This window comes from Arachis ipaensis, chromosome B8 (assembly GCF_059453495.1).
Source record: "Arachis ipaensis isolate K30076 ecotype BB chromosome B8, ASM5945349v1, whole genome shotgun sequence".
NCBI lineage: Eukaryota > Viridiplantae > Streptophyta > Magnoliopsida > Fabales > Fabaceae > Arachis > Arachis ipaensis.
In genome coordinates this window covers 126,742,976-126,815,064 of record NC_142443.1, presented here as the reverse complement: position 1 = coordinate 126,815,064, position 72,089 = coordinate 126,742,976, and the positions used below count along the sequence as shown (strand labels likewise).

The 72,089-nt window shown below is 33.5% G+C and overlaps 4 protein-coding genes across 6 annotated transcripts in view; 2 read left to right on the top strand and 2 right to left on the bottom strand.

Moving 5' to 3' along the window:
- The first annotated feature begins 21,251 nt into the window (after window positions 1-21,251).
- Window positions 21,252-25,841, top strand: LOC107613507 (uncharacterized). Of its 3 annotated transcripts, none has more exons than XM_016315538.3 (6): window positions 21,252-21,477; window positions 22,513-22,601; window positions 23,191-23,367; window positions 24,005-24,103; window positions 24,203-24,448; window positions 25,214-25,841. In XM_016315538.3, the coding sequence occupies exons 2-6, from the start codon at window positions 22,539-22,541 to the stop codon at window positions 25,517-25,519; spliced, it is 891 nt and encodes a 296-aa protein (XP_016171024.1). In that variant the 5' UTR covers window positions 21,252-21,477; window positions 22,513-22,538; the 3' UTR covers window positions 25,520-25,841. The 3 variants fall into 3 exon arrangements, with proteins under 3 accessions (XP_016171024.1, XP_016171025.1, XP_016171026.1); XM_016315539.3 differs by having other exon boundaries at window positions 21,341-21,477; window positions 22,475-22,601; XM_016315540.3 differs by lacking the exon at window positions 21,252-21,477 and adding an exon at window positions 21,544-21,725.
- Window positions 25,842-35,543: 9,702 nt separating this feature from the next.
- Window positions 35,544-41,478, top strand: LOC107612480 (uncharacterized). Its single transcript, XM_088496857.1, has 12 exons — window positions 35,544-36,286; window positions 38,388-38,526; window positions 38,627-38,714; window positions 38,871-39,413; window positions 39,529-39,635; window positions 39,738-39,825; window positions 39,913-40,002; window positions 40,243-40,332; window positions 40,628-40,765; window positions 40,872-40,996; window positions 41,095-41,164; window positions 41,249-41,478. The coding sequence occupies exons 2-12, from the start codon at window positions 38,501-38,503 to the stop codon at window positions 41,387-41,389; spliced, it is 1,506 nt and encodes a 501-aa protein (XP_088352983.1). The 5' UTR covers window positions 35,544-36,286; window positions 38,388-38,500; the 3' UTR covers window positions 41,390-41,478.
- Window positions 41,479-43,818: 2,340 nt separating this feature from the next.
- On the bottom strand, window positions 43,819-53,145 carry LOC148549788 (protein FAR1-RELATED SEQUENCE 5-like). The gene is made up of 3 exons (XM_088495785.1): window positions 53,051-53,145; window positions 46,115-46,616; window positions 43,819-43,860 (listed from the first exon to the last, which is right to left on the bottom strand). The coding sequence occupies exons 1-3, from the start codon at window positions 53,143-53,145 to the stop codon at window positions 43,819-43,821; spliced, it is 639 nt and encodes a 212-aa protein (XP_088351911.1).
- Window positions 53,146-70,735: 17,590 nt separating this feature from the next.
- Window positions 70,736-72,089, bottom strand: part of LOC107613521 (uncharacterized) — a 9,167-nt gene continuing 7,813 nt past the window's right edge. The window contains exons 13-15 of the mRNA XM_016315564.3: window positions 72,000-72,089; window positions 71,322-71,388; window positions 70,736-71,111 (exon numbers count right to left, since the gene is read on the bottom strand). The exon at window positions 72,000-72,089 is cut by the window's right edge and continues 31 nt beyond it. Coding sequence (XP_016171050.1) covers window positions 70,979-71,111; window positions 71,322-71,388; window positions 72,000-72,089 — 290 coding nt within the window. The 3' untranslated portion in view covers window positions 70,736-70,978. The remainder of the gene's footprint in view (window positions 71,112-71,321; window positions 71,389-71,999) is intronic.

Genomic DNA, 72,089 nt, shown 5'->3' with positions numbered 1-72,089 from the left:
TGACTAGGGCTAAAACCTAGCTTTCAATCCACAAAGTGCTAACCCAACTTGCAAGAAAATCCGCTCAGGATCATGACAACAAAGCAGAAATACATACACTGAATTTCTGAGAAAACTATGGCTTTTTCTTTAACTTTCTGCCTTTTTCCACTCATTGGCTTTTTCTTACAAAACCTTATATTTTGCCTTTTACAAATGAAACACAGACAGAATAAACTGAGAAAAAGAAGTATTCAATGAAAGCCATGAAGGAGAAGAATAAACAGCTCAAAGAGCTATGGGAACCCAAACGTGTGCTCTCACTCCTTGCTTCAATCTTTGGCCATTCACCCCTAATATAGAGGAGTGAAGCTTCCAGGGCTTGAAAAATTCTTCAACACATGTTGGTTCTCTTCTCCCAATAGACATGCAGCAGCGGCGTGACAGAGGAGAGAAAGGGTAGAAGCAGTGACCGAATCAAACATGCAACCATACCTTCAATCTTCTCTTTCAACCTTTTTCTTCATGCATCTTGAATCTGAGCCGTTGAACTTTGCTTTGGCTCCAAGTCTTGATTCTGATCGTTGATGAGCGTCTGACCTAGGCTAGCTTCAAGCTTTCCATTTTTGCTTCTTCCAACATGTAGCTCGGCGGCTATCTTCTTTCTTTGATGAACAAAAATGGAGATGAGCTTTTTCACCTTAGATTTGTGGTGCACGAAATTACAATCACACTCTTGCAATTCTGCACAACTAACCAGCAAGTGTACTGGGTCGTCCAAGTAATACCTTACGTGAGTAAGGATCGATCCCACGGAGATTGTCGGCTTGAAGCAAGCTATGGTCATCCTTGTAAATCTCAGTCAGGCGGTTTCAAATGGTTATAAGATTTTGATAATTAAAAGATAAATAAAATATAAAATAGGATATAAATACTTATGTAATTCATAGGTAGGAGTTTCAGATAAGCGTCTGGAGATGCTTTGTTGCTTCAGAACCTCTGCTTTCCTATTGCCTTCTTCCAACCATGCGTTACCTCCTTCCATGGCAAGCTGTATGATCCTCTCGGATGAAAACAAATCCATATGCGCTGTCACCGCACGGCTAATCATCTTTCGGTTTCCGCTAGCGTCGGAATAAGACCATTGTCCTTTTGCACACGTCACTTGTGCCCCACATTCGCAGGTTTGAAGCTCGTCACAGTCATTCCTTCCCAAATCCTACTCGGAATACCACAGACAAGGTTTAGACTTTTCGGATCCCAGGAATGGCTGCCAAAAATTCTAGCCTATACCACGAAGACTCTGATCTCACGGAATGGAATGCTCTGTTGACAGGAGAAGCAACCATGCGTCGTGAACCAGGAGGCCAAGAGATACACACTCAAGCTATTGCAGATAGAACGGAAGTGGTTGTCAGGCACGCGTTCATAAGTGAGAATGATGATGAGTGTCACGGGTCATCACATTCATCAGGTTGAAGTGCGAGTGAATATCTTAGAGAAGAAGTAGGCGTGAATTGAATAGAAAAACAATAGTACTTATATTAATTCATAAAGAACAGCAGAGCTCCACACCTTAATCTATGGGGTGTAGAAACTCCATCGTAGAAAATACATAAGTGAAAATAGGGTAGGCATGGCCGTGAGGCCAGCCTCTATGGTCGAAGGACTAAGAACTAAACGTCCATAGATTTTCCAAAGATGAAAATACAATAGTAAAAGGTCCTATTTATAATGAACTAGTAGCCTAGGGTTTACAGAAATAAGTAAATAATGTAGAAATCTACTTCCGGGGCCCACTTGGTGTGTGCTTGGACTGAGCATTGAAGCTTTTTCGTGCATAGGCTGTTCCTGGAGTTAAACGCCAGCTTTGGTGCCAGTTTGGGCATTTAACTCCAATTCTGGTGCCAGTTTGGGCGTTTTACGCCAGAAATTTTAGGCTGACTTGGAACGCCAGTTTGAGCCATCAAATCTAGGGTATAGACTATTATATATTGCTGAAAAGCCCATGATGTCTACTTTCCAACGCAATTAAGAGCGCACCAATTTTGCTTCTGTAGCTCCAGAAAATCTACTTCGAGTGCAGGGAGGTCAGAATCCAACAGCATCTGCAGTCCTTTTTCAGCCTCTGAATCAGATTTTTGCTCAAGTTCCTCAATTTCAGCCAGAAAATATCTGAAATCATAGAAAAATACACAAACTCATAGTAAAGTCCAGAAATGTGATTTTTATTTAAAAACTAATAATTATATACTAAAAATTAACTAATTCATACTGAAAACTACCTAAAAATAATGCTAAAAAGCGTATAAATTATCCGCTCATTAATTTGCTTCTTCATTGAGGCAGATCTTTTCTTTTCTTGGCAAATAAAATCTTGCAACCTTTTTTCAAATCTTTCCTTCTGTAGAAAATATCTTTCTGAACCTTTCTTTCTTCATAGGTTTTACTGTGACTTATTTCTTCTATCTTCTTCTTTGTGTGAATTGATATGACCGAAAACAAGGAGAGGAGAGAGAAAAATTTTGAAGAAAGCATTAAATAGAATTAAAACAAATTAAATTTCCACTTCCATTCCCCAAGGCATGGAGTAAAGTGTGGAGCTATTAATGCAAATAAATCAAATTGAATTTTCTCTTTCAATTACCAAGGCATAAAGTCACGTGTCAGACTTTTGGGTACCAAAGAATGAAATTAACCAAGTTGATTTTTGAGTTCCAGTAGCAAATGGGGTAGATAACCGAAGCATGCCTTGTGAACCTTGGGTTCCATTCTTTGATATATCAACTTTGGTTTATGGGGCTTCTGATTTGGGCCAATTTGATTTTCTTTCTTTTAATGTTCAGCCACCCTTTTTGAATTAATATGATGCAGTGCTGAATTTGTTTAGTAACCAAATTGGGCTTTTCATTACTTGGACCAAGAAATAATTTTATTTTTCTTCCTGCACACTTGAACAAAAACATCAAACAAACTATTGGAAGCAATTTAAACACTTAACAATATTTTAATAATTTTCTAAATTATATTTTAATAATGTTTCCTCATCATTTCAATTTTTCAAACTCAACAATCTCTCCCTTGATGACAAACATTATTAAATTGAATTAAAAGGGTTAGGATAGAGCACTTTCCTTTGAAGATTTTCAAAAATCTCCCCCTTTCTTTTGTTCAATGCGCTCCCCCTTGATGTGTGCCTGATAAACAAAATTTTCAAGAAAGCAAACATTGTATACAAGCTCCAATAGGTTCCTAAAGATTAAAAATTTAAACAATGGGACCTTTTAAAACCGAGCCAATTTTTCACAAGGATATGCTTCTCAAACACCTTAATAAAATTCTATAGTCCAGACAGCACATATGCAATTGAGCAAGTAAGTTTATCAAAAACAATCAAAGCTCAGGTTGAAATTTATCCACTAAAACAGAGTGCTAAAAAACAGAGCAAATTAGAGCACTAAACAATGAAATAAAACAATTTCAATTCAGCCCTTTTTCTTCCTTTGTCGTTATTCTCCCCCTTTTGTCATCAAGGAGGGACACATCATAAGTCAAAGTTTTGATGAGAGAATTTTTGTATGGTTTAGAATTTCACAAATAAAATCTTATTGAAAGTATAGTTTCTAAACCAACAAATAATCCTTTCATACAAAAGATTGTTTGTCACAAGTACAAACCCTTAAAATTATAAACCGAAGTATTCAAACCTCGGGTCGTTCTCCCTAGGAATTGCAATAAAGTGTTCTTGTTATTGGTTATGAGGTTTGTTTGGGGTTTTTTAGAATAAGAAATAAGAAAAGTAAATGGTAAAGGAAATAAACTAACAACCAACAAAGCTCTTGGCAAGGTATGAGAACTAGAAGTCCTATCCTAGTTATCCTCTTCAATTGTGATAGCAATTGTCCATTGCTCCCACTTAGTTAACTTCTAACCATGGAGGAAAGTCAAGTGGATGGATTAACTTGAGTCCACAAGTCCTAGCCTAATCTAGATGAAAGACTAGCTTTAGTGGCATTCAAGTCAATTAGCAACTTCTAATTATCAATCAACAAATGAATTAGATAACTCAAGAGTCACTAATCACTCTACCAAAGCCAAGAGTAGAAAAATCTAGCTCATAACTAAAAGAAGCATTTCATCAAACACATAAAATGCAATAAAAGTAAACAACATGAATTGCAAGAATTAAAGAGAGAGCTAACTACAATGGCAAGAGATCAATAATAGAAAACCAAATCAAACATGAAAAGACATGAGAATCATAAATTGCATTGAAAGGTAAATGAAGATCTACATAAGAATTCATAAAGCAAAAGGAAAATTGAAGCAAGAGAAGAAGTAGATCTAGATCTAAGAGAAGAGAACTAAAACCTAATCCTAATCCTAATTCTAGAGAGAGGTGAGAGCTTCTCTCTCTAGAAACTAAATTTTCCTCCAAAACTTCAACTAAACTAAACTAATGACACTAGATAGATTGATTCCCCTTCAGTCCTTGGGTTAAATAGCATCAGAGATGAGTTGGATTTGGGCCTGGGAAGCCCAGAATTCGCCCCCAGCGTTTTGCCTTTAAATGAGTCACGTGCGATCAAAGATTTTGCTTTCCACGCGTGCGCGTGGAGTGAATTTCTCTCAATCCTTGTTTTTCTATGATTTCTCCCCTTTGCATGCTTTTCTCTTTATTCCTTTGATCCATTCCTAGCCTTCCCAACCTGGAATCACTAACAAACATATCAAGACATCTAGTGGAATCGAAGGTGAGTCAAAATTAGCAATTAAGGACCTAAAAAGCATGTTTTCACACTTAAGCACAATTTAGGAGACAATCATGAAACCATGCTATTTCATTGAATAAATGTGGGTAAAAGGTCATAAAATTCCCTAAATTAAGCACAAGATAAACCCTAAAAATGGGGTTTATCAACCTCTCCACACTTAAACCATAGCATGTCCTCATGCTAAGATCAAGAAGGAAACAAAGGGTATCAACATTTATTAAATGTAAACTAACTAAATGCAATCTACCTAAATGCAACTACCCAAATGAATGCAACTACTTGGTCAAAATAAATCAATTTCCAACAGAACATATATAAGCATAAGGGCTAAGGCAATAGCAATCAAATTAAATCCACAATTGAATTGAGTTATTAAATATTTTATATACTTGCAAGAAGAGATGATTATAGGTGGAGACATGTAATTGAGCAATCGAACCCTCACCGGAAGTGTTTGCACTCTAGTCGCTCAAGTGTATAGGGTCGATCCCCTCAATTCTCCTATAATCATGCTTTCCAATATTTGTTTTTTATCTAACAATCAACATTAATTTCATGCATGCATACAATTATCATGAAGTCTTTTCATAGGTTGTAATGGGGCTAGGGTCAAGGTAGGATGCATATTTGGTCAAGTGGACTTGAAATTTGAATCCTTGATAAGCTTAGACTTTCCACCTAACCTATAACATCCTATATAATTTCAAAGCTAACCTAACTACCCATTCTTCACTTTTTTAACATGCTCATGCATTCTTTTCTTGATTACAACTCATATGCATTGATCTTTATTATGCTTCACTTTGGGGCATTTTGTCCCCTTTTTATTTCTTTCTTTTTTTTTTCTTTTTCTTTTGTTTTGTTTTTCATATATATATATATTCTTTTTCTTTATCATTCATTTTTTTCTTTTTTTTTTCAAACTAAAATATATACAAGAACATCAATGCATATGGTTTTACATTTAATTAACATATGAGTATGTACCCAATTCCCAAATATAGAAATACAAAACAAAAACACCCTTTTCTCTCAACCAATGTCCCAAGTTTTGCCACACTTGAATGACACACACACTAGCCTAAACTAATCAAAGATCCAAATTAAGGACATTTATTATTTTTTGTTTCAAGGCTTGTAATGTGCTAAAATTAAGAACAAAGTGGGTTAATCGTAGGCTCAATGTTGGCTAACAAAGGTTGTTAAAAGGTAGGCTATTTGGGGTAAGTGAGCTAATGAAATGGTGGCCTCAATCATATAAATGCATGAATACACAAAATAATGGACATAGAGAATCAAACAAAACAAAGATTACAATCATAGGAAGAGAATAATGCACACAAGAAGGGAAAATAAGTGGTTATAAGATGTAACCACGCAATTAGGCTCAAAAACTCACAAGGTTGTGTTCTTAGCTCAAAACATGTTCCACAATATATATATAATTCAAGCAAGTTCAATAAAAAGTTTTCACTCAAATCAATTGGAATGTCAATGCCCTATAGATAAATTCTTGAAAAATTTTATTAGTTTGACTAAGCTTATTATGTATATATATGCACAATTAAGAAAACGAAACTAAAAATCCTAAAAAACCCAAAAGAATGAAATGCAAAAGTGTTGGGATTAGAAACTTGTCACCCAAAGGCGCCGATTGGTCGGACGACCTCCCCACACTTAAAAATTTGCACCGTCCTCGGTGTATTCAAATATGAGCAAGGGGGTACGGCGACTCTCCGGATTGCCACCTTCAGCTGGTGGGTCAACCGGTTTGCTGCGTATTCTTTCTCCGCTTCCGTTTTAGCTTATAATGACTCTATCCTGAAAATAGAAGACCGGATAGTAAGAAAAGTAAATGCAAAAGCAAGGAAGCATACATTGTTGGAATGAGGTAAATCACTAGAATGGAGTGAGTGACCCAATGTATGACATTAATGAAACAAGTGTGTAAGTTCTAAGATACATGCGGTCTAGAACACACACTAACATAAAAAGGCCCATGTCACAATTACACAAAAAGGAACATGCACTTCACTCATCTTAGTGTGCTTGAGATGCTCTAAACTTGTGGGTTAAGACAACCAAACAAGCAATAAAGAAGCATGAAAGCATTCAAGCAAAAAATAACATATGGATGCATATGATTATGAAACACAATGTATTAAGATAAATGCAAAACATCCATCAATAAATTGCCTAATCAAAGAATAGAATTCAAATCACATGGTGGTCAAATCATGCAATTCAAAAGACTTAAGAAGCTTGAAGGCAAATCTAGTGTTCTTGGTATTCACAAAACTAAGCATGAAAAATTCAAAACCAAGTAACCAATTACAACCTCAATCAAGGAATCCAACAATGATTATAAGCATAGTGATGTTAAGATAACATCCTTCTTAATACTCAATAGTAATTAATGGTAAACAAGATTAACAATCCAACACCTATAAGGAAAAAAAATTAAAATGAAAAATAAGCTAACTAAACAACTACTAATTATCTAGCTAAATGAAATGGCTATGGATGGTGTTTGGTAATGTAGGATGATGGGTAGGAGAAGAGAAGAGGAGAAAGGAAGGAAAGAAATGGAAAGAGGAGAAGAAAAGAGGTGTAGTGAAGGAAGGGCATCCACGCGTACGCGTGCACTACGCGTGCGTGTGGGTGGTGGTGAAATGGGCGCGACGCGTGCATGGCATACCAGAGAGGCGATGTGTGCGCGTCCTTTACGCTTACGTGTGGGTTGGTTTGTGCCTCAGGCTCAATATTCGCATAGTACACGCGCAACTCTCGGGTTTTTGGCTGGGAGGTGAAAATTTGGGATCCACGGGTACGCGTGCATGACGCGTGCGCGTGGATGGGTGAGAACGTGAGGTGTGCGTACGCGTGGATGATGCTCTGTTTTTCAAAATTTTTCTATGTTTTTGCACCAATCCAAGCATTCCAAACCTCCAAACAGCTACCAAAACACCATAAAACCTTACTTAACATACTAAACTACCAAATAAACTCAACAAACTCAAACAAAACATGAATTTAAACTAATTATCACTATGTACAAAAGAGAAAAATGAAAAGGTTTACCATGGTGGGGTGTCTCCCACCTAGCACTTTTGTTTATTGTCCTTAAGTTAGACTTATGGGGTGCACCTCTCAAGGTGGCTTGTGCTTGAATTCTTCTTGAAACTCCCACCAATGCTTGGTTCTCCATTGTGCCCCAAGATTTCTCATGTGTTGCACCAAGTCTTGATGGAGTTCTTCACAAGCTTGGGGCTCCCAGAGTTGATCCTCTTCTTGCAATCCGGGATCCCACACTTTATTTTCACACCCATCTTAAAGTTGATCATTATTAGTCCATTCAGGTGGTATGACCTTAGAATTCTCATTTAAGCGGCCAAACATTCTCCTAGACCCAAGCGATCTAGCTCTATACCAACCCTTACAATGCCAACCACTAACCATCTCCCTTTTGCTCTTAAAGCCATAAATATTTCTAAGTTGACCATCCGTCTTAAGCAAACCATATTCAAGTGGGATAGTGAAGCTTAGAGATAAGAGGTTCACCCACTTGAATGAGAGAATGGATGGTGATGGCTTGGGGAGAGGTGTCTCCAATATCCTTACAAGCTCTACTCCCTTGTGGTCTTCCTTGTCAACCTCTACCTCTTCATGAACTTCCTCAATTTCAATCCTTTGTTCATCAATTTCATCTAACTATTCTCCATCACTCAAATCATAAAGGGGAGGGAGAGAAAAATCTACCTCCACCTTGCTTTCTATCTCATTGGAAGAAGGTTCTTCAAGTTCAAAAGATTCCTCACCAAGAAGACTGGATGCATGATCTTCATCTCCAAGGGAACTCAATTTTTACTCCATTCCTTCCAAGTCTTCATTCAACAATTGTTTTGGAGGTTGTGCACCATCCTTCTCAACATCAAATTCAATCTTCTTGGATATGTTTTCTTCAACTCTAGGTTCCCAAAGAGGTTCCGCATCTCCTAAATCTTCAACCACTTCTTCCTTTTCTTTAATGATCATAGGCTCCTCCAATTGTTCTAACACAACATAGCATTCCTCCTTCTTCACCGGAGTTTCCAATCTCTCCTTCATGCTATGCTCTTTAATTGATTCTCCACATGTGGTTATGGGAGTGCTTTGAGTGCTCAAGCATTGGGAGGCTAATCGGCTTACTACCTCGGTCAAGGTAGCCACAAATTCTAGTGTCTCCCTTTGCATCTCTCCTTGCCTTTGAAGTATAAGGCCAAGGGTTTCATCAATTGAGGATTGAGGTGGATAATATGGTTCATTGTCTTGGAGAAAGGGTTCATAATAGGAAGGTGGTTCTTCTTGGTAAGGGTGTGGAGGTAGTGTGTATTGAGGTGGTTCTTGGGAGTATTGATATTGGAGTGATGGTTCTATGTATGGCTCATACGGTTCAAAAGGTGGTTGGTATGGGGAATATGGATTAGGGTCATATGGAGGTGTTTGGTGAAAGGAGGCTTGTGAGTGTGGTAGATGGCTATGTTGAGGAGATGTCTCATAGGCATGTGGTGGTTCTTGAAAGTCACAAGGAGATTCACAATAACCATTAGATTGATATGCATCATAGGATGGCTCTTGTTCATAGTGCATTGGTGGGGGTTGTTGCCATGAAGAATGATCATATTCACATGACTCCTCCCACCTTTGGTTGTCCCATCCTTGATACACATCCTCATTGAAGCTCTCATTTTCTACAACATAGTTAGAACTAAACTCATAGCCAAAGTGAGAATTCATAGTGAAAAGAGAAAAGAAGAAACAAAAGCTAATAAGAAATAATGAAACAAGGTCTTAAAACTAGCAAAAACTAACAAGCAATCCAAAAATCAAGCTATTCACAATATTCACATATATACAATAACCAATAACATAACACCATTGTAATCCCCGACAACGGCGCCATTTTGATGAGAGAATTTTTGTGTGGTTTAGAATTTCACAAATGAAATCCCGTTGCAAGTATAGTTTCTAAACCAACAAATAATCCTTTCATACAAAAGATTGTTTGTCACAAGTACAAACCCCTAAAATTATAAACCGAAGTATTCAAACCTCGGGTCGTTCTCCCTAAAAATTGCAATAAAGTGTTATTGTTATTGGTTATGAGGTATGTTTGGGGTTTTTTAGAATAAGAAACAAGAAAAGTAAATGGTAAAGGAAATAAACTAACAACTAACAAAGCTCTTGGCAAGGTATGAGAACTAGAAGTCCTATCCTAGTTATCCTCTTCAATTGTGATAGAAATTGTCCATTGCTTCTACTTAGTTAACTTCTAACCATGGAAGAAAGTCAAGTGGATGGATTAACTTGAGTCCACAAGTCCTAAACTAATCTAGATGAAAGACTAGCTTTAGTGGTATTCAAGTCAATTAGCAACTTCTAATTATCAATCAACAAAGGAATTAGATAACTCAAGAGTCACTAATCACTCTACCAAAGCCAAGAGGAGAAAAATCTAGCTCATAACTAAAAGAAGCATTTCATCAAACACATAAAAGGCAATAAAAGTAAACAACATGAATTGAAAGAATTAAAGAGAGAACTAACTACAATGGCAAGAGAACAATAATAGAAAACCAAATCAAACATGAAAAGACATGAGAATCATAAATTGCATTGAAAGGTAAGTGAAGATATACATAAGAATTCATAAAGCAAAAGAAAATTGAAGCAAGAGAAGAAGTAGATCTAGATCTAAGAGAAGAGAACTAAAACCTAATCCTAATCCTAATTCTAGAGAGAGGTGAGAGCTTCTCTCTCTAGAAACTAACTTTTTCTCCAAAACTTCAACTAAACTAAACTAATGACAGTAGATAGATTGATTTCCCTTCAGTCTTTGGGTTAAATAGCATCAGAGATGAGTTGGATTTGGGCCTAGGAAGCCCAGAATTCGCCACCAGCGTTTTGCCTTAAAATGAGTCACGTGCGATCACCGACGCGTACACGTACATCACGCATGCGTGTCGCTTGAAGATTTTGCTTTCCACGCATACGCGTCATGTACGCGTACGCGTCGCCATGCGACCTCATCGTTTCACGCGTGCACGTGGAGTGAATTTCTCCCAATCCTTGTTTTTCCATGATTTCTCCACTTTGCATGCTTTTCTCTTTATTCCTTTGATCCATTCCTAGCCTTCCTAACCTGGAATCACTAACAAACATATCAAGGCATCTAGTGGAATCAAAGGTGAGTCAAAATTAGCAATTAAAGACCTAAAAAGCATGTTTTCACACTTAAGCACAATTTAGAGGACAATCATGAAACCATGCTATTTTATTGAATAAATGTGGGTAAAAGGTCATAAAATCCCCTAAATTAAGCACAAGATAAACCCTAAAAATGGGGTTTATCAAGTTTGCAAGGCTCTTATCAATTCACAAAAATCATCAGCCAGCCTTGAAACAAGCATGAATCAGAACTAAACCAAATATTAATTAAATACTATTTATTCACAAGCTCAGATGCTAAAGTATAATCAATATTCACAACCAGATCAATCTGCAGATTTTTAAACACAAATTCAAATAATAAACAGTAGCTTCAAACATCATCATCATAGATCAAAATAAAAACAAACAACAGCCTTTCAAATCATTTTTCTTTCTCCCCCTTTTGTCATTAAGAAGGGATTCCTGTATGAAGAAACAGTTCAACACATATGCAAAAAGTGTAGATCATGTAAAAGTGCAAAAACTAAGTTATAGTCATCCAACAGAGTTCAACAACTAAAATCCAAAAATAGAACAAAAACTAATGATAAGCCAGAGTTTTAGAAACAGTTTTTCAATAGCAACAACATGGAGCAGCCTTAATCAAAAGCTCAGTTGCCAAAACCAAATAAAAACAATATTCACAATCAGAGCAATATGCATAATTAGAGCTGCATGAAATAATGGTTTAAAACAAGAAAATTTGTAGTCAGTCTCAAGCATCATAAGTTCAACAGTTTCACTATAACTGTTTCAATTTATTTTCACATAATGCTTACTCCCCCTGTTGTTATCGAAGTTAGTAAACCTGCACACAAAAATAGTTCAATATGTAATCCACAAGTGCAAAGCAGGTATTAGTGTTAGTGTCAACAAAAGTTGTAAACTGTATCATCAAAAACCAAATTATAAGAAAACAGCTGCATCAAATTGGACTAAACATCAGATCTCTCATCTTTGGTTGTAAGAGGATCTTCTTCTTCTTTCAAAATCGTGTCCTTGGCTGCCTTTGTGCCCCTTTTCTTAGATTACTTTACAGCATCACTACTCTTAAGATATAAAATTCTATCTTGGATTTCATTACTCAGATCGACACCAAAATACTCAAAAATGCAAGTTAAAAACATTCTATATGTAAGAAAAAAAGGGAGTAGTGGAGAAGATGAGAGGTTATCATAATAACTGCTTTAAATGTTCAAAAATACTTTGAAAACACAAACCAATTTAATAATACATGATTCAAAGAATTTTTGAATTTTAAAAACAATACAGGCAGTTTTTAAAAATGACAAGTCAAATAAAAATTGAAAAGAATTTGAAACTTATTTGACTTGAAAAATGATGAATATAAATACTCCTCCTTTTTTGGTGTATGTGATTAAAACAAGCAATGAGACCCAATTCATAAAACAAAGCAACTTCTTAGGCTTAATAGTGGTTTTAAGGAAATATTTTTAATCATCAAGGATTTAGTTCAGATCCAAATTCATTTAGAATTATCAACACATAGTCTGAACTTCATAGAACCTAGAGGGAGTCATCATCTACCCAATTTTGTCTCCTTGTAACCTGCGAGACAAAAACAACCAGAAAATCTTTAAGCATATTTAATTCAAAAACTCAACAATCAACAGTCCCTAGAGTACTTTTCAATTTATAAAATCTATTTTTACATAGAGGTTTTGTAAAAATATTAGCCAATTGATCCTCAGATTTTACAAATTGTATGTCAATTGTTCCCTTTTGCACATGCTCTTTTTATAGAATGAAATCTTACTTCAATGTGCTTAGTTCTTGAGTGTAAAATAGGATTTTTTTTTATTTTAAAAATTTATTGCACTCAAGTTGTCACAAAACATAGGGATACTATTGACTTACAATTTGTAATGAGCAAGTTGTGTTTTAAACAAAGTCAATTGAGAACAAGAGGAAGTTGAGATATATTCGACTTCAGCCGGTGACAGAGCAACAACAGCTTGCGTATTGCTTGACCACACATTCAAGGATTGTCCAAGAAAGCAACAACTCCCTGAAGTACTGCTTCTATTTACACGATCTCAGCAAAATCTCAATTTTCTCAAATTGAACCAGCTCCTCCTCCTTTGCCTTTATTTAAGAGGGATCTTCAATTATTTTCTTCATTTTGGGAGTTCCATTTGTGATGCAAGAGCGAAGTTATTGAGTTTGGCTCTCTTTCTTCTTGAGAATCTTGTGGTAACTCCATGAGAGGGATCTCCAATGATGAATTCATGTGGATAGTTCTTCAAGAACTTCCATTCTCTTGGCTTTTGTGAGGTGATCTCAAGTTGAGTATGAACATGATCAGTTCCATTGAGATTTTTAGAAATCTCTATGTCAGGAGGAGACAAAACAGAATCGCCTCCTAGATTCTGGTTTGTAGAATTGTGAACAGCATCTTTCATTGAAGGTTCAAAGTTGTCTTTTCCTTGAATTCTATTTGAATTTTGTACAATGTTAGTTCCTGCATCAATTTTCTCAACAACACTTGAAATAGAGTTAGAATCATATGAAAATGATATGTATGGACTCCTCAATTATTCTATGTTCCTTGATATAAACTCTATAAGTTTTACTAGTGGTTGACTATCCAACAAAGACACCTTCATAAGATTTTGGATCAAATTTTTTAAGATTATCTTTAGTGTTTAACACAAACTCTTTGCATCCAAAAGTATGAAAGTACTTAAGATTGGGTGGTACTCCTTTTCAAAGTTCATATGGTATTTTCTTTAAAACTTTTCTAACGATGATTTGGTTCAAAATATATCTTTAGTCCAAAAGAATTTTGGAATTTTATTTTCACCAAAACATAGGCCTAGTCTTTTCTTGAAGGCCTCTATTTCTCCTTTCAACAACTCTATTTTTTGAGGTATTCTAGGACATGAAAAATTATATGAAATACTAAATTCATCAAAGTGTTGATTTACAAACTCATTTTCATGATCACTTCTTAAGAAAATAATTTAAAAAAAAAATTCATTTTGGATCTTTTTGCATAGAGTTGAAAAAGCAAGAAAGACACCATTCTTATGAGCTAAGAAAAAGAATCCATCCAAACTTGATATAGTCATCAAATACCACTAAGCTATAGTGCTTACCACCAAGACTTTGAGTCCTTGTAGGACTAAAAAGATCAATATGTGGCATTTCCTATGTTCTTTTAGTTGAGATGTCATCCTTGGGTTTGAAAGATTTTTTTTTTTGTTTACTCAATTGACAAGCATCACAAGTGATGTCTTTGTCAAATTTTATTTTTAGGAAGATCTCTAACCAAATTCTTTTTCACAAGCTTAGAAACTAGAAACATGCTTGCATGTTCTATTTTCTTATGCCATAACCATTTCTCAAATTCTATGGAAATATAACAAGCTACATTTTGTTCTTTTAGTTCCTCTAAGGTTAGTCCATACACATTATTACATCTTATAACTTCAAACAAAATTTTACGAGATTTTTCACACACAACCAAGCATTCTAATTTCTTGAAAATAGCCAAACAACATAAATCACACAATTGGCTAATGCTTAGAAGATTGTGTTTCAACCCATTAACTCAAAATACAACATCAATGAAAGTTGAGAAATTCTTACCAACCTTACCTACGGCCACAATTTTTCATTTACCATTGTCACCGGAAGTCACAAAACTTCCATCGAATTTATCAAGCTTGATGAAGAAAGTGGACTTTTCGGTCATGTGCCTAGAGCATTCCCTATTCAAGTATCACATGTCTTTCTTCTTCTTGGATGCTAAGTAAAACTGCACAAATCTTTTAAGTGACCTTAGGCATCCAAGCTAGTTTAGATCCTTTGAAGTTAACCTTTTTTGGTTGTCCAAGTGCATCACAAACAACCTTGTATGTTTTGTTTCCCACTCTTCTTTTGTCAATAAAGCATTAAGAAGAAGAGTGACCAGATTTATTGCAATTAAAACAATGATTTGTGTGAGCATATTGCTGAAAACACTTTAAGATATGATGCTGATGGTGATCAAAAGATTTAAATTTTCTGGTATTTGAAAGGGTGCATTTCTTTTGAAAGATCCATCTCTAACATTAGTACCTCCTTTTGCCAGAAACCTTAAACCAGAATTTCTTGACACAAATGGATTTTTAGAAAGTGAGGCTCTTTTGTGAAAGAGAAATTTTTTAAAAACGTCCTCATTGTTAGAGAGGTAACCCATACCAGAGTTTATTTGAAGCAGGTTCAGATTTTGAATAAGATGCATTTAATCAAAATCTAGCTTTTCAAAATCAGCATCAAGGTTAGATGAACATTCAAGACCAAATTCATCAAAAGAAGATTTTATTCTTGAAAATGATGTTGAAAATTTTGCAAGTGATTTTTCAAAAAATTGCATCATTTTTGTTACATACTCTAAACCTGATTTTTTTAAACAACGGTCTCTGATTAGCAAGTAATTTGTCCAAGTTGCTTGAACTATGTACAAATTTTGTTAAATCGTTATTCAAACTTTTGATCACTTTATTTAATCTTTTATTTTCAGCAACAAGTTCTTGTGAAGGATTAATAATGTGCTTTCCTTTGAACTTTAAAAAAAAATATATTTTCTTCAATGAAATTAAAAGCACATTTGGTCTCCTTTACCTTTTCTTTTAAAAACTCATTTTCAGCTTTCAAAACTTTATTCTCAGATTTATATTTGTTGTATTTATACAGCAATGTTTCAGAAAGGTGAGTGAGATCATCAATAATAACATGCAAATCATTAAGAGATAAGTCAGAACAATCTACCTCTTTTTGTTGATCTTCATCATCAGCTGTGAAACAGATTTGAGCTTCATCTTCGGAGTTTTCTTTCTCATCTGAGTCAATCTTGAGATCCTCTCAAAAAGCCATATGTCCCTTCCCTTTTGGATCCTTTGAGTTGCCACATCTACTTCTTCCTTTGAGTTTCCATCATCCTTCTAAGTTTCCTAGCAAAACATACAAACTCGTCATGTTATAAACAGTCATTGAATTCATCATTCAATGATTCAGTGCAAGATTTAAGAGCCACTTCGTTCCTTTTTCTTTTTTTTTGTATCATCATTTTTTTTGTAATTTCATATGCTAGTAACTTTTCTCTCAACTCATTACAGGTCATTTGACTTTCCACTCTCTTGTTAAGCTTCTCAAAATTTTTCTCACTAGCATCTATTCGGAATGAGTAATCCCCATAGCATCCAAGCTATTAATGATGATAAAGAATCATGTCATCAATTGATTCTCCTTCCTTCATAGAGAACATCTCATACTCTCTGCTCAGCATGTCACTTCTGGTTTCTTTTACTTGTGTGGCGCCCTCAGGTGTGCCTTGGAGTTTATCCCAGATTTTTCTTGCTGTTTTGCATCTTGAAACCTTCAGGTATTCCTTGAAGCTAGTTGCACAGTTTAGCATGTTGACAACCTTGACATTTAGTTCCCAGATTTTTTTTATCTTCATTCCTTCTGTTCAATAGTAGTAGTTTTTCCCATTGAAGAATGGAGGTCTGTTGTTGGAATGTCCTTCTATCAGAGTATAAGCCACTGTGTTGAAATCCATGTTGTCCGCCATTAGGATCTTTCCTCCAAGCTGTGAAGCTTGATCTCTTTGAGGCCAAGCTCTAATACCAATTGATGGTAATCAGTGGCTAAGAGAAGGGGGTTGAATCTTATCCCCTTTTTGCTAAATATTAATTTCTGCCTTTTAGAGAACCTTCAGGAGATATTTCTGCTTTTGTCTCATGTCGAGTTGAGAGACACTTTTGTTTTGTCTTGTGCCGAGTTGAGAGACACTTTTGTTTTCGTCTCCAGATTAATAGAAACAGAGAAAGGAGTAGAGAAGAAGAATTAACACCAAATATATCCTGGTTCAACCACTAAGTGCAACGTGGCCTACATCCAGTCTCCATCACAACAATGATGGAATTTCACAATGTTATCACAACATTACAAACACCAATTTCTCCCTAGGAACTACCCATTCCTATCTGGGATAAATCCAGATTCTATACCTAATCTGAATTTGACTAGGACTCAAAACCTAGCTTTCAACTACAAAGTGCTCACCCAACTTGCAAGGGAACAAGTCCATATTCCAACCCAACCTGAACTTGACTAGGACTCAAACCTAGCTTTCAATCCGCAAAGTGCTAACCCAACTTGCAAGGGAATCCCCTCAGGATCATGACAACAAAACAAAAATACATACACTGAATTTTTGAGAAAACTATGGCTTTTTCTTTAACTTTTTGCCTTTTTCCACTCATTGGCTTTTTCTTACAAAACCTTATATTTTGCCTTTTACAAATGAAACACAGACAGAATAAACTGAGAAAAAGAAGTATTCAATGAAAGCCATGAAGGAGAAGAATAAACAGCTCAAAGAGCTATGGGAACCCAAACGTGTGCTCTCACTCCTTGCTTCAATCTTTGGCCGTTCACCCCTAATATAGAGGAGTGAAGCTTCCAGGGCTTGAAAAATTCTTCAACACATGTTGGTTCTCTTCTCCCAATAGACATGCAGCAGCGGCGTGACAGAGGAGAGAAAGGGTAGAAGCAGTGACCGAATCAAACATGCAACCATACCTTCAATCTTCTCTTTCAACCTTTTTCTTCATGAATCTTGAATCTGAGCCGTTGAACCTTGCTTTGGCTCCAAGTCTTGATTCAGATCGTTGATGAGCGTCTGACCTAGGCTAGCTTCAAGCTTTCCATTTTTTCTTCTTCCAACGTGTAGCTCGGCGGCTATCTTCTTTCTTTGATGAACAAAAATGGAGATGAGCTTTTTCACCTTAGATTTGCTTGAGGCAGATCTTTCCTTTTTTTGGCAAATAAAATCTTGCAACATTTTTTCAAATCTTTCCTTCTGTAGAAAATATCTTTCTGAACCTTTCTTTCTTCATAGGCTTTACTGTGACTTATTCTTCTATCTTCTTCTTTATGTGAATTGATATGACCGAAAACAAGAGAGAGGAGAGAGAAAAATTTTGAAGGAAGCATTAAATGAAATTAAAACAAATTGAATTTCCACTTCCATTCCCTAAGGCATGGAGTAAAGTGTGGAGCTATTAATGCAAATAAATCAAATTGAATTTTCTCTTTCAATTACCAAGGCATAAAGTCACCTGTCAGACTTTTGGTTACCAAAGAATGAAATTAACCAAGTTGATTTTTGAGTTCCAGTAGCAAATGGGGTAGATAACCGAAGCATGCCTTGTGAACCTTGGGTTTCATTCTTTGATTTATCAACTTTGGTTTATGGGCTTCTGATTTGGGCCAATTTGATTTTCTTTCTTTTAACGTTCAGCCACCCTTTTTGAATTAATATGATGCAGTGCTGAATTTGTTTAGTAACCAAATTGGGCTTTTCATTACTTGGGCCAAGAAACAATTTTATTTTTCTTCCTGCACACTTGAACAAAAACATCAAACAAACTATTGGAAGCAATTTAAACACTTAACAATATTTTAATAATTTCTTAAATTATATTTTAATAATGTTTACTCATCATTTCAGTTTTTCAAACTCAACAACCTATAACATGCAGCGTGGGGTTCAGTACAAGTGGTGGAGTTTGATTATTGCAAGTACTATGGGAAGTGTAAGAAATTTGGCAACGGGTACACATGGTTGATTCAGATCAGTCTCCGCCAGCGCAGAAGTATTTGGAAGGTAAAATGGTATAATGAACCTCATACTTGTCTGGCCACGTCGATATCGAGTGATCACAGGAAGCTTGATTATCACATGATCTCGACATTCATACTACCTATGATTAGAGCTGTGCTGCCGTGTGTATCAAGGTACTGCTGAATGCAATAGAGGCACATTTCGATTTTAGACCGACTTACAAGAGGGTTTGGTTGGCTAAGCAGCAGGCCGTGACACAAATTTTTACAGAGATTAGAATGAGTCACACAATGAGTTACTGCGATGGGTACTAGGTTTGCAGACGACGATGCCGGGTAGGGTTGCAGTGTTGAGGACGATCCTCGCAAGATGGTATAAACCGGCCATCTGCAAGTACAAAACGATCCTCTCGTCCAGGCGCATACCTTGTTGCCATCTCATGCTCGTGATACATTGGTAGGGCTGTATAAACATGATAACAAATTGTCTATTAGGACCACATCAAAACAAATTTCTATAATAATATCAACTAATGCATCTGCTAATCCGAATACCATAAACGCAACCAAATAATCATACGGATTCAAAACACAAAATAAAAACATATATTCATCAAACTGGGCCTAATAAAATAAGTTTAATATTAATAAAAAATTGATTTAATGTAGAAGTTCGCAGAATCTTGGATCACTAATAGGTTCATCGCTGGCAATGTTGACGTTACATGAATTCTAAGTAAAACAGCAGGTCACTATCCATACTTTTTTTAATAACAACCCAAATCACAACATAGACTCCAATCACTACTCTTACTCTAACTAAGTTTTACTACCTATTATCTTCACTACTCATACTCTTCTAGTTATTTGTAATCACTATTGAAATTAAAATTTGTCCCGTCGAACTTCTAGAAACTAATAAGTCACTACTCTAACTACTCTATCTACTTTAAAAATTGTAAATTATGACTAACGTTTAAATAGACAAAAAAAAAAAGTAAAACATCTAATCCTATTTTCGAAAAAATGCATGCACTAATCTCTTCATTAATGACACCAGTAATATGGACAATTCCATCCAAGTGATAAAGACGATCCAGGTTATCCGCCATCAGCAGAGTCCAAATGTTGGAGTTTTTGGGTTGAGGTTTCTCTGGGGTTTAGCAGGGTAGAATTTTTGAATTGTAATTCAAATGAGCTCAATTCGAATTCTATTTATAGGGAAAATCTTAATAAATCGACTTAGCCAAAGTCGAATTACCATGGGCGGCTGGGCGCCCATCGTATGTAATTCGAATCAGCCCAATTCAAATTAGTATGGGAACAAAATCAAGGATAGATCGAAACAAATTGTTTCGATTTATTGTGGGAATCACGTGCATGCATAAATCGAACTGGAATTATTCGATTTACTACCTCGACAACATGCATGCATAAATTGAATCAACGTGCTTCAATTTGCATCTTAACTCAGTGATTCGAGTTAGCCTGATTCGATTTAGATAGAAACGTCCATTAAGGAAACTCATATAACGTTTTTTCGTTTGGATAATTTGTGTAATTTATAATTGGCTTTGGTTTTTTTAAACATTTTACTCTAATTTTAAAATATTATTTATCATTTAATATCTTTAGTGATAACTGATTTATGAGACTATGATTAAAGTAGAAAAAATAAAAAATTTTATAAAATAAAAAAATAAATAAAATACATAAAATATAAAATTATAATAAAATTTAAATTGTAAAACCATCAAATTTGGAATAAATATTTTAAAATTATAATATCAAAAATTTGTAAAAATTAAATCAAAATTTTAGCTCCTATAGCTTTTTTTTTTTGGTTTTTCACAGTATTTCTCAACTCAATAGGCTAAGAACTAATTCGCTACAGTACTGAATTCTATTTAAGAATTTATCATTAACCGTGTGAATGGAACATAACGCGTAAGCATGAGAGAGAGTGCCACAGATGAGATCTGGGAGTAGGTATCATTTTGACCAAAACAAAATTGACATAAAATAAAATTGAAAAACAAGTCTGGTTTCTAGAACTTCATATGTTTATTTCAACAACTTTTATTTATTGGCTAACTTGTAGAGAGAGAGTTTTGTGTGTACATACAATCAAATACATTTAGAATTTAATTTTAATTTATCATAAAATAATTGTATACATGCAATTAATTATATAATATTATATTAATAAAAATAATTATTATTTATATTAATTATATAAATAATTATTTAAAAAAATAAATATAATCAAATGACTGTTTAAACTTTTTTTATTATTAATATATTAAAATTAAATTCAATAAAATCGTTCAAAAAAAATAAAAAGCAAGGATCATCTCCTCATCAGGTGCAAGAGCTTGTGCAAGGTTCGACTAAGGGGTAGAGCAGGAACTGACATAGATTGAATTTGACATCAGGTGAGAGGGGTTCAAAATGTTAAATATCTCAGATTGAATTTGATTATTAATAAATTTAAATATAATTTAATAATTTTGTAATACGTGTATGTAAAATCAAAATAGAAAATAATTTACATTTTAATTAAAATCTTAAATTTAAATCTTATAAATAGCAAAGAATATTTTTATCAATATTAAGATTACACACCAAACACAAGGAAGTGTTACTAAAGTGAAAGAAAGAAAACGCACACACACAAGACGCATGTTCAGTGCTCACTCTAAATTCTAAAATGCTCTGTGCACTGTCTTCTTATAAAGCTGGTAGCAAAGGAAACACACATTCCCTTCAGCCTTTTGCTTTCACAGTTCACACCCTCTCCTACAATCATCTTTCTCTCTCTCACTCTCTCTCTAGACAGGTTTGTTATTCTATTCATTCAATCAATTTTAGTGATGTTACGCTACTCACCAAACAAAACACTAACACCACACCCTAATTAGTGATTAATTACTGTCCTCTTACGCATGCATCGCTATTTTGTTTTATTTTTCTTTTGCTTTGTTTGTTTGTTTGTTTCTCCTTCGTCTTCCATCTCGCACTTCTAGATCTGCTACCACTAATAGCATTTTCCTGTTCCGGAATATCGAGAATCTATCCTCAGATTCGGTTAATTTCTGAGATTAGCACTTTCAGTTTTCGGTTTTTTATTTTCATGTTTGAAATACTGGTTGTGTAGATTTTGTTGTTCAGTTAATTCATTCTTTTTTCAGTTACTGAGATGATTATATGGCTTTAAGTCAACGCTACCAAGTGTGATTTATTACCATGAAGTGGAAAATCTTTAGCTTTTGTTGATTTTGTAAAAGAAAAAGGCGCAATTCGGGTACTGTGAATTGCCTTTACTTTGTTCTTGTTCTGATGTTTTAGTTTGTTGATCAAAATTCCATTCGGTTTGTGGAAAAACAAAACAAAACATAGAAGGTTGAAATTTTTGACCAAGTCTCGAAAAACAAAGTCAGAATGGGGTTTGGTTTCAGTTTTTGTCTTCTGTTACCAAACATCAGTTTACTTTTATGTTGTGAACTTGTTGGTTAGACTGTTGAGACAGCTTCATAGATCAAAACTCTTAGGTGTTTCTCTCTGTTCTGATTTATTGATTTTTCAAATTAGAGGCTATTACATCTGATGTAGTGCAGTACATGACTTCAGTTAGAATTGCAGATTTTGATACTGTTCATCTTTTGGGAGAATGGAAGCCTGATGATGCTTTTTAACCTCTCTCATTTTGGTTTTTTATTTTATTTTAGATTTATTTGCTTCTGAATTCGCCATATTTTCATACCATGTTTCCAAATTGCATTTTTTTTTTTCAGTCTGTTTTTTGAGGAAATACAAATCATTGATTTTTCTTGAAGGTGCAAAAAGGAATCTAATTTGAAGATATTTGCTTTAGGTTGAGAACTAGACTTGGCAGTCAACATGTACCTTCTTAGAAGACAAACCCAGAATCAGCCGGATGATTCCTCATTTGGAGAAGCAAAGGTGAATATTTTAATTCTCTTTTCACACATTTTAATTCTCTTTTTGATAGGATATATATAAGATATTCAAATCAAACCAATTGAGTGTCCGACTCAGGCCTATATGACTTGATCGATTAATAAAAGTACTTTAACACTCCACGTTTGTCATATATTCCATACGTAACACTAGCTAGATGCATATTCATAGAATATGATTCACTTTCAAGATGCCTTGCTGTATACTCATCAACTCCATTTAAAAATAACCTGAAAGCCTTACTTTGAGTACAGTACATCTTCTCATGGTATCCTATGAGGATAATCAGAAACGGCTATGCTTGTTTGTATATGTTAAAAGAGTAGTGATAAGATGGCTCATTTTTCGTGCGTTGGAAGGTGCATCACCTCATTACCATATGATGAAGTATGATCCCACTCAAAGTGGAACGCACGCTCAATTTTGTAGTAATCAAGTGACGAGTCCCAAACGAGTACATTCTAATGAATTATAGAAACATTTCATGTTACAGAAAAAAAAAAAAAAAAGAAGTAAACTTCATATAATGTTCCTTTATCAGAATTGCTAACTGTACAACAATTACAAACAGGTCACTGAGCTCAGGGCTGCTCTTGGGCCCTTGTCCGGGCGTCGTTTGAAATATTGCACAGATGGATGTCTGAGGAGATATTTAGAAGCACGAAACTGGAATGTTGATAAAGCCAAGAAAATGCTGGAGGAAACATTGAAGTGGAGGTCAACTTATAAGCCTGAGGAAATCCGTTGGGTATGTATAGTCGGTTCCAACACCCCCAATTTGATGATACCTAAATTTATATTGATGAATATGTCATGATTGTAAAATTGATCCTTGCATCACATGATTCAACCAGTTCATGGTCCTGAATAGTGAATATGACCATGTTAGCACAAAATCTTGTCTAAATTGTTTGTGCTGGCTTGTGCTTTGTATTTTGTTTGTTTGTTCTTCCTCGTGTCAACACAATTCATTTCATTCTAATGTCTTCTACTAAATAGTTCTTTTACTTTCATAATCTGGTGCAGTAGATTTCAAACTTGTAGCATGTACCATGAACATATCTTTCTCTTCTATTAGATCAAATTAACTTTTGGATTATAAATTAATAACTCTTACTCACCTATACATAAATGTCAACAATAAATTCATGGTCATAAATTAGCATCGGAATGCATTTAGTTGAGAATTAAGATGATATCTGATGGCTTCTGCATGTCAGCATGTGTAATCTAGCTAGGACAAGTTAGTTTGAAAGAAGTGTGTATCTGCATAGTTCAAGGTGGGAACAAATCCACTTTAAGTAGCAGCCTGCGTATGCATATTTTTTTTTTTCGTTCATAAATTATGAAGCAACCTTAATAATTGAATAATTTCCTACATCCAGGATGAAGTAGCACACGAGGGTGAGACAGGCAAGGTCTCCAGAGCAAACTTTCATGATCGACTTGGGAGGCCGGTGCTTATATTGAGGCCAGGGATGCAGGTTTGATTACAGATTTTGGTTACATGCTTTTGGGAACACGTGCTTCTATAACTGTCTAAACTTATGTTATTTCCATTTCGGATTGAACTTTCTTTTCAGAACACGACGTCTGCGGAAGATAATATTAAGCATTTCGTGTACCTATTGGAAAATGGCATCCTTAATCTTTCCGAAGGTCAGGAGCAAATGTCTTGGTTGATAGATTTCACAGGATTTGCAATGAGCACAAATCTCTCCATCAAAACAGCCCGTGATATTATTCACATTTTACAAAATCACTATCCAGAGAGGCTTGCTATCGCTTTTTTGTATAATCCTCCAAGGATATTCCAAGCTTTCTGGAAGGTTTGTTGTCTTGCCTTCCAACTTCCAAGTGATTTTTGCTGCTCTTCATTGCATGGTTTTGTTTGATTTTGATTTTGAATTATATTTTCTCATAATCCGTGTGTAACACGGTCTATTTTGGATTTATTTGGATTTTTTTTGTGATATAAATTATGGTGTAGTTTGATCTATGTAGCCAATACATTAAGTGAGATTAGATTGCTTGTTATTGTTCTTTAGGTGTAAGGTTATATTACGTGGTAATGGTTTTATGCTTTTTACTTTGTATATTTGTTTTAAAGACAAGTTACTACTTGCGTATCCTTTTGACAAATGAAAGAAAAGCATTCATGGCCCCCAAAGATTACTAAAGTTTGACAAACTTGACCAAACATGGCTCCCCAAAGATCGAAACTTTTGTGATCTTTCAATGCCTTGAGTGTCTTTCTTTCATATAGGAACTATTTTGTCAAAATCATAATCTTTCAGGTGTTAAGCGCTTTACCCAATTATCTAATCATATCATCTCAATCACTGTTCACACGCATACCTAGGGAAATTTGGTTGGACTAGCTTTCAGCATGACAAATTCAATTCAAAATTTCATGTATATGCAAGCATTTTTGAAATGCAGTAGTAGACTAGTATGTAGTCTTCAATATTCAATCTGTTTTTTTGTTCTCAGTTTCTTTTATGTCCTACTAATTGCACCATGTCTCTTAAATTGGATTATTTATTATCTTTTGAAAATAATTAACAAATTTGGAATTGCTCAATTCTTCACAGGCTGTCAAATACTTCCTGGACCCAAAAACAGCTCAAAAGGTGAAGTTTGTTTATCCAAATAACAAGGAAAGTTTGGAACTGATGAAATCGCTCTTCGATGTTGATAACCTTCCAAGTGAATTTGGGGGGAAAGCTACTCTAAAATATGACCATGAAGAATTCTCCCGAATGATGGTTGATGATGACCTAAAAACGGCCAAGTACTGGGGCATTGGCGACGAGAAGCCGTCATTCCACCCCAAGGGTGGGCTGTCCGGGGCAGAGGTGGCACCAGAGCCCGTACCCGTTGAGCCACTAGCTATTTGAGTTAGCTGTTTTGATTTTTTTAATTTCCTTTTAGTATAAGTAAAATAATGTATTTTTGGTTATAAATAAGTTAAAGACTACACATCCAAGTCAGAAAAGAGGCAACAATGTGGTTGCTAATTTAACGCGACAGATATACTATGATGGAAGCCATTAGAATTGATCTAGTGGTGTGAGGGATTGGGATAGTAGTATTATGAGGGTCTAGTTGCTAATTTCATCTCCATCGTGTAACCAAAAGGAAAGATATACGACGACTGGAAAAAAATGGATGAACAAACTATATTTTTATTTATAGATGGACAAACTATTTAACATCAAATTAACATTCTTGTTTCTTTATGGGCATAAATAAATGAAGCTTGTTGAGAAAATTATCTCTAACTTGACTGGCTGTTTTGTTTGTTTACCTTATTAGTGTTCTAATAACTGCGGCTTCGTCGGTCTACAGTAAAATGAGATTATCTAGGTGGTTATGAAATTTGTTGTTCACAAATATATAAAGAAAACAAGGGTTGCGGCCTGAACTGATTCTGATACAGAGAGAGAAGTAAAAAGAAAATTGGACTAGAATCCAGGTTTAGTGATTGAATTGAAAAGAATGCTCAGCTTTTCATTTCATAAAGGTGAGGAGTATTTATACACTCTGCACCAATTGACTGAGTCAATACAAAAATGAATGCAACAGTGCTATCCAAGATTACACTTAACTACTCAGAAGACCTAACGGTTGGTTGAAGGTTTTTCCTAATGGCATATGTTGTGTCTTAGTAAAGACCACACTCGGGTTCAAGTCTAAGTGGAGACATTAGATAAACCATTTGTGCACTAGATAAATCCATAAATAGAGTATCTTAGAGTGTGTGTGAGTAGTATGACAAAAAAAAAACCTAACTGCTATAACAGATTCTTATAACAGACTTTCCTAATTTTGTAGAGCTGCAACAACTACCTTTCTAATTAGCCATTATCCTTGATACGGCCTGCGAGGTGATCCGAGTGGCATAGTCAAGCCCATGGTTTTGTTGATATGGAGCTAAAGAATAAAAACCTATAACATGCTTCATAGTCAATGTTTGAGTATGGTTTACTTCTGAATCGATTGCCATTACGATATTACATACACAGTTACGTAATGTGTGAATGCTTATTGTTAATTGTTGCGTCTACTTCATAAGGTGTTTAGATTTGTTATATGATGTAACTCTTAGTTTTTTTTTTTTTTTTTTTTTGGTATTTGATGTAAAATAATGTTCTCATAATGTAATTCTTAGATACTTGGCTTAAATCATGCAAAGGTGAAAAGTTTCTTCTACAGTATCTTTTCCCCCTATCCAATTGATTTGACAAGTTTTATTATCCCACTAGAATCTCATAAGAAATTTTACCAACACAGATTTTATAAATGAGAATATTGTCGAATCTCCATAATTTAAGTAGTTTAAATTCTATTTTGTTGTGATATTGTTTTGTCGATTTTTAGCAAATCGATAGTGGTTCGATATCTAGTGTGGTCTGGGAGCGAAACCTACTCCTCTGTGCGAGTACCAGTTTTCTAAAAGTGCACCAAAGCGTCTTCGATTAGACGAATAATAGGATAATAGTGAATTGGAAATTTGTAAAGCAATAAAAGAAGCAAATAAATAAAGTTTTCAAAAAGACAATGTACTGAAATCGGAAAAGATTACAGTGAAGTTAAAAGAAAACACTAAAATGCCTTTAATTGAATCAAAGGACTTTGACATAAAAATTTAAAATACAAAAAGATAAATTGGATAATGAAAATAGAAAACACTTGGAATAATAAAATTACTTGAAATGTGAAATTTACAAAAAAGTAAATTAAAAGAATGAAGAAGATGAAAGGAACCCTACAGAAAAGTTAACTCGATTGCAGACTCAGGAATTCACTGGGATGTGAGTGTGCTTGAGTGTTTTTTCTGAGTAAAAGTTTCAAACCCTTATTCACTAACACTTCTTAGTATTTATAGGCTAATCTTACATAACTGACAATTAATTACAATTAAATACGAAATTTCAAATTTGAAGTGCAGTCTCTCTTAGTAACCATTTCCGCCGCATGATTGTAGATATTCCCCATAATTTCCTCGTGTAATGAAAGCCACTAACTGCCCTATTTCTATGACTATTCGATCAGCTCATCGAAGACCCTACTTAATTTCTTTAATCGAATCTCCCATTCGATCAGGCCTACTCGATTAACAAACAAAATCCAAATCCAAATCAGCGCTCATTACCTCCAACTTCAGGTTCATGCGTATATCTTCTCAAAAATCCGTACCTAATCCATTCCAAATCGATCCACTCTTATCGAAAATATTTTCCGATCAACAGATATATATGGATGTTCATCACTTAATAATCTGACTTTTTCAACCATTTAAAATAATTTGGGCTGCTCAAGTTTTTAAAGGCGGACAGTTCAATATTTTCATGGTGAACTCAATATTACTGATCTTAGGAAAAAGATGAATTTATACGTGTATAGATAGGGTCATATGGTCTGAGAGACAAGAACAAGTACAATAAAAATAACGTATAATACTTTTATAAGCACCGCTAGGGGCAAGTAATTTTTTAAGGTGATTTCTTCTATACCAAACTAGTTTAAGAGTATTACATACCCTTCCTACATGTTCCAATTAAGTGTTGACAAATGTATTCATTAATTCCAGTCAGCAAAGGATTTTTTAATTTTTAAAAATTAAAAAAATTGAATTTAATACATGTATTATACACTTTATATATACATAACTTAATACACTCTACATACGTTTTAATTCTGGTTAAATCAAATCACCATACATGGTAAACTTTAAATAAATTAAAAAAAAAAAGAAAAAAAAAATTGGTTTTCCTCTTCTTCCCTAATCCCAATCCTTTCAACGGCACCAATTCCCCCTAACCCTAATCTCCTCAACGGCACCGAGGCAGCAAGCCAACAACCCCTCCAGGCTCCAACTCCGCCGGCCGTCTCGTCGTCTTCATCTCGCCGGACACGGTGCGGCTCCGACGACTTCCCTGCACGTCGTGTTTTGGCTCGCAGCCTCGCAAGTCGTCTTCTTCATCGCAGCTCCTTGCTCTGTCGGTGCTTCCTCTCCGTCACTGCTGCCTCCCCTTCGCCAGAGTCTGCTTCGCCGTGCTCGAACAGGTTGGTATCTCCTCACTTCTCTGCGTTGGTGAAGTGAAAGTGTGAAACCCATTATCTCTGTGTTTTTTGTTATTCAAGTGGATTTTAATTTAATTAAGCGAGTGAGTAACTGATTAATGATGTTGAATTGTTGATTATAAATCTGTTTATGTTATGTTGTTAATGGCAGATTGATGATGTTTATGTTATATCTGTTTATGAATCTGATTAATGATGTTGGATTGTTGATTCTTGGCTGTGTAACATACATAGGTTAACGGCAGATTGATGTTTGTTTTCTGATTATCAGTGTTTATGGTTGTTTTGTTGGCATACCAAACTTTATGCCATATTCATCCCAGCCACTCTTCACTGCTACACAGTCATCTCCAGAAACTATATAGCAATCTTCAATTCTGGTGTTTGTGCAAGAATCTAAGAATAGGAAAAAAAAATCAACAAAATGTAAGAAAAAAAATTTATTAATCTATATTCTATATGATGTGTTTAGGCACTCTTAGTTTGTTGTTTGGAGACGGAGTAATATAGTATCAAACTCTGCTGGGATGACTTAGGGTGTGTTTGTGAAACACGTTGAAGAGGATAAAAGTGCGTTTCAACATTATCCCAAAAGCTCGTTCACTATAAGCAAGAAATTATAGCTTCTTCGTTTACTTTACTCAACGCACGTTTAGGTTTGTTGCTAGTTATTATTGGTTTTTCCAAAATTTTTTCTAAATAAATACTGAGAATATTAAAACAATTATTCTAATTTTTGTGCATTATTTACTATTTTAATTTTTTATAATATGTATTATTATTCCAATTAGAAATGATAAATTAAATAAAAAATTAATTATAAATAATAATCAAAATATAAGTTGTAAAAAATTAGAATCTAAAATAATAATAAAAATAAAATTAAGAGTACCTAAAGAGAGTACTAAAATATTTTATTTTAAATATTTTTTAATTTAATAAATAAATATTATATTTTACTATAAAAAATATTTAAAAAGTTGTCAATTTTTATGTGATTTTTAATTTCATAAATAAATATTCATTTTTGTTATAACATAATAAAAAATTATAACATAATAAAATAGAGTACAATAAAAAATTATTATATAAAAAATACAAAAAAAAAGAATTAAATACACTTAAAAAAATAATATTAATGATGTTTATGTTATATCTGTTTATGAATCTGATTAATGATGTTGAATTGTTGATTCTTGGCTGTGTAACATACATAAGTTAATGGCAGATTGATGTTTGTTTTCTGATTATCAGTGTTTATGGTTGTTTTGTTGGCATACCAAACTTTATGCCATATTCATCCCAGCCACTCTTCACTGCTACACAGTCATCTCCAGAAACTATACGGCAATCTTCAATTCTGGTGTTTGTGCAAGAATCTAAGAATAGGAAAAAAATCAACAAAATGTAAGAAAAAAAATTTATTAATCTATATTCTATATGATTTGTTTAGGCACTCTTAGTTTGTTGTTTGGAGACCGAGTAATATAGTCTCAAACTCAGCTGGGATGACTTAGGGTGTGTTTGTGAAACACGTTGAAGAGGATAAAAGTGTGTTTCAACATTATCCCAAAAGCTCGTTCATTAGAAGCAAGAAATTATAGCTTCTGCATTTACTTTACTCAACGCACGTTTAGGTATGTTGCTAGTTATTATTGGTTTTTCCAAAATTTTTTCTAAATAAATACTGAGAATATTAAAACAATTATTCTAATTTTTGTGCATTATTTACTATTTTAATTTTTTATAATATGTATTATTATTCCAATTAGAAATGATAAATTAAATAAAAAATTAATTATAAATAATAATCAAAATATAAGTTGTAAAAAATTAGAATCTAAAATAATAATAAAAATAAAATTAAGAGTACTTAAAGAGAGTACTAAAATATTTTATTTTAAATATTTTTTAATTTAATAAATAAATATTATATTTTACTATAAAAAATATTTAAAAAGTTGTCAATTTTTATGTGATTTTTAATTTCATAAATAAATATTCATTTTTGTTATATCATAATAAAAAATTATAATATAATAAAATAGAGTACAATAAAAAATTATTATATAAAAAATACCCAAAAAAAAAAGAATTAAATACACTTAAAAAAATAATATTACATTTTTTTGGTAGTTAATTAATTATTTATCTAAAAGTAATTTTAACTAATATTATTCAAATAATATTTATTTTATTAAAATAAATTTTAGGAAAAATTACCAAACATAAATCATGTTAGTACAAAGTCACTTCTACCCAAAATTAATTTTACAAAATCATTTCTATTCAAACTCCAATTTGCCCAACGTAAATCCAAACACACACTTGATCGATAGTCATATAAAAGGTTGTAACGTTCAAAAAAAATTAAACATATTTGCTGTGTTTTAAAGATGCTAAAGCAAACACTCCCTGAATGGATAAATGCATAATATTGAATCTGTCATGTGATTTGCTTCCGGCGTTGAAGCATAAGAGAATCAAGTGCCTCATAACTTGACCCACCTTTGGCCAACGATTTCAACGTACTCTCTTTGACCTCTTTGACTCTCTCTTTCACCGCCTTCCTTTCTTCATCCTCCATTACACACCCTCACCACTCTCCCTATTAATAGTACCTGTTATTTTGCTGGTGTCACAAAAGTCAAAAACTCAAATGTGATTTTGAAATGCTTTTAAGACTCTACTTTGAATAATGTGAACATATATATGAACTAATAACTATATCACAAGGATAGGATTATTATTATTATTATTATTACCTGCTAAGTTGGATGAACATGCCATGATCGTGAATTCAGGAGTGTTAGATTTGAGATTTGAATATTGTTCGAGAACATGAATTCAATTGTAGCAGTAAATTAATGGGAAGTTTTGAAAAATCTAAGCTGCTGTTTTATAATTTTGAAAACTAAATATTGCTTAAAACTATCATCATAAACTTATAAACTTAAAATTAATTCATACATAAGTGCGTTTATCACAAATTTTTCTTATGTATATCTACATTTGTTTACTATTTTTTGATTACATTGATTGATTGTGTATTATTATTTATTGTGATAATATTTTTTTTTTACTATTCAAAGTTCCTTAGATGCAATTGAATAGTAGTGTGCTCATACATTTTTTTTTACATTTTATGTTAATAATAGACTTACAACACAAGTATGGGGAGCGTTCACAAAAATTCAACAAAGAGTTCTGTTGAATTTGATGATTTGAGTTTTGAGTATAGTGGTTCTAGTGAAGAAAATGATATAAATATATCTCAAAAGAAGGGTACAATTGATGAAGCTATGAAAATGGTCGATCGTGGAGATGGATTTGGTGAAGTTGAGAAGAAGTTAACTGAGTTGACCAGGGATGACATTTGGGGTATTGAGCATGATAGTGTAGAGCAGTGTGTTCAATTCTACAAAAATTATGCCAAAGTACATGGTTTTGTTGCAAGGTGTGATGAAAAGGGTTATGATTTCAACGGCAACCTTAACATGAGACAAATGGTTTGTAATAGAGAGGGTACACGGAGAAAGAAGTATCTGGAGATGGAGAATAGGAAAAGAGACCACAGGCCGATAACACGTGTAATGTGTCAAGCGAGAATTAGATTTCACTATGATATGAAATTGAGGAAGTGGAAAGTCACTGCATTTGAAGAGACTCACAATCATGACCTCATCCCACCTAAATATATACAATTTGTCCCCGCATATCGCGTAATGACCGAGGCCGACAAAGCGCAAGCCAACAGTTTGCATGATTATGGTGTGAGAACTTGCCATATAATGGGGTTCATGTTAAAGCAAAAGGGAGGACCTGGAAAAATTGGTTTTACAAAGAAGGATTTGTATAATCATTTCGACAAATCAAAGCGTGCTAAAGTGAAAGATGGTGATGCATATGCAGCATTGAGTTACTTGATTTCTAAGGCCGATGAGGATCCATTGTTGCAAGGGAAATTTACTCTGAAAGATAATAATCTTGAAAATTTAGTATGGGCTGACGGAGCTAGCATAATCAATTATCAATGTTTTAGTGATGTACTAGCATTTGACACAACATACCAGAAGAATAAATATAACAAGCCATTGGTTGTCTTCTCAGGAACTAACCATCACGGGCAGACATGCATATTTGGTTGTGGCTTGCTAGCAGATGAGAAGCATGAGACATATGTATTAGTTTTGAAGATGTTTCTTGAAATAATGGGTAATAAACATCCAATAGCAGTGGTGACAGATGGTGATCTTGCAATGAGAGGAGAAATTAGAGAGGTGATGCCAAATGCAACGCACCGACTTTGTGCATGGCATTTACATCGCAACGCGTGTGAAGCTATCAAAAATTCTGAGTTTCTTCATGGATTGAAGCACCTCATGTACGGGAATTTTTTTCCGGATGAGTTTGAAGATAAATGGCATCGCTTGGTATCAAAATTCAAGCTTTCTGAAAATGAATGGGTGAAAAAAACATACGAGATCAAAAGGATGTGGGCTTCCGCATATTTGAACGACACGTTTTTTGGTCGAATTAGGACTACGTCACAATGTGAAGGAATTCATTCGTTGATAAAGCACTATATTGGTAAAAAATGTTATCTTTTGGATTTGATGCATAATCTTAACGAGGCAGTGAGGCAATATCGGACAAATGAGCTATTATCTGATTTTAAGTCATTGTTCTCAAGTCCAGTTTTAACTACATGTTTCGAAGACATCGAAAAGGAAGCAGCCAATATTTTTACCCACAATATGTTTAAAGAGGTAAGAAATGAGATACTAGAAGCGAGTAAACAAAACGTTGTCAGCCATTCAATTGACGGTAACAAAATTGAGGTGAGAATGAACAAATATCAAGAGCCGGCTATTGAATATAAGGTTCGGTATGATAGAAGCACTAACAACTTTGCTTGTGATTGTCGATTATTTGAGAGCCGTGGTATCCCTTGTTCCCATATTTTTTGTACTATGAGACATGACCATATTAGCACTATTTCTAATACTCTTATTCACAAGAGGTGGACGAAAGATGCTAAAAAAGAATACATTAGTTCACTTACTGCCGAGGATATTGAATCTGAAAAGATTGCTGGTGTTAGGTACGGTGCTCTAGCGACGCTTTGTTTTTCACTATGTGATAAAGCATCGAAACATCGAGATGACTTCATAGAAATCAGAGAAGACATTTTTGGATTGATTATGAAACTCCATAAAAGACACAATCCAAATAACAAGCTTCCTTCTACCGCCAACTTGGTAGGTGACCCAAGTGTTGTGAAGACAAAAGGAGCCCCACGACAAACAACCAAGACTGCTAAGGCCCGTAAGTGTTCGCATTGTAAACGGATTGGTCATACGGTTCGTAGGTGTCCAAAACTATATGGTGGAGAATGCTCACTAAGTTCGAACGAAGATAAATTGAATACTGACATTGACCAATCAAGTACAGAATCAAATGGTGTTACGGTAATATCTATTATTAATTTTTCTTTGTTTAGGGTACATTCTTTTCTGTACTACTTATTACTTTTAAAATTTATGTGTTGTTGGAATATATTGTATTACAGGATATGTCTGATGAGGAAACAATACACCAATGTAACGAAAAACGTAGTGATTTATTTGAAAATATCCAGAAAAAAGTGAACAGGCCTCATGTCCAATCTACAGAAGTTCAAAGCAACCAGTACAATGATAACAGAACAGAAAAGCCTACTGCACAAACAAAAATAAATGCACCTGAAGCTGCTTTTGCGGTATATAACTGTGTATTATAATATAATTTGAACTGCTAGAGATTTTTTAATAGTTTTTATAATTTTGCATGTAGGACACAAAGAAGGATAGAATTTCAAGTGTCGAAAAGAGTAAGAAAAGAAAGCGGTTAGATAATAATCGCATCGAAAAGGTTAGTTTGCCATGTTGTATTATCGTGTATTGATTCAATAATGTATAAAAAATGTTTTTAATAATTTATTTTTTTATATGTATTTAACAGGGTAGAAAACCAAATGATGCAGATCATCAAGAAGTTCCCCCCAAAATTGGAACTTATGGTGCTATATCCTCTACAAAGGGTATTGAGAATTTTCAATGGATGAATGGATTACCTATGTACCCCAATTTTAATGGATATCCCATGCCACCTTTTTATTCATACAGTGGAGGTGGAACACCCATGTTTCAGATAAATCCATCACAAGCTAATGTACCAAATTACTACTATTATTGGAATGCAAGAGTTCAAGATTTGAAGAAGAAGAAGAATTAATGCATTCGTCATGGATTATAAGTTGTGACTTGTGTTCGCTATGGAAGTGTATTACTGTATTCCAAACAAATTTTATGTGTAAGATTCTGGATTTACGAAAATTAAATAATACGTTATTTTACGATTTATTCTATTTAATCAAGAATATATTTTCGGAGATTTTTACATAAAATGCGAGTAATTTCTTAATTATAATTTAAAGTTCTAGTAATTTAGAAATAATGAATATTTGATATAACGTATTTTGAATATTTAGTTTCGAACTTATTTTATAAACAAAGAAAAATTTATTTATTTATCTATAATTTTAAAATAGACTATTTAATTAAAAATAATTTGTAAAAAAATATATATAATATCCTTAAAATTAATTTTATTGACTAAGTTTAGTTTTCAATTCATATTCCAATTCAATCTGTAAATTCCCAATTCAAACCCTAATTTCACCAACCTTAACCCCTATTACTCAACTCACACACACGTAACCCCCAGCTGCCACTCACTCACCACCGCTATTCCCCTTTCCCTCTTACCCACACCCATACAAGACACACACATACACTAATAGTGGAAAGATGAAAGAAAGAGAGGGGAAGTCTGAGAAAAGGAAAACAGAGGAAGAGAGCTTTCGAAAAAGAAGGAGGAAGGAGGGTGAAGCTGCTGCTGTGCCGTCGCGTCCAGCTCGCCATCGCCCGTCGCCGCACCGCGTCACCGTCGAGAGTAGAAACGCGAGAGAGGAACGCGAGCCCATGGCCGAGGAGGGAAGCCCACTGCTGCGACGCCGGAGATTCGGGTCAGGGCCGAGAAGGGGGACAACGCCGCTGAGGTAAGGAGCTCAACGCCATCGCCAAGGCTCTGTCATCGCCGCCACGCCGTGACCCCGTTGCCACTACCGAAGGCTCTAGTGATAGCCGCCGTTGTCTGTTGCATGTGCGAAAAGGAGAGAGGGGACTTGAGTACAAGGAAAGGAGTCGTGTGAGGCTGGTGCCGAGAGACAGAGGGCTGTTCAGCCGCCACCGCTGCTGCATCGTCAACGTTGCGGTTTCAGTAAAAAAAGGGGATGCCGTCGACGTACCTCTGATATGGTCTAGGTCCCTTCCTCTAATTTGCTCTTTTTCCATTCTTGCTCTGCTGCTATTTTATTTGTTACCCTATTCTCGTTTTATTTCGTTTCAGCCCATATAGCTATGATTTTTGATAATGTTACTGCTGTTGCTACTGCTGGTTCTAAGCAGCTGCAGCTGTGAATTTAGAGAAAGTGGGTTTGTCGTGTTTAAATTCTGCGGTTTCGCCTAACTGAGGTACGAGATTTTTTTTAAAAATAAAGGTTTTAAATTATGAATGCCAATAAAATTAAATGAGTAATTGTAAATAGTTTATGGTTGCTTCTGTGAATAATTCTTGGAATTGAGTTGAATCATAGCTGTGATTGATGATGTTGTGTATTTTGAAGTTATACTTGCTGTTAGTACTTGTTGATGATGATTTTGAGTATGGAATATTGAGATGGCTGCTGGAAATATATTTGATGAATCATAACTTGAGATGCTAAAGAATGGATGAGGTGATAATATGGTTATGTTGCACCTATGATGTGAAATTGTGATATATTGAATTAAGAGTTCTTGGGCAACTTCGTTAAGTCAAAAGAAGGTTAGAAATGTGGTTTTAGATGATTCCTAGGCTTAAATATATGATTTGGTATGTGAGGTTGTTAGAAATATTTTGTGCAGAATTTAGCAGAAAGCTGCTTAACTGGCAGCAGAACGAATGACTTTTTGGGAGCAGTCCAGACCTAATTTTTAGATGAAAGTATTTTTCTGTAAAATTTTAGTGTGTCTTGGATATTTCATAAAAATTTCAGGGAATTTGGTCAAGTGGTTTGGAAGATATGATTTTTTGAATTTTAGTGGTCGCTGCAGATTTTTCTGCTTTTCTGGTTCTGCAGTACCAACTTCCAAACGCTATAACTTTTAATTTAAATAGAATTTTGAGTTCATTTTAAAAGAATTTTAAAGATCTATCACTCTATTTTAAGTGAGTACAAATTTCATGTTCATATCAATTTTGAGGACTTAGATAAATCCCTTGGAAGGTCGGTTGTTTGCTGGAAACTTTGAACTGGTTTATGAAAACAGGGTTCCACTTCCAATTGATAGTTACAAGATTTTTAAAAAACCTTTTCAGAGATACAGACAGGATGGCTAATCAAAAAGCTATGGACGAATAGAGGGCTTGTTTGGCTAGTTGCTTCTGGGTTTATTTTCCCTCGCCCTTGATGTTGTAAAGTGTTATTTTTTTACAAAGGGGTAGGTTGTATTTAAGTCTTGTATGAATAATTATTATGTAATCGAAAAGCCCTTTGCATATGGCAGCTAGTGCAATTGCATGTTGAAAAACATGTTCAATGAAAATTTTTTGGACATAAATAATAGATTTTTATGATTGAATCCATATCTTATCTATCAATACGATAATTTTTATTTTGATTTGTGGTTTACCACTAAAAATAAAGTTGTTTATTTTCATAATATAAGTGAAATAGTAAAAACTTAGAGATGGTCATATGAAGAAGACAAAGAAATGCTTAAAAAATGTGATTAATCCCATGGCGAGAAAGCCTTCAATAATTAATTCACAATAAACTAAAAACATGAAAAAGAATCATTACAGTTTACAAATTCCTAACAAATAATATATTTTATTAGTGAGGATTAAAAATACAACTTTGTATGATATAACATAAAAGTAATAAAACCAGGAATGTTCGCCATGTGGGTAAAGTTTTAAAGAGGATTGATGTAAATTATATTACAAATTTTATGTGCTTAATATCTTTTATTATTGCTGTAATTATTAATTATTGTTTTAAAATACTATGATACTTGGAATTCTGGCCGTTTAAACGTAAAGTAAAATTATTTCTTAATCATTTAATTATATTTAATAGACTATTATTTTTTAATTAGACGGTATAAAAAATGTATGCTGAATACCCTATTCACAATTAAATGAAGAGGATGCAGAAGTAACTTTTGGACGCCTCTTCTCATCCTATAGTATGTTTTCTATCTTTAACTCATTCTTTTCATCTTCCGTCTTTCACCCCATAGTAAATTTTCCATCTTGTAATCACTCCTTTCATCTTCCGTCTTTCCTTTTTCTTGTTACAGAAATATGAGAAGTCAGGCTTTATGAAAAATTACTTCAGAAATAATTAATGTGAAATCCATATACATGATGACCTTTGATGTATCCAGTTTCCAAATTTCCTATAAATGGATAAAATTATTTCCAGTTATCACCGTGGAATTCGAATGTCTTACAGTCATATATGCGTGTTGCTTTTTCTACTTGTAATTATGTCTTCAAGAGGAACTAACAACTCCATTTCAAAAATAGTCATAGCCGAAAGCAATCACACACCTCAATCACCATCTGATGACATTGGAGAAAACCTTGGCAGCGCTCAACAAAAATCAAATGTAACAAAAGCACAAGTGAAGAACACTCTGATGGAGGCCATCGAAATTTCGTCTAGGTTGGAATACACTTCAATTGATTCTATGAATTTTAAATTTTTTTTCCGTATTTTTCTTAAGAATTTTGATATTTACTTATTTATTCATAATGGTTTTCAGTCTCAATGAGGGCGTCAATATGGTAGAAAATAAGGAGGAATTAAAATCTAAAGTAGTGGATGTGCCAGGTGAAACCATCTTTAACAAGGTGATCTTCAATCTCTTCTGAGATTGTTATGTTGAATCCACTAAGTATTGGTCGGTCTTCAATTAATTCATCGGACAATTAGTTGATTAAACGTCTATAGCATTTCGTGGAATACTAATGTAATCATTTTCTTATGACTTTCCAAATATTTTGTAGGAGAATAAAGGTGAAAAATATGATGCGCTCAACTCACAAATCATAAAGATGCAAGAAGTTGTCACTAACTTGCAAAACATGGCCTCTGTCAATCAATCTATGATGCCAATGATGCCTTACTTTCACCCCATGCCGTCACAATTTTATAATCATTTGGGAGGATTTAACCCAAGCTCACCTCCTTATCCATCGCTTTCAATGCCAATGACCATGTCTCCATATGCAAGTCCCTTTGAAAACCTTTCTTCTGAGCAAGCCATGACAGACACGATAATAAACAAGTTGGCCACTCCCCCGGTTAAAAAACCTTCTTTTGAGAGAAAAAAATCTTTTCTCGGTGTGAAGAAGACTAATCCTAAAATTTCTAGAGCCCAGTCATCCAACAAAATACATGGTAAACAATTTTGTGTAGCAGATACTCCATCAACTGATGTTGTCAAATCATTGCTGAGTAACGCATCTCCTACTGGTTATCATATAAATCAGAGGATGCCAGGGTTTACAAAACTCCAACCGAGAAATCTTGGGGTTGAAGCTCCATTTGTGAGTGTCAATTGCTTAAGTTTTATTCGTCCAAACACTTTTGAAGATTTTCTAATTCTTGAGTTATTTTAAATTTTGAGGCTTAATTTTTGTTACCTTTTATTTTTCTTAATAGTGGCTACCAGTATTGTTTGCACCGCCAACTACCATGGAATTAGATGACACTGAAATCATGGTTGCAACCTACGTATTTGGAACAAATAAAGATAATGAGTTTGGGAGGTAACTTATTTTGAAAAAATATTATCTTTATACTTTGTCATCTTACGATCGTATTAGAAGAACAATGCTAAATTATTTTTTTTATATTTAATCAAATTGTAGGCAAGAGATATTAGCAAAAGGATGCAAATTTGATGCAACCAGAGATTCTTTTTTTAACTTAATTCCAAAGGGTTGGATTGACCAAACTGTAAGTTATTTTAGTTGATTTAATTTTGGATATCAATTCAATATCATGATTATTATCATTATCTAACCATGTCTAATATGCATTTAGATACTGGACGTATATGCTCATATGCTAAATGATGAGGAGAAGACTACTTCCAGAGTTTTAAGACATTGGTATATGCCCACAGTCTTTTCGGTAAGCCACGTGTAATTTATAATAAATTTTTTTAATCAACATTTCAGTAATTGTTAATATTTGTCACACTTGCTTGTATAACGTAATATAAGTGCTCCAAATGCTTATATTATATAAATAAATTGAAATTTTTGCACCAAAAGAAATATATAATTTTCATCCTCATTCTGTGCAATATTTATATGTAATATTAGTTTGGCAATTTAACATTGACAAAATTATATTCTTCTCATTGTATAGCAAATGGCATTGTCGGGAACTATCCCAAGTAGTCAAGTTCGAGAGGATTATAAAGAGGCATTTATGGGTAAAGTGGAAGTCCTTAGAAAGGTAAAATCATATGATATAATTTCATCTCTACTAAATAAAAATCTGTTCCTTTATTTGTTATGCATGCTTAATAAAGAAAATAATTATCTTTGGTTTGACAACTTTTTTCATCAACATGTAAAGTGTTAAATCTTGTGATAATAAGTTTGTTTTGGATTATAGGTATTATGACTATATGAGACTTCACATTGAAGTCACTCCCGTGATAGAAACTTTAATACTCTTCATAAATAGAATTATATTTTTAAACCATCACACTCAAAACATAATAATTATTTCTTGTATATATGTACAGATTTATGTGCCTGTTAATGAAGATAATCTTCATTGGTATCTTGTTATCTTCGACATGAATCAATGTCAAGTAATTTTGTTGGATTCCAACCCAGATCCTAAGAAGAAAGCAAGTAAAATATTCAGCATTAAGCAATTGGTATATCATTCCTGTATTCAAACATTTATGGCATCAATTTTACATCTTTAATTATACTATTTTTACCATTTATAAAAACACTAATTCAATGTTAACCACGTATTAGGCTTTGTACCTTGAAGGGATGCTTCAACATGACTCTTTCTATGACTTTGAGAGTACAATTAGGCCTAAGGTGTCTGAGTTTCCCATTTTGGAAGCTCTCGGAATAGGAAGACAAAGAAATGACTCGTAATTTTCTAGCTCTTTATTTGGTTTGTCAAGCAATCTTTTTCCTTTTGTCACATTGTCTAACTGGTACTTTTTTTTCCATATAAAATTTAACATAGCTTTGATTGCGGTATTTGGGTAGCAACTTGGATGAAGAACTACATTTGGATTGATGATTACAACATTTATGTAAGTTACAATACATGATAAATTTCTAATTGTTTAATTTCTAATTACATAAGTGTGACTTACTAGTGGTTTTATGATTTGAAGGTTGATGATGCAACTAGGATGCGCATTGCAATAGATTTGATCATGAAGTCATACAATCTGAAAAAAAATACCATTATCAAGGCTGCTAAGAAGAACTACAAAAAAATTGAGAAAAAGAACAAGAATTTAGTTAAAAAATAAGAGTATATGTTACTTCTGATTGCATCAGTTGGAAAAATTCTAAATAAATTATGTTAACTATAAATGATATAAATAAGTCATTTTGGTGCTAGTACTTTTGTAATGAGACTTTTTTTGTGGTAGCTATCTATTGTTATAGAATCTTTCTATATAAATTAAAATCTATAACAATCCTATATATTTATATTTTGGAATATTGAATTTTCTTTATTTTTGTAAGAATGGATTTTGTTATGACAGATTTTTTTTATAGAATGTTTCAACCATTTTTATCATTCAAAGAAATTTTTACTGATTAAAGACTATAAAAATCAACAACAAATAAGGGTATGTTTACAAATTTTTAATGTATATATCACTTTAAATTTATGGTAAATTTGTGTACCAATTTTTATTGATTGGTTAAGCTGCTCGAAATGAACATCACATCTATATAATCAAGTATAAACTAATAAATCATAAACAGGAGATTATAATCATTAATACCAGAAATTTTATATGAGCTATAACCTGTATCTATGTTGTACGATTATTAAGAATTATTACTATTAATTTTTTTTCTACTACTCTTTGAAGTACGCTTTGTTTCTGTAATTCTAAATTAATGCTATCGAAGGAGAAAAAATTGGAAAAACAAAATCAAATGGAACTGGGGACAACGGATATGTTTATGCATTCAATGAATTGGTTATTCCATCAATCCAGAAGTTTGGACCTGATATGATTGTTTTGACAATTGGACTAGACTCCAGTGCAGTAAGTTCTATTTTTCATTTTCTTTAGGTTCATGATTTATAGTTTTATACTCTTGCCATAGTTAGCATTTTCACCTATTTTTAACCCCTCAACCAAATATACCTTTAGAAATTATCTGTTTCATTTGAATCACAAAAAAGATTGTTCTCATCAATTACAGCAGAAGTAAAGTCAGTTTTCTTTCACAATTGAATCCTTTAATTAAGATATTAAAAAAATACTTCTTGTGTAAAATTTCTTTCTACAGACTTCAATTAAATGGAACATGACAATGTTAACAGTAGTCAAATCACATTATCTTTACTTTTTCCCTCATTATCTAACAATAAAGAATCTTTACTTACTTTATGTGCCTCAGTTTGATCCAAATGGAAGGCAATGCTTAACAATAGAGGGTTATAGAAAAATTGGGAAGATTGTTTATGATCTTGCAAAACAGCACAGTGATGGACGCCTTGTAATTGTTCAAGAAGGTGGATACCATGTTACATATTCAGCATACTGTTTACATGCATTTCTGGAGAGTGTTCTCAGCCTAGCATCATTGCCTCCATTGCCAGATCCTATTGTTTATTACCCTGAGGATGAACCATAGGATGAACCATAAACACTAATAATCAGAAAACAAACATCAATCTGCCATTAACCTATGTATGTTACACAGTCAAGAATCAACAATTCAACATCATTAATCAGATTCATAAACAGATATAACATAAACATCATTAATATTATTTTTTTAAGTGTATTTAATTCTTTTTTTTTTTTGGTATTTTTTATATAATAAATTTTTATTGTACTCTATTTTATTATGTTATAATTTTTTATTATGTTATAACAAAAATGAATATTTATTTATGAAATTAAAAATCACATAAAAATTGACAACTTTTTAAATATTTTTTATAGTAAAATATAATATTTATTTATTAAATTAAAAAATATTTAAAATAAAATATTTTAGTACTCTCTTTAAGTACTCTTAATTTTATTTTTATTATTATTTTAGATTCTAATTTTTTACAACTTATATTTTGATTATTATTTATAATTAATTTTTTATTTAATTTATCATTTCTAATTGGAATAATAAAACATATTATAAAAAATTAAAATAGTAAATAATGCACAAAAATTAGAATAATTGTTTTAATATTCTCAGTATTTATTTAGAAAAAATTTTGGAAAAACCAATAATAACTAGCAACAAACCTAAACGTGCGTTGAGTAAAGTAAACGCAGAAGCTATAATTTCTTGCTTCTAGTGAACGAGCTTTTAAGATAATATTGAAACGCACTTTTATCCTCTTCAACGTGTTTCACAAACACACCCTAAGTCATCCCAGCAGAGTTTGATACTATATTACTCCGTCTCCAAATAACAAACTAAGAGTGCCTAAACAAATCATATAGAATATAGATTAATAAATTTTTTTTCTTACATTTTGTTGATTTTTTTCCTATTCTTAGATTCTTGCACAAACACCAGAATTGAACATTGCTATATAGTTTCTGGAGATGACTGTGTAGCAGTGAAGAGTGGCTGGGATGAATATGGCATAAAGTTTGGTATGCCAACAAAACAACCATAAACACTGATAATCAGAAAACAAACATCAATCTGCCATTAACCTATGTATGTTACACAGCCAAGAATCAACAATCCAACATCATTAATCAGATTCATAAATAGATATAACATAAACATCATCAATCTGCCATTAACAACATAACATAAACAGATTTATAATCAACAATTCAACATCATTAATCAGTTACTCACTCGCTTAATTAAATTAAAATCCACTTGAATAACAAAAAACACAGAGATAATGGGTTTCACACTTTCACTTCACCAACGCAGAGAAGTGAGGAGATACCAACCTGTTCGAGCACGGCGAAGCAAACTCTGGCGAAGGGGAGGCAGCAGTGACGGAGAGGAAGCACCGACAGAGCAAGGAGCTGCGATGAAGAAGACGACCTGCGAGGCTGCGAGCCAAAACGCGACGTGCAGGGAGGTCGTCGGAGCCGCACCGTGTCCGGCGAGATGAAGACGACGAGACGGCCGGCGGAGTTGGAGCCTGGAGGGGTTGTTGGCTTGCTGCCTTGGTGCCGTTGAGGAGATTAGGGTTAGGGGGAATTGGTGCCGTTGAAGGGATTGGGATTAGGGAAGAAGAGGAAAACCAATTTTTTCTTTTTCTTTTTTTTTTTAATTTATTTAAAGTTTACCATGTATGATGATTTGATTTAACCAGAGTTAAAACGTATGTAGAGTGTATTAAGTTATGTATATATAAAGTGTATAATACATGTATTAAATTCAATTTTTTTAATTTTTAAAAATTAAAAAATCCTTTGCTGACTGGAATTAATGAATACATTTGTCAAACACTTAATTGGAACATGTAGGAAGGGTATGTAATACCCTCAAACTAGTTGGGTATGGAAGAAATCACCATTTTTTAATTTTTGGGCCAGCAAACAATTAGTATTAGTATTTTTCTATCCTAAACAAAAAAAAGGCCCAAATGCATATAGAGAGCGTGAGTATACGTTCTTACTATACGCTCTTCTTTTTCTTCAAAATTCCACACACACACTCTCTCTAAACTCTTGCAATGCGCCCTCTTTCTTGCTCTCAACGCTAGAGCACACTCAACATGAATCAGCATTTTTAAGCTCGCTGTCTATCCCCAGTAGCGTCTCCAATAGCAGCCACGTTATTCTCTGTAGCAGCATCTCTCAGTTCTCTATACATTTTCCTTCTTGTTGTCCATCATTCTGTATCCATTCAAAACATGTAAAAAAAAACTCATAATGTTGATGTTATTAATTTTGTTTATAGTTTATTATGAATGATGATGATTAAGTGCTGCAAAAGGCATATGATTCATGCAAGGAAGTCAATTAGGTGGTGTTGCTTTCAAAATGGACCAAACAAACGCTTCTCCTCTGCATTCTATTACTATCCGTTTCAACTTTCAAATACATGACTTCGTATCGTTTTAAATAATTAATGGGCTTTTAAGGGAAAAATAAAATAACTTAATTGTTAAGAACATCTATCGTAAATTTTTTGAAAAATATTAAGTAATCAATATTTTCTTTTATATTTGAGTTGGTACTAATAAATTTTCTTCAGTTTTTTCTACTAAAATTATTGATCTCTTAGTTTTTCTAAATTGTTTTACATTATATATGGTGGTGGAAGATAGGAAGTGTAAGTCTCTGGTGGGTAACAAGTGGTATATAGTCCCTTCTAATTTCTAAAAGAAAGATTTAAGTTCCTCTATCTTTACATCGTTTTATGTGATGTAAATATTTTTTTATTAGGTTTTTTATTTATGTTTGTGTTAATAATATATTTCTTAATAATATGTAGTGACTATTTAAAATGAAAAAAAATCCAGATATTAAGATGCTGCGAAGAAGTACTAATACAAAGAAATCTGAAATAGGAACAAGAAGGAAAATGCAGCAGAAAACTCTTGAAAAACTACAATCTTGGATATGCACGCACTTAAAAAGAGATTTTGCACACTTTACTCAGGACACTTTACATTCATTTGAATGAAATTTTGCACACATGAATCAGACAGTTTGCACCCATTTTAATAAGATTTTGTACACCTTATTCAGCACAATTTGCACCCAATGTAATGAAATTTTTGCACACGTGAATCAGACAGTTTGTACCTATTTTAATCAGATTTTGCACACATAAATTTAACCCCACAAAGGAACCAAATGGCATATCATAACGATTGGTTTTATAAGTAGTATCAAACGAAACTACATCACCGAAGTACTCATATGTTGCTCTACTTCGAGTATCAGCCTAAAATATAGTTTTGAGATGCTTGTTTTGATCAAGTTCAACATCAAAATAAAAATCAGAGTTCATATCCTTCATCCGTGTAAAATACTTCAACATCTCCCTAGCATCCATTTCTTCCGTACATTGCGTACCTTTCTGCTGAGATAGTTCCTAACATCTTTTTCCATTAAGTTTATCTTAGAGAACCCCCCCCCCCCCGCTTCACCCACCAACACTTGATATGTTTTGCTTGGTCTCACGCCTGCTTCATCATTCCTCTCAATGACTCGACACATGTGCATACTAATCTCCCTATTATGTGTCAACAATTTTGCCATCTCCGGATTACAAGGTTGTGAATGATCCAAAGACACCTTGGATATAACCCAAAGACCCTCCTTATTCAACCTAATAGAAATCCTTGCGGGGCAATTGTAGTTGGTTCTAGGGTTGGTCTTTTCTATTGGTGAAACTCTAGACTTGCGTTTACTCTCCCTATTGCAAGTGATCATTTGATTCTTAGGAACATTATCTTTACCAACTCTTCGGGTAAACCTTATCTTAGCAACAAAACCAACGTGCTTGGCATAATTCTGATAAAATTGATTTGCGTCATCAATGGTTTCAAAAACACAAGCCAACCTTGGACATATCCTGTAAAAAAGTTAGCATACATCAGATAGTAAAACAAAATCACATTAAAGTAGGTGCAAACTATCTGAATCATATGTGCGAAATCTCATTAAGGTGGATGCAAATTATGCCGAGTGAGGTGTGCAAAATATCATTAAAGTGGGTGCAAACTGTCTGATTCATGTGTGCAAAAAATTCATTACATTGGATGCAAACTGTGCTGAGTAAGGTGTGCAAAATCTGATTAAAGTGGGTGCAAAATGTCTGATTCATGTGTGCAAAATTTTATTCAGATGGATGCAAAGTATCCTGAGTAAAGTGTGCAAAATGTATTGAGTGAAGTATCTCAATTACTCTCAGGTATTGAATCAACAAAACCCTTTTGTGTAACACCTTACCATACAGAGCTTTATGCTTAAGTCGTAAAACAGAGGTAGTGTGGTATTACGACCTTTAAAATAATATATATATATATATATATATATATATATATATATTGAAAGAACATAGTATACGAGGAGCCTTGAAGAATAGGTAAAACAAAATTGCAAAATTAAAAGCGCAATGATCAGAAATAAGGTTAACTTGCGTACGAAGAAAGCTTAAGGTTCATAAACACATATATATACAGAAAACAAGAATAGAGGGTTAAGAGTACAAAATAACAAGCTCCTAACTCAGCCTGCGAAGCTAAGGCTGGCCGGAGAATATTTACATGTATATATATATATATATATATATATATATATATATATATATATATATATATATATATATATATATATATATATATATATATATATATATATATATATATATATAATCCTACAACCCAAAATACATACATGAAATCCTAGCTCTCCAAACATCTCTTAAGAGATACAAAAGTAGAACAAGTCATTAGGAGAGTTCTATATATATGATCATATATAAATAGTACACAAAATAAAATTCCAAAGATCCACTTCGCTGCCGAACTCCAGACGCCTAGCAGGGAGCCTCTCGACCTGCATTTGAAAAATAACAATATCGTATGGGATGAGAACCGGGGGTTCTCAACATGGTAAATGTGCCACATACATAAGATATAAGGTCCTGTAAATGCCAGAGGCAATCCTAGAATACCGACACTCAGATTATAAAACTTAAAGAACTAAAGTAGAAACCATAAGTCAAGGTGGTTTTCTAGGGATTCCTAACTTAACCAAGTCTTAAGCCTAACTAAATTCCTGACTTTTCTGCCTTTCCTCCATTCCTCCAACTCCGGTGAATTTACATAGACAAATAAACAAACAATGGCAGACACAGATAGAATACAAGTAATACAGATAGCAAGTATAACAATTAGCATATTAAAATCATTTAGGCAATCCCAATTAATGCACAAACAAGCAACTCACACAATATGCATATGATGTATGCCTGTCCTATGGCTGTTGATATCAACTATCGGTTACATACATAGCCCGACATGTCCTAGTAGCTAACCGTGGACAGTTCCTCTATACTCGCATCCCCAAGCTCAAAAATAAACCATGGGACGGAACCCAAGCTGACATGGGGGAGACAACATACTAAGCTCAATAATATTCCATGGGAAGAATCCTAAGCTGACACGGGAGAGACAATACCCCAAGCTCAATAATATTCATATATGCATGCCCATAGGGGAATCCGAAGAGTTAAAGTATCCGGTCACATCTTACGTACATGGGGGTCAACGAATGTCTCAATAATAATCAATTATATCTCATGCATATAATTAGAAAAATTTGGGAAAAGAGAAGCTGAGAATGGAAATGGAAGTTCCTTACCGAATTGTGCATCGGGCTTTGTAGAGCTCGACGCCGCGGATGCGTGGCCACAAACACTGTGGCGATCGGAGCTCGGAGTGAGAAGTTATGGAGGATTGAATGGAAGACAAGGGTTTGGAGCCTTCCTTCCCTTCCCTTGTGTTTGCTTCAGCATTTTTGGCTGAATGGTGGGAGAAGATGAACTCTTCTTATGTATATTGGACTGATGGGATAGGCCTTGGGCCCAGTTCGCCCCGCTCGGCCCGTTTGACTTAATCTTGGACTAAATTCTTTAAAATTAGTATCAAAATTCATATTTTAATTAATTATATTTCTTTAAACTATAAAATTTTTTAAGTTTCTAATTTTTTTATTAATAATTAATTATTGGCTAATTAGTTATTAATTTCGCAGGTTTTACATCCTACCCACCTAATTCAAAATTTTGCCCTCAAAATTCAAGTTCACCTATCTGAAAATAGATGCAGTAGTCGTTTCTCCTCTCGAGTTCAAGTTCTTAGGTGTGTCTTTCCATTCCTGTCTCTAATCTATCTTATTACTACAATTGGTCCAATACATCTCGGTTGTAATCCCTTATTCTTAATTGCTCATTGATCCTAATCTGTTTAAGTAACTGTTGAGTACGCGTAACTTTCTTCTTCGAACGATTTAGGTATTTTCTTCTCTTATCTGCACAACTCTCTTTATTTGTCTCTATACCATTAGAACCTCACTCCGAATTTGCCTAGTCTTTCCGTTGTTTCGGCACCCTATCCCTCCGGGGTCATTTTGATACTAAAGTGATTAACGTATAGTGTAATCTTACTATTTCCTAAGGTATGTTCCTGTCAACTCCCTCGATGGATAGTCCTCTCCGATAGGCGGAAAGTAAGTAGGCTTGTCATATGATTCACGATTACTCAACGGCATCAAACCCTTCGATTACGGCTCAAAGTCTTCGTACTGAGGCGTCATCACGATATTTTGATGGTTATGCCTAAGAATTGTGTGTGATGCTAAACTAAGTCCGAAAAGATATAGAGCTCAAAGGTGTTTGAGTTACACAAACAGTACTCGCTAGAAGATAAAAGGATGTCCTATGTGGTGATTGCAGCAAGTCTTAGAGATTAGCAAAAATGCACAAGAAGGGAGTTAAGGTGTACTCCAAAGAGAAGGTTGAATTCCAAGCTTGATGGAAAGGGAATGAAGTGCATCAAGTTAAATAAATCTTAGTTGATGTCAACGGAATGCAAGTTCTCTAAAGAGAGCAATTTCACTCGTAGTAAGCCCCAAGATTCAAGGATTTACATTATTAATCTAGGACAGGATCAAGCTCCTTTCAGAAGAAACGAGATTCACGCAAGTAGGAAAATAGGATTGGGAAGTTGATCAGTTCATTATTCAAGAAGAAATTTAAGATGGACTCCCAGTGTAAGTCTGATGAGTCCATATTTTACGATATATTTTGGTTTGATTTGAGTGGATTTCATCACATAAACCCACATTTATTCATCTAAATATAATGCTTTAGGGATTTCTCCCTAAATTGTGCTTGAAAGCAAAAATATACTCTTTTGTGCTTAATTTAGTCAATTTTAATTCACTTTAATCCCATTTGGTGTCTTGATGTATTTGTTAAGTGATTTCAGGTTTTCAAGGCAAGTATGGGTTGAAGAAGTGAAGAAAGAGCATCAAAAAGGGGAGAAATCATGAAGAAAATGAGATTTGGAAGCTGCTGCAAAGATCGTACGCACAGTGATGCGTGTGTACGCACAACGGTGACTTTGTGCAAGGATGCGTACGCACAGTAGGTCGTGCGTACGCACGCATGCATGCACGTAGGTCATTAATTGCAAATCATTGGGGGCGATTTTTGGGCCTCCAAAACCCAGTCCAACTCATTTTCTGAAGCTATTTAACGCCAAAGTGAAGAGGAATGAAGGGGGCAATTAGGGTTAGATTTTATATGCTTTTCTCTTAGTTTCTAGAGAGAAAAGCTCCCCTCCTTCTCTCTAGAACCTAGGATTTTAGTTTAATTTCCTTGTAATTGCTACTTATAATTCTTGTTTTAATCTAGTTTCTTCTACCTTTCCTTGTTCTATTGTCTTAATTTCCTTGTTTATCTTGTTAATTTCTCATTTTAGTTGTCTTTTACGTTCATGCACACTTTTGTCACTTTAATTTACATTCAATGCAATTTTATGTTTCATGTCATTTATTACTTTATTGAGTTGCTATCTTTATTTTCCTTGCTTAGTAGTTGTAGCATTTATTATTTCTTGTCAATTTACCATGCTTTCTTTACATACCCACCAAATATTTGACAAAATGCTTGGTTAGAATTTTGCTTAGTTTTTCTCACTCTTGGTTGAGAAATTGTGTGGTTTGGGTGAACTTGAGTGGTGGATGTCCATTCTACATTGTGTGAGGGTTGTTAATTAATTTGGTTTCCCTTGACTCTAAGTGACCCACTAGTGTTGACTTAGGACTTAGGGATTGAGATTAATTATGCCTAGTTGACTTATCCTCGATGTAGGGTTGACTAATTGGGATTAATTCACACACAATTATCATTTTTGTGGTCCACAACTAGGATAGAAATCCTTAATCACCCACTTCTTGCCAAGAGTCCTTTTTAGCTTTCAATTTCCATTTTCATTGCCTTTACTTGCCTTCATTTAATTTATTGCATGTTAAGTTACTTTCTTACAATTTAATTTCTTGCCAATTCCTATCATCCAACCCCCATTTCCCTATAGCCAATAATAGACACTTAATTGCAACTCCTAGGGAAGATGACCCGATGTTGAATTACTCTCGGTTTAAATTAGAAAGAAAAAACTACCAAAAGTACCCATGAAGTTTACGAACGCTGATAAAAGTATCCATAAACTAAAGAAATTAACGCTGTACCCATGAAAGATGGGTTCCGTATGACAAAAGTATTCAAATCTTTTTTTTTTTTGTTAATTTTTTAATAAAATTCTTAAAGTACCTTACACTCAACCTCAACTCACTTTTTCAACCTTTCATAACCCAATTTATACCAACTCTTGCCATGGAGTCCAAAACTACTCCTACAACAAACCAGACCGAAATTAATGGTAGTGGTGGTGGTGGTAGAGGATCGGATCTCAATCGATTCACTCATAAGTTTATAATCCATACTCAAACCAAATTAATCAAACACCAAAAAATACTCAAAACATAAAAATTTTCAAATCCATTCATCCAATTTCAATTCACTTTAGCAAAACTAGAAATAGAAAAAGCCATCAACCATAAAAAATCAACAAATTTATTCATCAAATTTGAAATTTATTTCAGCAAAAATAAGAAGTTGAAGTAGCCATCAACTGGATCTTCTGTAAATCAATCTCAGCCTTCATAAAAAATAGAAGCAAATTTAAAAAAAAAATAGAACAGTGTCATTTTAGTAGTAACTAAATCAATTTCTGAAAAGAAGAAAAATAAAATAAAAATGTTTTAAAAAAGAAATACATTTTTCTTTGCCGGCCGACTGTAACATCGTCAATGGCAGAACCTCCATCCACAGTGCCGCCTCCCTTTCTTCTCTGATTTCTCTTTACTGAACCCGCTTTCTACATGCAAGAGTACCACGACCCCTCTCTCTTCTCAAGTGTGCGACGATGGTGTTCTCCTCGGTTGGGTCAGACACGCCACGACGACGTTCTCCTCGGCTGCAACAGGCGCACCATGGCAGCATTCTCCTCAGGTTGGATCACAGGTGTGCGATGAAGGTGTTGTAGTCACCTTAATAGTGAGAGGGAGAAGCAGTGAGAGGAGAAGAGATTGGCGGTAATGGAGTAGGTGGATGGCGGACGGCAATGAGGAGGTAGGAGGAGAGTTTCTATGACTCTGTGAGGGTTTTTGAGGGATAAGTGAAGAGAGAGGAAGAAGAGAAGACAGGGAGTAACGGTAGAATGGGGTTAGGGTGGGGTAGTTTAGGAATTTTATTAAAAAATCAACAAAAAATTAGGATTTGGATACTTTTGTCATACGGAACCCATCTTTCATGGGTATAGTGTTAATTTCCTTAGTTTACGGGTACTTTTGTCAGCGTTCGTAAACTTCATGGGTACTTTTGGTAGTTTTTCCAATTAGAAATATTAAACTTTGATGTTTTTTATTTAATTTGCCGGTTTCGTCTATACTTGCAACATAAGTTATCTTGAGTGGAAAAATCTAAACCGGTGCAAAATTCTCACTCGTCAAAGTCACCAAAAGAAAAACTAGGTTGACTCGCTGAGATTTGTTAATGCACACAAGGTAATCGAGAATGATTCGGTCCTCGCACTAATTCTATTGCTACTTACTTCAACTCTCGACACCCAACTGATTAGCAGTTAAAGGTTAGATCCGCATCATGCCTCATCCTCGTAGTTCACCATCACTGGGTTCTAAATAATAATCTCACACGATCCTCAACACCTCTGATCCCTGATGTTTAGTTCAAATTGTATGCTCAATTTTCCAATCCACTTCTACTATATTCCCTAATGATTGTTCTCCAATAACCTAGTCACTCTATCTAGACTAACCAAATGTCGTTCTATCTCACCGATCGAAAGCCATCAATCAATCGGTCACTTGGAAATTCACAATTCTCAACACTCGGTAATGCGTTATGATGAGTACTACATGTCATTATCATGCAAGGCATTCGAAACGTCAATAACTAGTTTACAATTACCTCTAATAAGAGCATTTGTGCCTTTCGCACCATCCGCTGTCATGGTGTACACTCGTCCTGCCTGCGGAGCTCTTCAAGCTTCTTGACTCCTCTTCTCTGGGAGTTTCCAAGACATATGCCTGGCTTTCCCACGGTAATAACATACACCCCAACTGGCTCTGCACGGAGTATTCGGGTGGTATTTGTCGCACCTCCTACAAGTCGAATCATTGGGTGGAAACTGTGCTTGTTTTCCTTGTCCCATATCCCGGTTATTATTATTGTTGAATCTCCGAAAGCTATTCTGACATTGATGTTGCTGTGGAATATTTCCACCTCGCTTGAAATCTTGACCTCTAGGCGCAAAATTTCTTCCTTGATCTTCCCTAACAAAGGCTCAATGATCACCCTTATCTAATGCCGCCTTTCTCAGACAATCTTCAGCAACTCTGCTTTTGTTTACCAATTCAGAGAAGGTTCTGATCTCCATTGGGCCCACGGTACTTAAAATGTCGCTCCGAAGTCCTCCTTCGTATTTAATGAACTTCTATTCTTCGAAGCCTTCCGAGGCACCCTAACAAATCTTAGAGAACCGACACAGCTTCTCAAATTTGTTCGTATACTCGGCTATTGACATGGAATCCTATTTTAATTGTAGTAACTCGATCACCTTTGCCGTCATGACAAAGTTAGGAAAATATTTCCCGTAGAATTCAAGTCGGAAAGCATCCCAAGTTATCGCAGCATCACCTTGCTATAGGAGACGTCGGGTCCCCTGCCACCAGAATTGTGCTTCCCCCACCAACTGATAAGTGGCAAATTCAACATGTTGATCCTCGGGCACTTGTTGCGCATGCAAGGCTCTTTCCATAGTCTGAAACCAATTATCTGCCTTCGTGGGGTTCGTCATTCCTCTAAAGATGGGTGGGTTTACCTTCATGAAGTTCGCTTAGGTCATCAGTTCGTTTTCTCTGTTACCGCCATTCTCATTACCGGCATGGTTTCCTAACACCGCAGTCATAGCCTGCATAGCAGCAACCATAGTCTCCAGGGCAGCCATGAAGTCCGCGGGGTTATTCCCATTTGTTTCGGGCCTCTCATTATAACTCCGCTCTCTACCTCGGCCGCGACCGCATCCACGAGGCACCATCTGGTTCTTGTTCACACCAAACAAGTGATATCAAGGTGATCAGTCTCAATATCGCAAGTCTAGTGCTTCAAAGTCCCAAATGCATGCTCAAGAACATTCATGTCACATATATCAGTTAGATAACTTAATTTAGCATGTACAGACACCCAGAGTATGCCTAGAAGCATAGTCAGTCCGTCCCTCAGGCTCTACAGGAACAAACTCCTCTGATACCATAATGTAATACCCTACTATATAGAGCTTTACGCTTAAGTCATAAAACGGAGGTGATGTGGTATTACGACCTCTAAAATAATATATATATATATATATATATTGAAAGAACGTAGTATACGAGGAGCCTTGAAGAATACGTAAACCAAAATCTCAAAACTAAAAGCGCAACGCTCAGAAATAAGGTTAACTTGCGTATGAAGAAAGCTTAAGGTTCATAAATACATATATATACAAAAAACAAGAATAGAGGGTCAAGAGTACAAAATAACAAGCTCCTAACTCAGCCTGCGAAGCTAAGGCTGGCCGGAGAATATTTACATACATATATATATATATATATATATATATATATATATATAATCATACAACCCAAAATACATACATGAAATCCTAGCTCTCCAAACATCTCTAAGAGATACAAAAGTAGAACAAGTCATTAAGAGAGTTCTATACATATGATCATATATAAATAGTACACAAAATAAAATTCTAAAGATCCACTTCGCTGCCGAACTCTAGACGCCTAGCGAGGAGCCTCTCAACCTGCATCTGAAAAATAACAATATCGTATGGGATGAGAACTGGGGGTTCTCAGCATGGTAAAGGTTCCACGTACATAAGATATAAGGTCCTGTAAATGCCAGAGGCAATCCTAGAACGCCGATACTCAGATTATAAAACTTAAAGAACTAAAGTAGAAACCATAAGTCAAGGTGGTTTTCTAGGGATTTCTAACTTAACCAAGTCTTAAGCCTAACTAAATCCCTGACTTCTCTACCTTTCCTCCGTTCTTCCAACTCCAGTGAATTTATATAGACAAACAAAAAGACAATGGCAGACACAAATAGAATACAAGTGATACAGATAGCACGTATAATAATTAGCATATTAAAATCATTTAGGCAATCCCAATTAATGCACAAACAAGCAACTTACACAATATGCATATGATGTATGCCTATCCTATGGCTGTTGATATAAACTGTCGATTACATAGCCAGCCCGACATCTTCTGGTAGCTAACCGTGGACAGTCCCTCTTTACATGCATCTCCAAGCTCAAAAATAAACCATGGGACGGAACCCAAGCTGACATGGGAGAGACAACACCCCAAGCTCAATAATATTCCATGGGAAGAATCCCAAACTGACATGGGAGAGACAACATCCCAAACTTAATAATATTCATATATGCATGCCCATGGGGGAACCCGGAAAGTTAAAGTGCCCGGTCACATCTTACATATAGGGGAACGAATGTCTCAATAATAATTAATTATATCTCATGAATATCATTTTCATTCTCAATAATAATTCATTACTCATCTCATCGTTCTCAATTAATTAACATCATCAATTGTCTCATACATCATTCTCAATACTACATTACTCTCTTACTTGCCTCATATACCACTTTCATCATCTTTATCAAATCAAGTACCATCTTCCCCGACACCTATTACCTTTAAAAATCTTTTTTCATCTCCAAGTTACTTCTCCTTCCTAACTTCATCTTATTACTAAGCATATCACTAATGTCTAGGGGCTAAAAGGGTAAAAATAGAGGTTTAGAGGTTTAAAATCATGTTTAAAACATTAAAATTTCATTTGCTGAAAACAGAGGTCATGCGTACGCGTGGGAGTGCAATTTGCCCATCTCGCGTACGCATTGCCTCGTCCGCGTACGCATGTACGTTGGACAGAATCAACCGTCTGCGTATGAAGCCTCATGCTCGCGTACGCAAATGTCTCTTTTTGCTCATGATGCGTACGCAGTACATATGCCCGCGTACGCATACATGCCATACAGAGACGACCCTTCATGTATGGAGGGGTTCGCGTACGCATATAGTGCAAATCAGTCAAAAAAATGGCTAAGTCTGCAGTCACACATAACTTCCTCGTTTTAAAATATTTTTCATCCATTCTTCGAACGGCGTAAACTTCACGGACTCAATTTTCATATGAAATAAGTTTGAAATAATTTAGGGGTCTGGAAGCCGAATTATGGCTCACTGAAGTTCGGCCAAAAATCAGTTTTTCTTCATAAAGTTCCTCAAACCTCTATTTCTACCAAATTTATAACTCACTAACCACATTTACAAGCCATACCCTAAAACAAAACACACCCTATCACAACCAACATAGCCCCACATCCTTTCATAACCATTCTCACCTCAATATAAACTACTTCATACCAAGATTTTCAATTATACAAACATATTTACCAATATATCAACATTCATATATCCTTAACCTTTGTTCTCATTTATCATCATTAAAATCTTCATTCATCAATCAATTTTCATCAACCACAACCGCATCCACATCATGAATCATTAATCTCATCAAACATCATCAATAATTCATTACAAATACATATTCACCCTCAACACCTTGTCACACATTATTAAATCATCATTAGCCTTCTATCATCACATCAACAACAAACTAAAACTTAACCTTATTCAACAATTATCATCAAGTCACTAAGCAATTAACATACTCATGCATTCATTCCTATCATAAGGTCATCTAGCCTAAATTTTTACAAGACATTATATATTAAATACGAGAAACATAAACCATACCATAGCTAATTTTCTCGTATAACCCAAGGCAACCCACTTAGGTGAAAATGCAAGTCCTCAACTCCAAAATTCCACTACCAATATCCAAACCAAGCTTCCAATTTATATATTTAGACACCCAATACACATAATTACATATACATTTCCAAAATTCAATACCCAATACATAAAATCAATGAATTAGCTAGAGTTCTAGGGTTCTCACCTTACCTAAGCTCCAAAGAAGCAAGAGTGAACAATTTCTTCAAGCTAATCAGATCCTATAATATCAAAGAACCAAAATTTCAATACCACTCTATCAAATTTTCAAAAATTTGGGAAAAGAGAGGCTGAGAATGGAAATGGAAGTTCCTTACCAAATTGTGCACCGGACTTTGTAGAGTTCAACGTCGCAGACACGCGGCCACAAACGGTGCGGCGATCGGAACTTGGAGCGAGAAGTTATGGAGGATTGAATGGAAAACAAGGGTTTGGAGCCTTCCTTCCCACCCCTTGTGTTTGCTTCCGCGTTTTTGGCTGAATGGTGGGAGAAGATGAACTCTTCTTATGTGTATTGGGCTGATGGGTTGGGGCTTAGGCCCATTTTGGGCCCGGTTTGATTGGCTCGGCCCGTTTGGCCTAATCTGGGGCCAAATTCTTTAAAATTAGAATTAAAATTCATATTTTAATTAATTATATTTCTTTAAACTATAAAATTTAAGTTTCTAATTTTTTTATTAATAATTAATTTATTGGCTAATTATTTATTAATTTTGCGAGTTTTACATTTTGCATAAATAAAAATCCTTAACAAACTTCTAATAAATTGTTGCTAATTGGTTGGGACATAAAAATAACCACTGTTTTTATTGTTGCTAATTGGAGTTTCTTTGGTGCCTTCAAAGATTAGCCTTTTGTTAATTAAGAATTGAAATAATCTAATGGAGATCTTTACCATTTTTTAGAGATCAAATCAATCCAAGAAAGATACTCCACATTAAAGCAAGTTAATTCAGTTGAATATAATACACACAACTATAAGATTACAAAGATGGTGTCCCCTGTTTAATGTTCATACAATATTATAACGTTCTCTAACTACTAACTAGTTTGTAAATTAGAATACAACTTTTTGTCAAAAAAAATAGCATACCTTTTTAATCTCATAACTACTCATCATGAGTTATAAGATCATAAGAAACATATTATACTACTAAGTACTAAATATTAATCTCTCTCTCTCTCTCTCTCTATATATATATATATATATGTAACTTTTAGGCTTTTATGGAACTAACTGTACAAAAGAGAATGTAAAACAGGACCTACAACAACAGACCGCATTTGAATGCATTACAAACCCAACCAAAGCCAAACAACTACATAAAATACAACACTACCTATTAACTAGCTTAGCCTCACTTTCCTAACCCTTGAAAATTATGTAGCTCCAACCCCAAGAAAATCATAGAACATGTTTACTGTTATAGAACAATTATAAATTTGATGCTTCTATTTCTACTTCGGGTTCTTAGCAGCTAAGGTTAGATTAGTTTCATTGAGCATGCATCTTGTCTTATTATCTATTTTCCTTTCTTATTTATTTCTATGCTTATTTCATATAAATTAATAAATTATTATTTTGAAAGGAGGCCAAACTAGGTGAAATACTATTTGAGAGTTAATGTATAAATCATAATTGCATGTCTCATTTTTAATATAGAAATTCTAGATTATGGTTCAATGGATGTAAATTTTCAGTATGTTTGATGCTTCAACATGGTATCTTACACTAAAATATAGAAAGACAACAGCAGTACATAACTTAAATTACACTGAAAAATCAAAACAATAAACAAGAAACACTAACATTTTTTATATTTTCTGTCTTAGTTATTTCATCAAACAATTGGTTTGTGTTAATTGTGCATTGTTGCATTATCAAAATCAAAATCGAATAAGGTATAATTTGGATTCTGTACATTCAATCTAAACTCTATTATGAAAAACAAAACAGCATGCTTTGCGAGCTCAGAAATTCATAATCGTAATCATCATTGTGTTCATTGATGCACTATGAAAATCTTTACAAAAATCATGAAATTAGAAGAGGGAGAAACTGCTTACTTCAATATTCTGTTCTTCTAACACTGATTCCACCATTGACATGGAGCGAGAGAGTGAAATTCTGAGTTGTTCTGCAGCTGAGAAGGAATGAGCGACAAAGAAGAGATTTTTTATCCAAGAGTAAGAGGTGAAGCTTCAAAACCTTTCTCAACGAAACTGCGATCGTCGAAGAGCCTAGAAGCTGAGATATCCGGCTAGTTCCTTGGAGAGGAGCATGAGAGAGATCCGTTTGTGATAGCGTATACGCGCGTGAAACTTTCCGTATTATGATGGTATAAAAATACATGCTGGCTGAATGATGGTTAAGTTTTGTTATATTTGCTAGTCCCTGAGACTTTTTGTACTTTTATTCTCATAAATAATATATATGCATGAAATAGTGAATACATTATTGAAAAACGGATATAAAATCTCTATTATATTGAGATACTGTATTAGAAAATATTAATACTAGAATTCTTTATTCCTATTTTTCTATTTTATATTTATTCTATGTGCTCTATTTATTTATTTATTTTATAACATGTTATCAGCACAAAACTCTTATCAAACTTTAGGCAGATACAGATAATAAATTTACATTATGTCAAAACTCTCTCATCTTAAATTTGATGCTCTTAATATATCTAAAAATAGCTACTTATTATGGATCTTGGATGTCAAAATTTATCTTAATTTAGTAGGTCTTGGAGACACCATTAATACTGATAATAAAATATCCTAGAAGGATAAAGCTAAACTCATGATTTTTCTTCGTCGTCATCTTGATGAAAATTGAAAAATGAATATCTTATGTTAAAAGATTCTACAAATTTGTGAAAAAACCTTGAAGAAAGGTATAATCATCAAAAGACAGTGATACTTTAATTCTCAAGCCCAATATGAATAGATGTATTTGTGTCTACATAATTTTAAATCCATAAATGAATACAAGTCAGCAATGTTCTGAATTACTTTAAGAATGAAATTTTATGAGAAAAAGATAACTGATAATGACATGTTAGAGAAAATTTTCTCGACCTTCCATGCCTTGAATGTGCTCCTACAGCAGCAGTATTAAGAAAAATAATTTAAAAAATATTTTGGTCTATTTCTTCCCTTCTTGTTGCTGAACAAAACAATGAATTGCTATTGAGAAATATGAAGTGCACCCAGCTGACACTGCCTCATTGTGAAGCAAATGCGGCAAATAATAACCCCATAAGAGGTAAATGGTAAGGTTTTAGTAAGAAGAAAAATTATAAAAAAAAAAGAAAAATTATTTTCACAAGAAAAGATTTTACCAGAAGTGAGATAATAAGAGATAATGGGCAAAATATGTCAACAGAAGATAAATATTTCAGTTGTGGTGGAAAAGACCATTAGTCATGTATCTCTCGTACCCCAAAGTACATAATAGCTCTTTATCAAACATTTTTGAAAAAAGATGACAAAAATTTGTTTCAAAGGGTGTTATGAAAAATTACACCATTCATTATGAAGTATTTGATTTTTTTTGAGAATCTTAAAGGAAATATTGGTCATTTAATCAATGATAGAATAATTTAATATTTAGGTTATTTTTTTAAGTATTTATGTCATAAAATAATATAATTTTTTATTGAATTTAATTTTCTATATATTTAAATTTAAAATATGATATATTTGAATTTAATATTCAATTAAATATTAATGTTTATATTTTATTTTAAAATCATTAAGAATTTTAAAATCACTGAATATGTCAAATTCTAAAAATAAAATAAAATTTTTGGTATATAGTACTATTCTTGTGTACACTACTATTTAGGCATATGGTTCTATTCAAAAATACAATTTTACTGCACATACACTTTTATTTGTTTTATTTCATTTTTTATCACATACATAACATGTCTTAAAAAAATTTCATACTATGATCTTATTATTGTTTGTCTTTGAAAAAAATAGCAAAATCATATAATGAAGATATTTGTCATGCAGATAGTATAAGTTTGCATATCATTCTCAAAAGTAATATTTATTTTACTTATCTTATATAAAAAAAAAGAATGCGTTAATACTATTATCGACTCAGGCAATGTGATTGAAGATTACAAAGGAGCTATAATTTTGTTTCTTAAAGAAATAAAATTCATAATAAATAATGTATCATTATCTACAAAGTCTCCAAGAAACTTGTTGAGTTATAAAGATATTCACCAAAATAGATATCTTATAAAAACAATAAATAGGAAAAATTATGAGTACTTATATATAACAACTCATGATTTAAATAAAAAGATTATATTAAAAAGTTGTCCTCACTTTCTTCTAGGTTATATTATACTAAAATTAGTGAAATTAAATCACATGCTATCATAAATCAGAAGTTTATTAGTCCAAATAAATTTATGATTTGGCATGACCAATTGAATCATCATGAAATAACCATGATACGAAAGATTATTAAAAATTCTCATAGACTTCACCAAAGAACCAAAAGATTCATTAATCTAGTGAATTTTGTTATATTATATGTAAATATAATACTTACAATTTATTTACTCCAAAATCACTAACTCACATAAATAATACTGTCATATTTTTTATCACTCAAATTCACTAACACTCATAAAATAAAGAAACAAAAAACACATCTCAATTCTCAAAACATATTTTATTTTATGAAACACACATAATACATTAGACCTATGTACCTTTATATAAGTAATACTTCATATTAAAATAATAATTTTTCTAACAACTAAAACTTAGGTGTACTTGTGTTGGCGACAATTACTGATGAAGAGTATTACTTCATATTGGATGTGTTGGCTTTGACTTTTCAAAGTGCTAGTATCCTCCAGTAACTTTGAGATATGACAATTTGTATTAGAAAGCAATATGACTTGTTCAACTTGTATACTTAGATTGAGGTGGTACTAAAGTGATAAAGTCAAATTGTCATCATTCTTAGTTTAATAACCAAACACCTTAGGTGGCAAAGGTCTTTGAACATTTTTTATAGTTCTTCAAACTCCCAACACGATTAGCTTCTAGCAAATTCAGCAAATTGATAGTTGTTGTATTCAATTAAAATTTTGTTTCATTAATTTTTTGACTATTTTGACTTCAATGTTCTTCATGAAGATTTTAGTCCATATGAAGTGATGCAAGTTCATGTATAATTATTAACATTATCTCTCTTAAATCAAGTTTGTAGAATTAATCATTCTAAGTATCTTTTTCAACTTATAAAATAACTCGATTTTTAATGGTTTTGTAAAGATATCTGCAATTTGATCTTCAGTAGGACAATACTCGATCTCAAATTTTTTTCATTCACCAACTCTCTAATTTTATGAAATCGAATATCAATATGTTTGGATCTTCCATGAAAATTAGATTTTTACGAAGTGCAATAGCTGACTTGTTATCATAAAATCTCGTTGTTGAAGTACTTTGTTTCTCGTTTAATTCTTCAAGAACTCTTCTTAACCGAATTGCTTGTGTTGCACAACTTTCTGCAGCTATATATTTTGCTTCTGCTATAGAGAGTGCTACTATTGGTTGTTTATTCGATGACCATGAAATTGCACTTGAACCAAGATAAAATGCAAACCCTGAAGTACTTTTTTTATTTCTGCATCTCCTATCCAATCACTATCAGTGTAACCGACAATATTTACTTCATTAGTATTTTCATAAAAAAATACCATCATTTAAAGTACCTTTGATATATTGGAGAATCCTTTTTGTCGCTTGCAAATGGTTGGTACAAGGCTTCTCCATAAATCTACTAAGTAAACTAACTCTAAACACAATATCTAGTCTAAGTACCTCAGACTTCCAATCAAGTTTTTGTAATATGTGAGATTTACTGATCTTCCTATATATTCTCTCAGCAACTTGAACTTCTCTTCGACTGGAGTAGGAACCGGCTTTGAGTGCTCCATCTGAAATTTCTTCAAAATATTATTTGCATATTTCTTCTATGAAATGAAGATTCCATCATCTTTCTGAACGACTTCAATGCTGAGAAAATAAGATATCAAGTCCATATTTGTCATTTCAAAGTGCTTTATGATAGCCTTCTTGAATTCTGCAATTATCTTCAAATTGTTGCTGGTAAAAATCAAATCATCAATATAAAAGCACACGATCAAGATTTCTCCAGGTTCAATAAACTTGATATAAAGAGTATGCTTAAACAAATATTTTCTGAAATCATTCTCAGTGAAATAAGAATCAATCTTTTTGTACCACGCTTTTGGTGCTTGTTTCAACCCATACAAGGCTTTCTTCAACCTGTAAACTTTATCTTCTTCTCCAGAATTTCATATCCTGCAGGTTGCTCAACATATACTTCTTCTTCTAAAGTACCATTTAGAAATGCTGACTTAACATCCATCTGATGTATCTTCCACTTATTTTGGGCTGAGAGTGAAATATTCATACTAATAGTGTCTAATCTAGCAACAAGAACAAATACTTCAAAGTAGTCAATACCTAATTTTTGTGTATATCCCTTAGCAACTAATCTTGCTATGAAACAATCAACTTCACCGTGGATTTGTACTTAGTTTTGTAAACCCACTTTACTCCAATCGGCTTCTTATCTGCTGGTAAATCTGTCATCTCTCATGTGTCATTCTTCTTAATGACATGAATCTCCTCATCCATTGCTTTCTTCCAATTGTTATCTCTAGAGGCTTCTTCAAAGTTCAACTGCTCACAATCTGAAAATAGAGCAAAATGTATGACTTCTTTATCGGATGGATCGTTGTCATTACCAACTTCATAGTTTGTTAATCTAGTAGGTGGTATCCACTCTCTTTGAGGTGTTTAAGATGATTCTAGTTATTCAGTTGTGTCAGGTTGCCTTTCTTCTACTTCATCACATGTATTTGGAATTACAATCGGCTGCTTTTCTGTCATTGTGTTCTAGTCCCACATGCTTTTCTCGCCAAATGTCACATCTCTGCTAATAATCACCTTCTTTGAGTATGGATTATACAGCTTGTATACTTTTGAATATGTGATATAACCAATAAAGATACACTTTTTGCCTTTGTCATCTAACTTCTTCCTTAAATGTTTTGGTACATAAGCATAAGCAATACACCCAAAGACTCTGAAATGATGAATGTAAGGTCTATTTCCACTCCAAGCTTCCTCTGGAATTTTATCGTGAACACTCTTCGTTGGACACCTATTTAAAATATGAACTGTTTTTGCGATCGCTTCTGCCCAAAATTCTTTAGGCATTTGTTATGACTTGAGCATGCATCTGACCATATACATGATGGTTCTGATCTTTCTTTCATCAACTCTATTTTGTTGAGGAGTATATCTGGTTGTTAGTTAGTATTGAATTTCGTGTTGCTTAAAGTAATATGGACATGCAAGATATTCTGTTCCTCTGTTTGTTCTGAGGATTTTGATTTTACAACTACTTTGTTTTTCGACAAATGCCATGAATGTCTTGAAGGTATCACATGCTTCTAATTTCTACTTCAAAAAGTATACAAATATATATCTACTAAAATCATCAATAAGAGTGATAAAGTAGCTACTACTATTGTTTGGAACTTCTACAGAACAAAGATCTGAATGCATAATTTCAAGTAATCTTTTGGCTCTCTATAACTTTTCTATAGGAAATGAATCTATGTGCTTCTTTTCCAGTTGACAAATCTCACAAACACAATTAGGAATATGAACCCGTGGTAGACTAGAAACAAGCCCTTTTCTTGACAAGTAGTTTAGACTAAAAAAATAAAAATACCCAAATCGCATATGCCACAGCCAACTATCATCAAGTATCACAGAACTCATGCAACAAGGATTAACATGTTGAATTTTCAATGACCACATTCTGTTTGAAGTCATCTTTGCTTTATCTATGAACCTTTTGTTGTTGTCAAACAGTGCAATATCCACAATAAGTTATCATCTTATATCGCTTCTTAGATAACTGCCCCATACTCAGTAAATTGTAATAAAGTTCAGGAGCATAGAAAACATCAGAAATATAACTCAGAGAACCATCCTTTGATTTATTATTATTTACTCTTTTCCTTCAATAGGGATCTTTGTACTATTACCAAATTTCAATAATAATTTAACGGAATCATCTAGTGAAGAAAATAACTCTTTTCTACCAGACATATTATTACTACAAGCATTATCTAAGTACCATATATTTTCATCTTCAACACATGAATTACTTGTAAAAAATATAAGTTTGAGTAGTTGAATTATCATCAGTATTTTTATGCTAATTTTCTACAACGTGTGCTTGATTATTATTCATCATTTTGAATATGCAACCTACTGCTTTGTCTCCATACTTTTCACAATGAAAGCAGTTGAAATTGGTTCTTTCTTGATAAAAATTGCCTCGACCTATTCCTCGGTTGGCATGTCTGAAATTTGTTCCACCTCTTCCATGATTAAGTAGTGTAAAATTATTATAACTTATTTGGTTGTAATTTTTACGACATCTTCCTCTAAAACTTCCTCTGCCTCTACTTTGAAAATTGAAACCACGACCTCGTCCTTCTTGTGTATGGTTTGATTCTGCAATACTGTTTAAATTCACCTAGCTTTTCAGGGCTTCTTCAGTTGATTTTTCTGATTTCTCCAATATTCTGCTGATGTGGCTTTTCATGGTTCCTTGCAACTCCGCAATCGTCATGGTATCCATATCGTGGGACTCTAGTATTGTAGTCACCACATGATCATACTTCATCGGTATGGTGCGAAGAATTTTTTCACCACTTTGTTATCGGACATATCTTTTCCATAGACTCTCATCTTATTGACAAGATCTGTAACACGAGAAAAGTATTGCTCAATGGTTTCTGATCTAGACATTTCATACCTTTCATACTCTCTTCTCAAAGACTGTAGCTTTGCTTTCTGAGCATTATCTACGCCTTTGTACGACAGCTTCAACATAGTCCATGCTTCTTTTACACTTTAGGCATTTTCTATTTTGTCAAACACTGTATAATCTACACCTTGATGAATTTGAGATAAAGCCAATTGATCTTTCCTCTATTGGAAAGCATCTGCTCCTTGCAAACTCGATTCAATATAATTCCACAAGTTTTAAGCCTTCAAATGAATAGACATCAAAGTCTCCTAATAACTATAATTGAGGTTTTCATCTAATTTGGGACCGGACCACACAACATTGAAAGTGTTTGTCATATTGACTCTATGAATAAACAACTATGTGAGAACTCTCCTACACTTCACAAATTCTCAAAGACTTGGTGCAGGATTAACTAGTTCTAATACCAAATGTAAGTATAATATCCACAATTTATTGGCCTAATATCACTAACTCACATAAATGACACTACCATATTTTTCATCACTCAAACTCATTAACACTAATAAAATAAAAAAACGAAAGAGCACTTTTCAATTCTCAAAACACATTTTTATTTTATGGAACACACATAATACATTTGGTCTATGTGCTTTTATATAAGCAATACTTCATACTAAAATGATAATTTTTCTAACTAAAGCTTAGTTGTACTTGTGTTAGCGACGATTACTGATGAAGAGTATTACTTCATATTGGATGTTGGTTTTGACTTTTCAAAGTGCTAGTATCCACCGGTAACTTTGAGATATGACAATTTGTATTAGGAAGTAATATGTCTTGTTTAACTTGCATACTTAGATTGAGGTGGTACTAAAGTGATAAAGCTAAATTGTCATCATTCTTAGTTTAATAACTAAACACCTTAGGTGGCAAAGGTCCTTGAACATTTTTTATAGTTCTTCAAACTTCCAACACGATTAGCTTCTAGCAAATTCAGCAAATTGATAATTGTTATATTCAATTAAAATCTTGTTTTATTAATTCTTTGACCATTTGGAGTTCAATGCTCTTCATGAAGATTCTAGTCCATATGAAGTGATGCAAGTTCATTTATAATTATTAACATTGCACGTTCTTAAAGAAAGTTAATTATAAGGTCATCACCAATAAAGATTGGATTTGAGTCTCTTGAATTTTTTTTAAAGAATTCAAGGAGATATATGCTGACCAATTCATCCATCAGGTAAATTTTTTAGATATTTTATGATTCTATTAAACACATTTTCGAGATGGTCATATGTATACTTATTGTGTTTTCACAACCTGACATTTGTGAGATTACTTACTTAAATAAATCAATTAAAAACACATTTTTCTTAAAATCTAATCAAAACAATTTGCTTTGATAATACTCGTGAATTCACTTTCCAAACTTTTGATGCATATTATATGGCCAATGGAGTAAGTGTTGAATATCCAGTAGCTCATATTTACACACAAAATAGACTACTAGAATCACTTATTAAATGTCTCAAATTAATTGCTAGACCCTTATTTTTTAAAACAAATCTTCTCATTTTGTTTGGGGCGTGAGATTTTACTTGCCATAACACTTACTCATTTGAGGCCAACAAGTTATCACTAATTCTCTCCCCTACAATTAGTTTTTAGCAAACTATTTTTTATTTGAGAATATTTGAATATGTGATATATGTTCCAATTGCCTCACCTTATCACACCAAAATGAGACATCAAAGAAAATTGAGAATTTATGTTGAATATGATTCTCCCTCTATAGTAAGGTATCTTGATATACAAATAGGAGATGTGTTTAAAGCTCGATTTGTAGATTGTTATTTCGATGAATCAATATTTACAACATTGGGAAGAGAGAATAAACCCCCTGAGAAAGAACTTAATTAGAATGCATCATCGTTGATACATCTAGATCCTCGATCAAGACTATGTGAACTAGAAGTTCAAAAGATTATACTTTTGTAAAGAATAGTAAATGAATTGCCTGATGTATTTTTTGATACAAAAAGGATAACCAAATTCTATATACTAGTTGAAAATTTCCCAATTCGAATTGACGTTCCAATTGGATAAATAGCTACTGAAACAAATACACACCAAAAGTGTGGAAGATCAATCGATTCGAAAAATAAAAATCCTGAAAAAAAAAGAGGCATTTGGTATTATAGAGGCAAATACTAATCCTACTAAAAAAGTTAAAGACATAGAAAAGACATCAGTAGTTTTCCAAAATTCTGATATAGTTTTAATACCAGAAGACATTCAGTGGTTCAGGTACTTGAAAACTCAAAAAATTGTGAAAATTATGAGATCTAAATAAATTATATCTTTGCAATAAAAAATGGAACCGAAAAAAAAATAATTGTCAATGAAATATTTGCATATAATGTGACATTACACATCATGCATGAAAATAAGGACTCTGAGCCAAGAACAATTGAGGAATGTTGACAAAGAAATGATTAGCCGAAATGGGAAGAATCTATGAAGGTTGAGTTAGACTCACTTGCAAAACATGATGTCTTTCGATCTGTATTCCGTAGACCAAAAGATGTAAAACCTATTGGATAGAAATGCGTATTTATGAGAAAACGAAATGAGAAAAATGAAATTGTACGCTACAATGTTCAACTTGTAGCATAAAGTTTTTCACAATGACCTAATATAGATTATGAAGAAACATATTTTCATGCAGTGGATGTAATTATATTGTGTTATTTAATTAGTTTATCTGCATACTATAAGCTAGATATGCATCTAATAGATGTGGTGACATCTTATTTATACAGATAATTAAATCTTGATATCTATAAGAAAATCCTTGAAGAACTAAAGATATCTAAACCGTCTAATGAATATTTTCAGCGATTATACTTTGTCAAATTGCAAAGATCTTTATATGGTCTAAAACAATCTGGACGAATATGATATAATCGTCTCACTGAGTATCTGACGAAAAAGGGATTCAAGAATGATGATATTTATCAATGTGTTTACTTAAAGAAATTTGCATCGGAATTCATTTTAATTGTTATGTACGTTGATGATTATATCATTAGAACTCATAAAGGGATTCCAACAATTAGAAAAGCTCTAAAAGAAGAATATTTTGGAAAGATTAAATTTCGTCTTGGCCTACAAATTAAACATACAAACAATGGAATTTTTATTCATCAAACAATTTATACAGAAAATATCTTGAAGGGATTATATACGGATAAGTCACATCCATTAAGTACTCCAATGATCGTAAGATTTTTGGATGTGAAAAATGATCAATTATGTCCTAAAGAAGAAAATGAAAAAATCCTTTCTCCTGAAGTATCATATCTTAGTGTCATTGGAGCAATAACATATCTTGCTAATAATACTCGACCAAACATATCATTCGCTTTAAAATTATTAGCAAGGAATAATTCTTTTCCAACCAAAAGACATTGGAATGAAGTCAAACAAATTTTTCGATACCTTCACGGAATAGTTAATGAGACTACTTTATCCATATGAATCTAAGTCACAGTTAGTTAGCTATGTAGATATAGGATATTTATCTGATCCACACAAAAGAAGATCTCAAACAAGAGATCTATTTACATACGGTGATACAACTATATCATGGAAATCCACCATATAGATCATAACAACAGCATCTTCTAATCATAATGAAATACTTGTGATACATGAAACAAGTCGCAAGTATTTTTGGTTCAGATGTTTGATTCAATATATTATATCATGTGGATTGATTGATCGGAAAATAACTTCAACTATTTTGTTGGAAGATAATACAGCATGTGTTGCTCAACTTAAAGGTGGATACATCAAAAGTAATAGAACAAAGCATATTTTTTCTAAATTCTTTTATACTCATGACTTTCAAAATCAAGGACTAATTGATATCTAACTGATTCGCTCAAACAATAATCTGACAGATTTATTCACAAAGTTACTTTAAAGATTACCCTTTAAATGATTGATACATCAAATAGGGATGCGTCGATTTCAAAATCTTAAATAATGCTACCAAAAAAAGAGACTGTACTCTTTTTTTTCTTGATCAGGTTTTTATTCCTATTGGAACTTTTTTGACAGTTTTTTTACGAGATAGTCCTCATCACAAAAAATGTTATATTCTTTTTTCTCACTAAAATTTTTTCTATTAATTTTTTTTAACAATATTTTAATGAGACATCATCTCAATGGACCTCCAAAAAGAGTGTTGTAATATAAATATCCATCACTTAATAATCCATGACTTCTTCAACCATTCAAAACAATTTGAGCAGCTCAAATTTTCAAAGATGGGCTGCTCAAGATTTTCATGATCGACTCAACATTAATAAGGTTAGAAAAAAGATGGCTTTTCACATATATAAATAAAGCCTGCCATATAATCTAAGACACAAAAACAAACAAGCAGTGAAAACGTATACTTTTACTCTTATAAATAATATATGTACATGAAATAGTATTATTGAGAACCAGATATAAAATCTCTATTATTGAAATACTTATATTAGAGAATATTAATACTAGAGTCCTTTATTCCTACTTTTCTATTTCATATCTATTCTATCTGTTCTATTTATTTATTTTACAACATATTTTACTTGCTTGTCCATTTAAAAAAAATACTTCTACGTTTTTTAAACACATTTAATGCGTAATCCAAAATAATTCAAAAGCACTCTTCGAATATTTTTATATAAATTTTAAGCATTATAAATAAAAAAATTAGTATTTGCAAATAATTTTAGAACACATCAAATACGATGTAAAAGGATGCAAACATTTCTCAATAATAAGCTCATAGATTTATGAGTTAACGCAAAGGTTAACAAATATGATTCTATCCAACACATTGGAAGAATACTTGGTGGAAGCTGCTTCATTTATTTGAAGTTTCTTCTATCAAAAACATACATACCAGCTCAAAGGCACCAATTAAGACAAATGAACCTCATCGCTGCCATGTAATCACTACCACCTCAACCTTACGTAGTTTTCTTAAGATCTTGAAGTACTAATCGAGCGGCGTTACGTCCTGGTGCCCCCATTACGCCACCGCCAGGATGTGCCCCGCTTCCACATAAGTATAACCCCTGAAGCGGAGTCTTATAATTCGACCTAAGTGCCAAAGCAAAGAAAACACTCACGTAATTATGTATAGGGGAAGCATGCTACAGTTGTAATCAGGATGTGTTTGGAATAAACGAAAGGTTGAGATAAAACACTTAAAAGACAAAATTTGTGTCCATAGACACTAACCAAATGCAATCTGAATGTTGAAGGAAAAAAGAAACAATTAATATCACAAAGCAGTAAAGATTATTTTACCATCCTTTAACAGGTCGCATGAGGAAAAGAGAATCCAATCCCATGGCACCATGAAATATGTTCCCTCCTGCCGAAAATAAAATAAGAGGGGTGAAAATAAAGTTACCAGCCACAACGGTTATACAGGGAGGCATTGCGAAACACTGAATAATTGATGTTTCCTTTGTTCTCTCCTGATTGTATATATCACTCTTAAGTCTTTGTAATCATCTTTTCTTTCGCCATAATCTACACTATACGTCTATACCTACCTAGAAAACAATTATATTGTCTATATCTATATCGACCAATTCCCATTATATATACTAGTTCATTAATATTCTTTGGTGTTCAATTCCATTTCCAAAACTACCCTTAAAATAAAATATATAAGTTACCTAGTGGAAGTTAAAATTATGTTTAACTCAAAATAAAAAGTACATATAATATGAAATAAGTTTCTATAAGCTACAAAATGTAGGGAAATTAAGAATATTATGAAATTAAATATTTTTTAATATATCAAAAACATCAAAATATGTCGTGATGTCCCAGCAAAAAGTTAATAATAATAGCTTTCTTGTGCCAATTATTTGTTTCGAGTTTTTGTGGCCTAGAAAGTGCAGTTTTGCTGACATTTACTAGAACAAATATGAATTGCCTATTAGGTATTTATTTTGGTGACTATAACTTAATTACCTGTCAAACCAATTTCCCTTTCAAGGTCTGGTGGAGTCAACATGTCATAACCAATGACAGATGTACTAAACCCGGGGGCATATTCATCAA

Coding starts and splice junctions, on each gene's coding strand:
- LOC107613507 (XM_016315538.3), top strand. CDS start 22,539: ATGTACCTTCTTAGAAGACAAACCCAGAATCAGCCGGATGATTCCTCA. Junction 23,368..24,004: donor AGCCTGAGGAAATCCGTTGG/GTATGTATAGTC, acceptor TCCTACATCCAG/GATGAAGTAGCACACGAGGG. Junction 24,104..24,202: donor TATTGAGGCCAGGGATGCAG/GTTTGATTACAG, acceptor CTTTCTTTTCAG/AACACGACGTCTGCGGAAGA.
- LOC107612480 (XM_088496857.1), top strand. CDS start 38,501: ATGGAGGCCATCGAAATTTCGTCTAG. Junction 39,826..39,912: donor AGGGTTGGATTGACCAAACT/GTAAGTTATTTT, acceptor ATATGCATTTAG/ATACTGGACGTATATGCTCA. Junction 40,997..41,094: donor GGAAGACAAAGAAATGACTC/GTAATTTTCTAG, acceptor AATTTAACATAG/CTTTGATTGCGGTATTTGGG.
- LOC148549788 (XM_088495785.1), bottom strand. CDS start 53,145: ATGACAGCGGATGGTGCGAAAGGCACAAATGCTCTTATTAGAGGTAAT. Junction 46,617..53,050: donor GCCTTGCATGATAATGACAT/GTAGTACTCATC, acceptor ACTTTTTTACAG/GATATGTCCAAGGTTGGCTT. Junction 43,861..46,114: donor GGAACTATCTCAGCAGAAAG/GTACGCAATGTA, acceptor TGTTAATGGCAG/ATTGATGATGTTTATGTTAT.